This window comes from Haliotis asinina, chromosome 8 (assembly GCF_037392515.1).
Source record: "Haliotis asinina isolate JCU_RB_2024 chromosome 8, JCU_Hal_asi_v2, whole genome shotgun sequence".
NCBI lineage: Eukaryota > Metazoa > Mollusca > Gastropoda > Lepetellida > Haliotidae > Haliotis > Haliotis asinina.
Window position 1 is genome coordinate 17,064,451 of NC_090287.1, and position 72,089 is coordinate 17,136,539.

The 72,089-nt window shown below is 40.2% G+C and overlaps 2 protein-coding genes and 1 pseudogene across 4 annotated transcripts; all 3 read left to right on the forward strand.

Moving 5' to 3' along the window:
- Positions 1-14,773: 14,773 nt before the first annotated feature.
- LOC137294482 (uncharacterized) lies at positions 14,774-15,684 on the forward strand (annotated as a pseudogene).
- A 5,371-nt stretch (positions 15,685-21,055) lies between these two features.
- LOC137294135 (uncharacterized) lies at positions 21,056-23,621 on the forward strand. 3 transcript variants are annotated; one of them, XM_067825113.1, is made up of 3 exons: positions 21,056-21,179; positions 22,249-22,307; positions 22,555-23,621. In XM_067825113.1, the coding sequence occupies exon 3, from the start codon at positions 22,563-22,565 to the stop codon at positions 23,484-23,486; it is 924 nt and encodes a 307-aa protein (XP_067681214.1). In that variant the 5' UTR covers positions 21,056-21,179; positions 22,249-22,307; positions 22,555-22,562; the 3' UTR covers positions 23,487-23,621. The 3 variants fall into 3 exon arrangements, with proteins under 3 accessions (XP_067681214.1, XP_067681213.1, XP_067681215.1); XM_067825112.1 differs by having other exon boundaries at positions 21,084-21,169; XM_067825114.1 differs by having other exon boundaries at positions 21,129-21,179; positions 22,249-22,328.
- Positions 23,622-24,870: 1,249 nt separating this feature from the next.
- On the forward strand, positions 24,871-44,641 carry LOC137293859 (dynein regulatory complex subunit 7-like). Its single transcript, XM_067824633.1, has 17 exons — positions 24,871-25,175; positions 25,672-25,843; positions 26,129-26,254; positions 27,059-27,253; positions 27,644-27,802; positions 28,867-29,085; positions 29,661-29,783; positions 30,062-30,137; positions 30,681-30,809; positions 31,000-31,128; positions 33,274-33,506; positions 40,665-40,880; positions 41,304-41,414; positions 41,741-41,851; positions 42,387-42,581; positions 43,195-43,334; positions 43,479-44,641. Exons 1-17 carry the CDS (start codon positions 24,967-24,969, stop codon positions 43,558-43,560), a joined length of 2,625 nt encoding a protein of 874 aa, XP_067680734.1. The 5' UTR covers positions 24,871-24,966; the 3' UTR covers positions 43,561-44,641.
- The last annotated feature ends 27,448 nt before the right edge of the window (positions 44,642-72,089 follow it).

Below are 72,089 nucleotides of genomic sequence, written 5' to 3' on the forward strand. Positions count from 1 at the left end.
TAAATAATTAAATAAATATCGTCTATATTCTTGTAATATAAATACTTAAAAGTCTACATCTAATACAGATTTAATGCTCTATTAACCTACATAAGATGCCTTGATATCTGGCGTCAGACGTATGAAGTAATGTAACATAATAATCAATACGTATACAATATATTCCACAATCTGCTGATATATTATTATTATAAACATGTTTACCTACGCCAAGAGCATATTTACAGAAATTTGTATGAAATTTGTTAATTTGCCTTCTGTCTTTATAACCCCACATTTCTGCAACATAAACTAAAGTTCAAAGATCGTAAAAGGAATATTAACATTTACGTTGGGCATAAGTGCTTTCAGCTGGTGCTATCCACACAGAAGAATGCTGCTTGTTAAGCTATCCATGACAACAATGTGCCGAATTCTGTCAAGACAACACATTAGATTTCAAATCAAGGTGAAGAAGCGTGCCCTCAATGAAACTCCAAAGCTTGATGCACTAATTAATTTAATCTAAATGATAACAATTATCTGTTTCACTCGTATGAACTTGTAATTCCCACATTGCAGCTGTTTAGAATGTCAATATTTCTTTGTAGCACAATAACAGATCCATCAAATATATATAAATCATCAGCATAAAGCAAAAGTAATTATTCTAAAAATTAAGATCCAGCAAATATTCCTCTGATTTCTGCGCTTTCTAGCATTACTTGTAATTCTGATATAAACAGGGGCCCAAGATAAGACCTTGTCTAACTCCGTTGAGACAGTCAAATTAGTCAGTGATTGAAGAGTGATTTTTTATCCTTCGTCCACATTAAAAATTCGTCCATGGATAGACTCTAAAGCCTGAAGACATGTCCATTCATATTTTTGTACTGATTTCCAAAACCACACAATACTTCGTACAAGGAGACATTTATTACTGGTTCCTGCAAATGTAGCACAAAATACCTGTCTCGGTGATTAATCACGATCCTTAAAACTATCAAGTATGGACTTTCTCGATATTCAAGGAAAATGTTTGAGACAAGAGGAATTTATACCATGTAGATTCTCAAAAGATTTGCTTACATTTTTAGAATCTCAGTTCCGTTCCGTCAATCCACTGGATGTTTCAACATTGCATACCACTATCCCAAATGACAAACATAAGGAAAAACTTCGTTCCTTGATTCGTGGAGCTTTTGTAAACAAGCGCGGTGGATAAAGATATACTTACATGTCTGTCTCCTGAGGTTCAGGACAGATGAATTAGAATTTCTGCTTGGCAAAATCAACACAAGATAATTTATCCAAGAGGTTTTACTTAAGATTCTGCTATATCGTTCAATAACCAATTGCCTTCCACTGTTTTGCACCGTAAGTTGAAACTTAGAGGACCGCCTCAACTGTTTGATGTTTAAATCTATGCCTAAAGATTCCGAGTAACACAATAATCTACACAGAGCTGAATGACAAAAGGGGTGATTTCAACTTCAGCTTCTTTTTCATGTCGAGCAATTGCAATGTTCCAACATCTCCAGTTCTGGTGTTTACATTTCACATCTCTTCACAGGTAGGGAACTTGCTTACAGTCAGAGCGGAGTCTTTTGCGATGGAAACTGTGCGATCTGTCAGAGCCTTTGATAAATAATCGTTTTATTGTGACAAATGATTCCATAAAAAATGTATAAATAATACAAAGTGTTCCAGTGAGGGTTTATCCTCTTTCATCACAAAGCATGTACGAAAAGAACCGTACACATCAATTTCCACGAATTGTTCCAATGTCACAGAAACTTTGCGATACTAAATTCACATAAAAGTCCCTATTCTGACTTCTACCATACGTTCCCAAGTTATTTCAGGCGAACAAATGACTGGACTTAGCATATGTTTATGACGGGTGCCACAGGTGAGCAGGATGCACTCACCTTTTCGCTAACACCTGGTATCAGCACTATTCCATAGTGATTCATGAACACTTACTCTGCCATTGTATCGCATGGTGACAATCACTGGTTCAGACCCAATTTGTTTACAAACAACATCGTGCAACTGTGATGCTTCTGAAACAATTATATGCTCATGATGCTGTCACAACTGTACAATCGACTTTTTGGATGGATATAAATAAAACTGGAGGAACCGATCTCTGTACACTACAACATGGCAGGACACAGTTTCCCAACGGGGATAACATTCTGGGTGTGCGGTCGGACCATATTAGATGTATACAATAACCATCACTTCCCAGTTTTTGTTGATAAAACGGGAGTGAGCGCTTAAGCAACGCCGTAAGAAAATGTTTTCTTCACCTGGCGTTACAAGGTAAAAATATTTTGATGTCTATTTTTCCTGTGCATTGTTTTGCCTTCCTTTCTATGCAAACTGCAGAATAAAATATATATGAGGGATAATAACGAACGTAAAATACACTGGAACTGTCAATATTCATATGCGTTTCATTTTAGTTTGGGTATACATTAAGACGCTTACGGTGAACGTAACTGCTGGCTGAACAATGCTGTGCTCTAGTATAGTAACTGCTGAGTGAACAGTGTTGTAGTGCAGCACTTTCTAACGGAACAGTGTTGTACTGTAGTGTTGTGATGTGTGACGGAATAGTGTTGTACTGTTGTGTAGTGATGTGTGACGGAACTTAGTTGTACTGTAGTGAAATGATGCGTGACTGAACAGGTTTGTACTGTAGCGTAGTGATGTCTGACGGAATATCGTTGTACTGCTAGTGTAGTGATGTCTGACTGAACAGTGTTGTACTGTAGTGTAGTGATGTCTGACTGAACAGTGTAGTACTGTAATGTAGCAACACCAACAGTTCACCTTCGAACGAGACATGTTCAGCTGGTACCCGGTCTTGTCATCAAGGGGCAGTGGGCTACTCTAGTAATTAATGCGTTCGCTCGTCGCGCCGAAAACCCAGGTTCGGGTCCCCACATGAGTTCAATTTGCGCAGCTCATTTGTGATGTTCAAGGTGTGATATCAGTGGAATATTGCTCACTCACTCACTCACTCTCACCAATCAATGCGTGTCTGTATCTGCGCAACATATGTCATATTTGGGATTTCACTTTCTTGGTAAAGTACAAATTCTATTACTTTTTTTCGGTTGAGTCCCATCCGGGATTCGAACCCGCACCCTCAGAGTCAGGCACCTAATCGCCAGCACACAAAGTCAGCCGCCTGGCCCGCTCAGCCACCGCGACTTCCACAAAAATGAAAGTCAGACAACTGGTAGTCTAGACTGCGTACTTTGTGTACCCCTCTGATGAGTGTAAATTGGCACGGCTCCCACCCTCATTTCCTTGACGTTCTGTTGGTCCAAACGCTTAATTGATATAACTATTTACAACAAACAGATTTATATTTGACATTTTTTTGTACCTGAAATAGCAAAATAGATACAACAAAAAACACAAGCATATCAGAATTGTTTGAAACGACCGTAAAATATCTGAACAAGGGCCGCTGTCGAAAGATCAAACTCCTTGGAAACACGGAAGCCGCGTGGGGTGCTGCAAAGAGTACAACCTCTGCACCTTCAACAGGACATCCAATGTCAAAAGAAGTCGGTTGTGATTTGAATATGGCTATATGATAAAGCATGTTCAATAATAACTGGGTATCTAGCAAATATATCAGGGTATCTAGCTATACAACAGGGTATTAACATCTTTATATACACCTCACAAAAAATACGCCCAAAGTACTTTCAGTGTAATATAGGCATCGATATATACATTGTCCATTAACAAAAAAATAAACAAAATTATAAGCGTACAATCCCAAAAGTTTTACTACCCTCGAAACGATGCAGCCGCGATTCAAAACACTGTCAGGGCGGTTAGTCGTGCACTCAAGTATAATGAATACTTTGATTAGCTGGTTCATTTGCCGATACGCTCCGAGCTCTTTGCATGTATGTGTACAGATATGTTGGGTTTTGTAAATACATGCTCATTTGTTTCCAATCAACCAATTCTGAAATGGTGAACTACAGCTTGGCTGGAAACTGTCGTTCGTCCAAGTAAAATGCAGGACTTGAAACAGACAATCTGAGTTTTTCGTCCGAACCAGCCATCCGATAAAAATGGGTGCAGTTTCTTTGCAATAAACCGACATGGTAGCATGTCATGTTTACAAGTATGAAACCTGCCTATCTGTCTAATTACATAAAGTGACAGACGCAGAATTAGAGTGCACGAGCCGTAAATCAGTGTATTTTTTATGGTAAACATGAAGTAAATGAAGTATATTCCCATACACATTTAGGTGTTTATCTTCAAAAAGATTGTTATTGGAAAAAACAAATAGCAAAGGTAGTAAAAGTTGTGAGTCCTATGGTAAACTGTTTACGAAACTTTAAATATAGATTAAGTAGACATACATTAGAATGTATGTATACTTATTATATACTTCCACACTTTGATTATTGGTGCCACATATGGGACAACTGCACGACAGAACAATCTATTATTTTAGAAAATTGACAATTAGACGCTCCAAGAACGATTTGTGGAGCCGTGAGAGGAACTAGTCATGAAAAACTCTACAGTGAAACTAACTTCGTACCATTAGTCAAGAGTAGAGAAATCAAGAAACTTACTTTATGCTACTAAATGAATTATAATCTTACTCCAAACTACTTATCTGATTTAATTCCAGAACATGCTTCAGCTTTAAGTTCTTACAATCTGAGAAATAATGATAGTATTCGCACAATTCGTTGCCACACAGAGTTGTATGCTCGGTCCTTTTTACCAAACACCATACTCCTATGGAACAATTTACCACCTGAAATAATTAACTCAGAATCAGTAAATTCATTCAATAAACGACTACAGACCACAAAAAGACATGTTTTCTTTGACAAAAACTTTGGATCTAGATTTTGTCAAATAATTCATGCTCGTCTCAGATTATGGTGTAGTGACTTGAACGCTCATCGTTTTAATAGACATATTTCAGAAAATCCAAATTGTGCATATGCGTATCCATGGGAAGACTCTCTCCACTACTTCTTTTCTTGCCCTTAGTATGACTTAATAAGATCAGATCAATTTTGTACATTAATGGCTTTGACTTAAATACAGTTCTTCAAGGTAATCGAACTTCAAGCAACAGAATTAATCAACTCATTCTTGACTCTGTTCATACATACATACATGCTGCTTTCAAATAGATTCAAATTTTTCTAGAATACAATTACTATGAATCCTTTTAATGCAACTTGTGTAGACCTATTTTCCCGAATGATCTCATGCCTTTGTGGAAATAACTGTTCTTTTTGCTTTTTTCTGAAATAATTCATTGCCTCTGAACTGTATTAATTTTTTATCGTATTATATTATACCATTAGTTAATGGAGAGGCACTTACAGCCTTTGACTTGTTGTGCCAATCCATGTTCATGTTATTTATATTTTTCATGAATAAAATATGTGTATAGAAAAGTGTATTTTTATTATGTATAGCCTGATAGTTGTTAAGTTCAAATTGCATATGGTCAGTTATTGAAGTTGTGGATTGCATACTGACAGGCTGACAGTCACCTCATATCAATAGAACAGACACTGAGTTTTGTCTGTGACAGAGGCTCATTATTACAATCAACATTTTTTGTTTGTTTATATTGACATGAATTAAAACATATCTTTGTTCACGCTGAACATTTTTAACATTGGGATTAGTATTTCTAACGCTACGATTTCTTGTAAACTTGGTTTGTAAATCTGCCGACCCCCATAGAGCAAAATGTAAAAGAAAACATAACAGAAAGTATTGAACCAGTGTATTTTTATTACTGCAGACCCAAGAAATATCTTTTGTTCTCCAACTTCGACCACAGTGATAGTCCTTGAAAGCATCACTTGCTGTGTTTTCTTGGCTAAATAGCCGAGCGAACCTCATTAGGTGTCTTACCGGGACTTAGACGTTTGCTATTACAGTAAAAACCCTTTGATGTTTGGGGGTTTACGGTGCATGCTGTTTTAAGGGACGAAATAGGTGTAGTCTCTTACATGATTGAAATCAATAAAGTTGATGTGAACTCACTTTGTTTTGACAAACATCGACTGACATTGATGGACACTACCACAATAGTTTGGGTATATAATATGTTAGTCATACTTTCAAATTCATCACTTTTATCATGGCAAACCAGCAGTTTGAATTTCATTCCGACCGAGGTTCCAGATATTCATGTATCGAAGGGTACATGTTCCGAACGAACCGTACGCGAAATGCAGCATCCTGGATGTCCTGGAGATGTATAGAGAAGACCTGCAACTCCACTGTCCATGACATAGTAACCGAGCATCCTGGATGTCCTGGAGATGTGTAGAGAAGACCTGCAACTCCACTGTCTCCACTGTCCATGACATAGTAACCAAGCATTCCAGATGTCCTAGAGATGTATAGAGAAGACCTGCAACTCCACTGTCTCCACTGTCCATGACATAGCAACCAAGCATTCCAGATGTCCTAGAGATGTATAGAGAAGACCTGCAACTCCACTGTCTCCACTGTCGATGACATAGTAGCCAAGCATCCTGGATGTCCTGGACATGTACAGAGAAGACCTGCAACTCCACTGTCTCCACTGTCCATGACATAGTAACCAAGCATTCCAGATGTCCTAGAGATGTATAGAGAAGACCTGCAACTCCACTGTCTCCACTGTCGATAACATAGTAACCAATCATCCTGGATGTCCTGGACATGTATAGAGAAGACCTGCAACTCCACTGTCTCCACTGTCCATGACATAGTAACCAAGCATCCCGGATGTCCTGGACATGTATAGAGAAGACCTGCAACTCCACTGTCTCTACTGTCGATGATATAGTAGCCAAGCATCCTGGATGTCCTGGACATGTATACAGAAGACCTGCAACTCCACTGTCTCTACTGTCGATGATATAGTAGCCAAGCATCTTGGATGTCCTGGACATGTATAGAGAAGACCTGCAACTCCACTGTCTCTACTGTCGATGATATAGTAGCCAAGCATCCTGGATGTCCTGGACATGTATAGAGACGACCTGCAACTCCACTGTCTCCACTGTCGATGATATAGTAGCCAAGCATCTTGGATGTCCTGGACATGTATAGAGAAGACCTGCAACTCCACTGTCTCTACTGTCGATGATATAGTAGCCAAGCATCCTGGATGTCCTGGACATGTATAAAGACGACCTGCAACTCCACTGTCTCTACTGTCGATGATATAGTAGCCAAGCATCTTGGATGTCCTGGACATGTATAGAGAAGACCTGCAACTCCACTGTCTCCACTGTCCATGACATAGTAACCAAGCATCCCGGATGTCCTGGACATGTATAGAGAAGACCTGCAACTCCACTGTCTCCACTGTCGATGATATAGTAGCCAAGCATCCTGGATGTCCTGGACATGTATAGAGAAGACCTGCAACTCCACTGTCCATGACATAGTAACCAAGCATCCCGGATGTCCTGGACATGTATAGAGAAGACCTGCAACTCCACTGTCTCCACTGTCCATGACATAGTAACCAAGCATTCCAGATGTCCTAGAGATGTATAGAGAAGACCTGCAATTCCACTGTCTCTACTGTCGATGATATAGTAGCCAAGCATCCTGGATGTCCTGGACATGTATAAAGACGACCTGCAACTCCACTGTCTCTACTGTCGATGATATAGTAGCCAAGCATCCTGGATGTCCTGGACATGTATAGAGAAGACCTGCAACTCCACTGTCTCTACTGTCGATGATATAGTAGCCAAGCATCTTGGATGTCCTGGACATGTATAGAGAAGACCTGCAACTCCACTGTCTCTACTGTCGATGATATAGTAGCCAAGCATCCTGGATGTCCTGGACATGTATAGAGACGACCTGCAACTCCACTGTCTCCACTGTCGATGATATAGTAGCCAAGCATCTTGGATGTCCTGGGCATGTATAGAGAAGACCTGCAACTCCACTGTCTCTACTGTCGATGATATAGTAGCCAAGCATCCTGGATGTCCTGGACATGTATAGAGACGACCTGCAACTCCACTGTCTCTACTGTCGATGATATAGTAGCCACGCATCTTGGATGTCCTGGACATGTATAGAGAAGACCTGCAACTCCACTGTCTCCACTGTCGATGATATAGTAGCCAAGCATCTTGGATGTCCTGGACATGTATAGAGAAGACCTGCAACTCCACTGTCTCCACTGTCGATGACATAGTAACCAAGCATCCCGGATGTCCTGGACATGTATAGAGAAGACCTGCAACTCCACTGTCTCCACTGTCGATGACATAGTAACCAAGCATCCTGGATGTCCTGGAGAAGTATAGAGAAGACCTGCAACTCCACTGTCTCCACTGTCGATGACATAGTAACCAAGCATCCTGGATGTCCTGGAGAAGTATAGAGAAGGCCTGCAACTCCACTGTCTCCACTGTCGATGATATAGTAGCCAAGCATCCTGGATGTCCTGGACATGTATAGAGAAGACCTGGAACTCCACTGTCTCTACTGTCGATGATATAGTAGCCAAGCATCCTGGATGTCCTGGAGAAGTATAGAGAAGACCTGCAACTCCACTGTCTCTACTGTCGATGATATAGTAGCCAAGCATCCTGGATGTCCTGGAGAAGTATAGAGAAGACCTGCAACTCCACTGTCTCTACTGTCGATGACATAGTAGCCAAGCATCCTGGATGTCCTGGACATGTATAGAGAAGACCTGCAACTCCACTGTCTCCACTGTCGATGACATAGTAGCCAAGCATCCTGGATGTCCTGGAGAAGTATAGAGAAGACCTGCAACTCCACTGTCTCCACTGTCCATGACATAGTAACCAAGCATTCCAGATGTCCTAGAGATGTATAGAGAAGACCTGCAATTCCACTGTCTCTACTGTCGATGATATAGTAGCCAAGCATCCTGGATGTCCTGGACATGTATAGAGAAGACCTGCAACTCCACTGTCTCTACTGTCGATGATATAGTAGCCAAGCATCTTGGATGTCCTGGACATGTATAGAGAAGACCTGCAACTCCACTGTCTCCACTGTCGATGACATAGTAGCCAAGCATCCTGGATGTCCTGGAGAAGTATAGAGAAGACCTGCAACTCCACTGTCTCCACTGTCGATGATATAGTAGCCAAGCATCCTGACATGCATAACAATGAACGTGTCAACAATGATGTAAATATCCGCTATGATAATAACTGTAACATATAACAAGAGAGTAAAACATTTCTTAGTCGGCATATCTAATGTATAGAAAATTAATAAAGTGTGATCCTATATCTCTAGGTGCGAGAAACATTGGAGCGACTGAAAGTGAGGGCCAAGACATCGTTGACACCCAGGTATTATCGAATCGCACCCATTCTTCCAAACGCTCAGGAGGTAACCTCAATTCAGCGAATCACTCTGAGCATATCGATTCGTCCACACACCCGGCGGTTAGGCCTCGCATTGTTTTTGAGTCGTGGGACAACCCTTATGCTTCTGTCATGATGGCGAGGGCAATATCAACTGCATGGTCGCAGATACAGTCATTCCCCCGTTCGTCAAATAGTGGGTTGGATATCAGAGACAGGTTGCACTCATGCTCCCGTATGTCATGATACCCAATACCCATTCAGCAAACCGAACCTATACCGCTCTCACCTGTTTACTAGGATGGCGTCTATGATTGGGCCTCTATTTCCTCTCCACAAAGCGTCTGCATTTTGCAAATGACGGTGAACGAAGCATTTCGTAACCTGAAGCGAGTTCAGTTCGTCGAGATTCTCCTTTCCCTTCCACCAATTTTCATGAGTTCACCAAACTCATGGTTGCACAGTCGGTGGATGAGTGCATTACCACTTTGTGTCCTAAATGCACTAAGTCACCTTTCCTCACTGGGGATCGGAAATAAGCTCACTTGGATACTGCTATGCGCCGTACGCTTCCCTGTATTAACTGCACCCTATCAGCTGTAGATACGTGCACTGGCGCGGCTGTAGTCGAACATGCCAACACAGATGCCCTGGCCTACATCCGTCGGACGATGGGTCTGGTGTTTTGTTTTTGGAACACTTCACCCATTTCTTTGGTCATCTGCTCGTAATCAGATGCAGGGAACCCCTAAGTCATACATCCTGACATGATAGACTTCAGGTGAAAGCGTACCGTCAACAATGGCCATCTGATTATGTTTTAATTGGGCATATTCACAGTGTATCCCTGAAGGTCGACCGCGAAATACAGTTGCAGGGACCTCTTTAAACTCCAGCTAGATGACTCTTTGACAAAAGCTGGGGCCTACTGCCACCAGTTGTGCCGATCTCGGATACGCCTGTAGGTGGGAGATTAAGGGTAATTGCCCCAGTTGGACGATTCTCAACGAACCGTTCGTACTTTCACCATTAAGTCAGTCATCGGATAACCACCCCTAACACTCGTCCCATCACCCCGGACTTACCCTCTGAATCAGTTGACTGTTCTACAAACCACCATAAAGATATTACTTGAGAAGAAGTCTCTGTTATGGATTCTACTCTCTGATATTTCTTGTCCCAAACTCCCAGTATCTGCTGTCACCAACTCGCTGGATGATATCTATAAGTCTGCTCCGAAGCATTTTGAAGAAAGGGGATTACTTAATCAGCCTCGACCTTCCTGGTGCATAGCTCCACGTCCACCCGCATCATTGCAAATACTACTGAAATTTCTACATCCCAGCGGACTTACAAATCGGTTGATAACAAAGCCTATCATGCATTGCCTTCACTTTCGGGGGATCACATTCGAGTCTTACATCGACGATTGTATCCACGCCCAACACTCTCTGGTCATTCTCCTACATCACCATGCTTTGGCAGTTAGGGTGGTTGATAGGTGAAGGAAATCGCAGTTAACACCCACCCAGAGACAAGTTCATCTCGCTGAGGTTGATGTTTGTGCCCCAAGACAAGTGCCTCGAAATACAACGTGGAGTTTCGCAGGCATGGTCTCAGGAGAAAATGCTGCATCAGTGGCAGGCGCTACTAGGCCTTCCCATCAGACAACTCAACAGTGTTAGAAACCATCCCAGTTCAATGGAATCCTAATCTCGAATCTCCTAAAGTAGACATTTCAGTTCTTTCACCTTATCGACTCCCTCAGCAGACTCATTCTAGGAGTCCAGAATGTCATCGTCAACACACTGAAAGGCATCTCAGACGGAGTGGACGTTACGTCCCCAGGTAACCCGAACGATCATTTAACCGATCACCAAACAACAGGTAGACCTGTTCGCGACCAAGGTTCAATCACTAACTTCGAAGTTCGTGTCCCCACTCCGGATGACCCACGTAGGTCTAGACGGAAAGCACGTATTTCCTCCGCGAACCCATCTTGCAAACTCTAATTCAGGAATTGTCGATCACACGTCGCCTCCATTCTATCTCTTTATGATAACGAGTGGAAACACTATTTTTCTGCTTCAGCTCGGCTCATTGCTGAGCACTTATGCTCTATATGGAAACTCAAGTATACTAAATTTTTAGGTCAGCTATGTATCCTGTTGTTATTATCTCGTTTTTGGCTGCCGCTACTGGAGGGAAGGTTTCTACAGTTCTTGAGCTTTAATATCTTTTACGCTCGTACAGACTAATGGATCAGTCTAGGAAGTTCCGGCCGACGGCCTTCGGATCTATCTGTTGTCCTTTGGTATCTCGTACTGCTGCAGGAAAAGGACTGCACATGGTGTTTAAAACCTTCTTCCTAGTAGTATTGCCTATATCTATATCTGAGCTCCATATGCTTGATGTCAAGTTCGAGAGGAAGTATGACAAGGCTTTCCTTGGTCTCCGCTGGGATTTTGTAGTGAAGAATCAGCTGCCAGGGCAACTGGATCGAACTTTCACAATTCTCCCTTTGTTTACCATCCTTAACCATGATGATTCATAACACACACTGCCGTTGGCACTCCGGACCTTTGAGCTGCCTCTCAAGATCGTGGTAGGTGGAAACGCTTATGACAGCAAACTGAAGTGTTGTCGGCCAGTGTTGAATTTAGCAGTACCCTAAGGGAATGAAGCAAAATATTTCATTAAGAACTTCAGTTATCTAGAAATGATAATGTCAACTAACTAGTACTCGTACAGTGATTTATTTTGAAAGCGTTATCAACCAACTGTATCCACGACTATCACCTTGTACAGTGATGATAACTTTACATAGGAGGGTAACGTTTAACTCTCGTATAAACAAAAAACGAATATTCTATATAAAGAATATTGTACACCTTTTGAAAGCTTACTTATCAAATATTTCATATGTTGTCAAGTTTTACCAAGAAACTGAGAAATGAAGGAATATTGTGGCATTGTGCGGGACAAAATCCGCGATGCGCTTTTGAGATCTGAAAAATTTAGAGGGTCATTATTCAAATTGGCTGCCAGTTGTAGTGTATAAAAGATGAAGTGTTTCCGTCATTTACGAACTTGAACTACACTCACAGTGATAAAAATAAAACAGAAAAAAACCCGTGGCAACATTTCTATCAACCAAAGCACGATCGTACCGCTCACTATATCCGGTTTGCATTGTATAAGATCATACGCTGTGATTGTGGATAAGCCAGACACTGAAAAGTTAAACGCTCGAACGCTTGCATTAATCCACCATGCTGTGCGACTGAAGAGATACAAACACCCGAGGCACTGCGAACATCACGCCACAGGTAAATCACGGGTAGATATTTCGCAATCAAATATTGAATTACAAATTCACTTTACACATAATCCACGTAGAAATGTTTATCTAGGATACCATGGTGAATTTCAAACATCACCTCATAGAGATAACAGCTAACCCGCACCTTTCATGTTTAGATTTACTTGAGGCCTATTGGATTTAGTGAGATGTATGTGGTATTTAGTTTGTTTCATTGTAATAAGTCACAATCTAAAGAGTTTTCGTTACTTCTTTGGCTGAATTATCTATGTCAATAACGTCAACAAGACATGGATAGTAAATTACGAGTGGGTAAATTGTGTCGACTCCACTATAGCCAGATACGTAAATCTACGGTTAGTGCAATTTACTTCCTTGAATATCGCTGCTTGAAAAAAACATCTTACTTGAATGGTAACGGAACATCAACAGTCTAATCTGGGTCAATGTGAAAGGGTCCACACGACCGTATAAATTCATCGGCAAAGGAAAAAAATACTCCATTGTTGACGATTGTTGTTTGAATTTCAGAACGTTTCTTACATTTGTTTCAATATATGTAAATAAGCGCACTGTTGCTTGGCTGGAATTCAATGTTTATTTGACCTGTGACCCAACAGCTTTTTTTAGGTGAAGAAAGAAGACGGTAAGGTGAAATACTTGCTAGCTGAATGCCAGGAGGAGGCGTTCTATTGTACAGATCTCCAATGAGGGGATTAAAGACACATATATATGCCGAGTTGGACAGGAACAGTATGCTATACAGTTATACTATATCTTTCCAAAATGTCGTATTAGTGGTAATTTTAACTTTGTTCCTTGTTTTAGAAGCGTTTGAGGAAATAATCGCCAAAACGGTAAAACATGCAGAGCAGAATGCACAATACAAGCGGAAAAGCATGCAGTATCCGTCACTATGAAAAAGGCCAACGATGTGTGTTTAATGTTATCTCTCTATTTTGTTTGCAAAAGAGGAAGTCGTCCTACCATGACTGAGGATGGCAAATCGAAACATCACCATGAACTGCCTTGACACTGGGGTTTCGCACTCTGCAGTTTCCCGACATTTCAACGTTCATCTGTCAGTTTTTCAAATCTTTATTCACAAAATGTATGTAGGCCAGCATTACTTGCTTGCAGCCATATGTGATTGGTGGTACTTTACAGCATGATAGATAAACAGTGCTACATTTCTGATGACAGAAGTGTTGTAGAGGACATCAATATATTAAACATTTAGCAGAGAAGGATATGTATGGAACACATGTATCATGGCCTTTGGAGTCTTTCCTTCTGACCAATTCCATCCAAGATCCCCCGAGAAGTGGCCGTCCAAGAAATACCACCCAAGCGCAGGATACACTACAAACGGGTTGCTCACTTGCGTCATCGTCCTGCCACTAGACATCCCTGTTTCAAGACGAATTTCCGACCAAACAGTCAGGAATCGACAGGTGGCAATTCGACCAACAAGGCCAGTTGTCGCCCCTGTTTTGAGTGACATCAACTGGTGCAGTCGATTCGTTAGTGTCAAAGAGTCTCCAACTGGAACCTTAGAAACTGGAAGCGAGTCTCGTTCACAGATTAATGCCACAACTGGCCATCGCATTGGGGGAAGACTGGGGAAGAATGTTGCAGGACTTATCCAGTCTATGTCGAGACTGCCGTGCACTTTGAATGATATATTTGTTTTGTCATTTGTGTCATCTTATCGAAATGGGAGTAATTTTAGCTAATTAACAGGCTATATTTACTCAATAAGTTTCAGAATTGTCCCTCCTGTGGTCTCGGCGAGAAAACAAAGTTACAGAGACGAAGAATCCGGGTGAGACATATAAAAAGCCATTTCAAATTAGGAAAAATGACGTCAGTTAACAGTGAACTATAAACTTTGTCTGAAATGGCTTCAAATAGCATGACGTGTCAAAAACCATAATTTTTGGAGAGCGGTATGTTTGTTTCTGTTTTTGGATTTTTTTCATGAAAATGGCTTTGAAACTATCAGACATTTCACCAAATGTTGCGATCATCAACAAAACTAATGTGAGTTCTACGCTTTCACTTCAGAGTTTTCAAAATGGTGGACATTCCGTTCTGTTCCGAAGTTCAGTCTTGCTACAAGCTACAGAAGGAACTGGCTCAGGAATTACGTGTTTTTGCCGAAAACCTGAAATCTAAACAGAGAAACGTTGACATAGCAAAACTCACATCCTCAGCTGGGGTACCGTTGGTGGAGGTCTTGCAATCGCCGGCATGGTTATGGCCCCCTTTACTGTTGGGGCCTCATTAGGCCTGACCATTGCTGGAGGTGTGGTCGGAGGAGGGGCTGGCGTGTCAAGTATATTTTCCATGTTTGATGACCGTCACATTACTGATGACGCTGAAAAATACGTATCTCAAAGACTTCGTAATTACGCGAAAAAGTCTAAAGATATTAAATCAAAACTGGAGATGCTAATTGCGACACTGCAAAAACCAGAGTGGGCTGATGTTATTGAAAGGAGCACTGATATCAACAATGACACTAAGGACGATATCATTGAAATTATCAGAAGCGCTGAAAAGATGTCGTTTCCGGTGGGTGTTGTAGGCAGAGGAAGAATTGTTATCCTATCAGCCAAGGACGTGGTTGAATCGGTAATCAAGGCTGTTAAAATTACCAAGACAACTAAAAGGGCTGTTGGTGTGGTCGAGAGAATTGCAGTTCCTGCTGAGGCATCTGTCAGGATTTTCTCAACTGGAAGGTCTGTAGGAACGGCTGCCGATGTTGGCACTGACGTCACTTCCGCCGCTGGAAAGGCTGCTACTGCCGGTAAAGCTGCAAGAGCAGGGGTTAAGGTCGGGGGTCTGGCTCTTCCCTTTGTCGGAGTGGCAGTAGATCTCGGTGCTGTTATTTACTACAGTCATAAATTACGCCAAAACAAACACTCAAAGATTGTAAAGAACATCCTTGAAGTGGCTAAATGTCTGGATACAGAACGAGAATAGAAACAGCCACAATCAAATCCAGATTACCTTAGAAATACATGTATGGTGATATGTAAATCGTGTCAGCAGGCCCGAGTGTTAGTTGCCTCCTACAAGCATGGGTTGCTGAAGACCAATTCTAACCTGGAATACCACAAAAAAAGACTGCGACATCCCTGTACGACACAGTTCGCGTCTATCCTTGTTAGTGTTATTTTTTCTGCTTACTTCTGCTACCGCTCAATCTTGTGGTTTGGACTCAATTCCAATTTTGTCTTGCTAATCGCTATTTGAGCAAATTATTTTCATTAAAGATGTAAAACTTGTTCAGAATCTCATTACATTTGTGTATAATTGTATGATCGTATAGTTCACATTCTTTCTACACATATGCTTATCCTTACACCATTTACTAACTCATCTATAGATATTCAGTATCCCTTAATTCTTTCAGTAATACTCGAATTTCTGTGTGTAGTTGCACTTACCCACGTCATGATCGTTTGTTGAACGGTTGTTGAATTAATTGTTGCTAGCTTGATTATTGTTTATGATGAGCTTCCACCTTTGTGTGACAAATGGTTGATAACTTCAATGTGGTTTTGCCATCCTGGAGAGATTTCTTCATTATAGGATGTTGCACAAAGGATAACAAACTATTAGAATTCTATTTAAATATTTCACATTACATAGTCTACATCACGAAGGAACAGAAATATATGAAATCAGTAAATGAGGATGTTTGCCCTCTGTAAAACTGATAGGTTGTTCTAGAATGTGAGCAGTCAAAGAATTCTGGTTGAATGTGGAATTACACCTGAACTCTGAAAAGCGGACACGTGGGCTATTCTCTTGGGTTTCCCAGCCACATTTAATTTGATTACCCACTTCAGATGATACAATGACAAAAATCTTCAAGCAGATATATTCTACCGAACTGAAAAAATCTCTATCCACAAGAATTAGAAAGGGTTATGCGTTTCAAAAATGGCTTCCATTGTTAAAACTCTGGGAACAATTACATATCCTTTGATTTCATGCCTTTGTTTGTAATCTCCTTTATTTTTCATCGTTTCTGTGTCCATCACTTTAACTTTGTAACATTAATCATATGCTTTCACAAAGATGTGTTATGCAACCTCAGGTTAAGCCTTTTCTTAAGTTCTACTGTGTTTTAATACCTTTTTGTATGAGACTTTTCCCATTGGGTGTCTCTCTATGTCCGAGAATTATTGCTTATACAATACTTATAGTCAATGTAATCCATATTATGTCTCTGAATACAAACACGCAGCTTTGTAACCTGATTGTACTGAAATAAAAATACATCTTTCCCCTAAATGTAACAAGATGTCATTACTTCTTGATTGCCACATACCCCAGAAACGCCCTGCTTAACATGTGATGTGAACCTTTCTACCCAGACACAGTGCTGTGCCGTTGTACTGTATGGTAGAGATTGCTGAATGAACGGTGTTGTACTGGATGGTAGAGATTGCCGAATGAACAGTGTTGTACTGTAGCATAGTTATCTTCGACCGATAGCAAGTCTATCTTCAACCTCTAACGACAATCATCTACTTATATTGAGAAAGATCAACACAAATTCACATGTAAAAGAATAATTATTTAATTTATCAAAGGTGTATCTCATACGACTTATTCTAGATGTGTATATGTATCTGTGTGCCAGGGTATTGACCTAGGAGGCAACTGGGCAATCAACGCTCTCAGTAGTGAGGTTTAACGTGTTTTATGCAGATCACATATTTTATCATTTAATAAAAAAAAAACATACTGAAAACAACTAATTTTCATTCACTTCGTCTCTGTTGTAAGATGTGTTGAGATAGTAAACTTGTCTACTGATCTGTTCAGTATCACGTGATGATATAGAGTCAGACCATGTTAGCGTCGTCAAAACACACAGTGATACTGATCAAACACAGGCAAAGCTTTCGGCTTTGAGTGAGCGGACAAAGCATGATATCTTAAACAGCTAAGTTCACAGCGGCATGTGACTAGTGAGTGACAGGGTATCCATTTAGGATGTCATTCATTGTAGTCCCCGTTTCCATTTTCTCGCATGCTTATGTGTAAATATTTGTGATCCTTCGAAACAAACACCAAACAGTTATGCGTACGGGGCATATTTAACTGGTACCCGAGTCTTGTCTTCAAGGGGCTGTATTCAATATTGCTCTCACTCACTGACTCAATCAATCAACTTTTCAATCAATCAATCAATCAATCAATCAATCAATCAATGCGTGTCTGTGACTGTGCAGTTAGAGTAATCACTATCTGCTAGATCCACACATGAATATGGCTTTCATTTAGATTTCAGAATGAGTTGTCAAATGGGCCCCTGAAGACCTAAAGACGTGCGTATATGACACGTTGACACTGTGTCATCTCTGAGTTTCAATGATTCATTCATAAAACTTTCACCAATAGTTAGCTTTTCAGACCCGACGATGTTTGTAAAGCAATGGTGTTTAACTATGTCCCATCCTTTATTAAAGATGGACGTCGTGGAACTAGCGTTTGAGAAGTGTAATTCCAATAAGCACTAAAGTGCGTTTTGGTAAACGCCAGTTTTAGCAACATTCCAGCAATATCACGGTGGGACATCAGAAATGGGCTTCACGTATTGTGACCATGTGTGGAATCGAACCCATGTCCTCAGCGTGACGAACAAACGCCTTAACCACTTGACTACCCCCAACGACCCAGTATGCACAAGAGCGGTGTGAAGCTATAATATATATATTCCGGGTTTGTTATGAATACAAATCAGTGGCGAATGCAGAATTTTGAGGAAAGGGTCGGTGCACACAATTGCCAAGTCGCAGGTCGTCTGTGTGTGTGTGTGTGTGTGTGTGTGTGTGTGTGTGTGTGTGTGTGTGTAAAACGAGAAGGTAGGGCGTTCACACACTGCGTGACCTTACCAGCCCTAAGCCTATCCTTTGCTGGGTCCGTCAGTGCAACACCTATTAATCCGTTTGATATTTATATGAATATCTGCAAATTAAAATTATATCGTCAGTACAAACACATCATAAATCCGTGTTGGTACCCACCGCCCATTACAGCTTATTTGGCAATTGGATGGTCGGCCTTAAGACGTGAAACGTGGGTGTCCATGATCATTCTGTCAACTGGTTTGACTCCGGGGATTAGATTATGCACCTATAGGTGGCTGACTGCGTCGTAAAACAACAAACTGACATGTATGTTATCTCTGATAAGAATTCCTCGGGTGTATATATTCCTCGTACCATCCACACAATTCTGATCCGGTTGTTAATCACTTCATTCATTTTCTTTACACAGTACCATGGCTCCTAATGACACAAAACCCGACTCAATGTTTTTTGTCCAAGACTGCTGGTACCCACGTGGAGTAGCATGTCTAAAAGAAACTCCGTTTCACATGGAAATCTCATTTTAACCGAGAATTCCTTGACGCCAGTAGTGCTGGGTTATTTCAAAGGGTTAATATAATTCTTACAGCAAACTTTGAAGATTTGCACTTGACTTTCTTTGTGCGTTTAGTATCTTCTGTGCTGTGTGTATCTAAATTAGAAAGAAAAGACAGAGCCAAAGCGACACTCACATATCAAAACTGTTTGAAACGGCCGTAAAATTTGGAAAAAGGGCCGCTGGAGGAAGATCAAACTATTCGCATACACTGGAAACCGTGCTATCATATTGCTCGAGATGCAGCAAAGAACAGTCTCTGCAGCTTCCATAGGATATCTGTCCAATGTCAACAGAAGACTCTTCTGGTGAGCTTAGTACGACAATATAACAGGGTATTTAGCAATGTAACAGGGTCTTCAGCAAAATAACAGGGTATATAGCAATATAACAGTGCGTGTAGCAATATAACAAGGTATATAGCAATGTAACAGGCCTAGGATGTACAGCAATACAATATAATACTTAGTAATATAACAGAACCAGCAGCAATGTAACGGGGTATTTAACAGTACAACAGGGTATCTAGCGATATAGCAGCATAAACAGCAAATATAACAGGATATACAGCAATATAACAAGGTATCTGGCAATGTAACAGGCTATACGTCGCCACATAACTGGGTTATAGCAATGTAATGGGGTATCTAGCAATATAACAGGGTACATGTATATAGTAGCCGGATATACAGCAATATAACCGGGTATCTAGCAACGTAACAGTTTATACATCAATATAACAGGATATCTTCCATATAACTGGGTATACAGCGATATAAGAGCGGTATACACCTTGTCATTGTTGGAATATCAATATATGTGCAACTGCACACAGGTGAATCTCATCTCATTATTACTACAATTCTACCTTAATGGTCGAAACATTCAGTTATCGTTTCTAAAATCAAATTTCGAATTCATCCCTTCACACTTTGTAGAGGATACGTTTTGTGGACGATTATGGTAGCAACGTCGGTCTAGGAAACTCTTCGGGTAGGTGACAATGTTTTGGCAGCTTGAGTCCTTAACGGTTCTATGACTCCAATGCTGACCCACCGCTGAGCATCTGCAACACATGTGGTCTTACTTTGGGCAAGTGACTTTGTTCACAATAGCTTCATCAAGCAGTGAATGGTTACCTGGTTGAATGAGATAGCCAAGCGACAGTAAACTCACTTGCGAGGCAGAGACAGTTTGGGTTGTAGTGTACACTGATCCATTGATTGAGGTAATAATGTTAGCGCTTTGAGAATTCACCTTGTGTGTGAAGGTTAACGGAAGTGTCCAAATTCTATGTATGGCATTTTGTTTATACGTACTCGTTGAATCACGGGCGACAAATGATATGCTGAAACATACTTCGCGGAATCCAAAAAGGAAATAGTCTTCCGCAACCTATGTTTGTCGTGTAATGGGCGACTAACGGGTTCGGGTGGATATGGTGACTTGTTTCATGCATTACATAGCTACTACATAGATGATGATCATAATGTCACTCACTAGAATGTCTGGTCCAGATGCCATTATTCACCGAGTGCGGCATCAAACATACCAAAAGGAATACGAATTTCTCAACATTTTTAAAAAATTTTATGCAGACTTTTACCCGCTACCGCTAAAATATCCGCTACCCTAAAATCTTGGAGTGGAGTCCACTAGTGAAACCTGTCAGTATTCACTTTTTGTTTCCTGGTTCTAAGCAATGCAAATTGATGCTATTTAGTGTTTGTATACAAGCGGTGGCGGTGGGGTAGCCTAGTGGTTAAAGCTCTTGTGCCTCACTGCGAAGACCTGGGTTCGCTTTTCCTGGAATACTACTAAAGCGGCGGAAAACCCAACTCACTCACTCAGTGACTCACACACGCAGGCCATTGTGAACTATGCTAGGCCAGACAATGAAATCCTCAACACTCGAGCATCCGCCTTGCTGTGCGACTGACGTGACACCGGGGAGCCTTCATAGAGAGGGTGTAGATATGGACGGCTTCACACGACGCACAGGAACACAACAGTCACGCCACAGGTGATCACAGGTAGATCTTTTTCAACCGAATGTTGACTTACAAATTCACTTTACACATACCCACGTCGAAATGTCATGTAAAATAGCATGGTGAAATTCACACATCAACTCATAGAGGAAAGTAACCCGTACCTTTCATGTTTACATTTACTTGAGGCCGAATGGACTAGGTGAGATATATCTGATCTTTTTCATTTAGTTGTTTGATAATGTACAAAAGTAATAAGCCACAGTATTAACTGTTCGCGTTCTTTCAAAGTTTGCCTCCGTTTTGTCTGTCGGGTCAGCATGTGTGGGGAACGTATGGGGATGTTTGACGACAACATGTACAGATAGATAAGGGATGTACGGTTCAAGTGCAGTTTACTTCCGCGTGTAGCGCTACGTAAACCCGTGCTGCTCGGTATATAACTTTACAACAACAGACTAATCTGGGTCACGCTGAAAACGTCAGTACGGCCATACACATTCAAGGGCAAAGGAAAGCGCACTTCTCAGTTTATGCTTCATAAGTTTAATTTTCAGTTAAACATTTTGTTCAATTAGCAGCAATTACACTTGGGTAAAACAAAGTATTAACACTGTTGCTTAGTGGGAACTGAAAACTACTTCCACGTGCTTTTTTATAAATAACAATTTTACAACTAATCAATTTGAACGTATTTTTCCAATACATTCCTGGCTTGAATACATCTCTGCCCTAATGTGTTACTGTCTGTGGTTACTGCTACGTGGCTACTAGCGGTTTTTGAGACGAGGATTCCTTAAGATTTTCCATGTTCTAACATCTGAAGAAACAGTTCATTTGTCTTATTTCAATGGAATGATGATAGCTCTTAGGCTAACAACTAGCCTCTGAAAAGAACATAGTTTGCGGAAAACAAATGTTCACAGTAAAGAGAATGCAAAATAATGAAAAGGAGCCCTGAAACTTTCAACCTATGGACATCTAGACTTGCTACTAACATATTCTAGGCTCGCATGATCAATCTTGGATTAATTTATTTCGTTCATGGTCTGTATTGCAGACGAGGTAAGCTTTAACCTATTTAAAAGCTAGTTATCCTCAAATGTTTCAGGATCGTCCCTCTATCGGTTTCGGGGGAAAAGGATAAAGTTAAGGAGACGACGAATCCAGGTGAGGTTTATTACAATCCGGGTGAGTTTTATTACAATCCGGGTGTCCATTTTGTAAAAAGAAGACGTTAATAATTTTGCCTGAATTGGCATACATTTCATGACAGTCGTCTGTCTGAAAACACGTACTTTGTAAAGACAGTCTGTTTATGTTATGACATATTTTTGAATGGAAATAGTTTCAGAAGTATTCGAGAACCCGACGTTTCGATCATCACAACTAAGGCGTGTTCTCTCTTACTTCACAGGTTTCAAAATGGAAGAAGTGGACATTCCGTCTTTCTGTTCCGAAGTTAAGTCTTGCTACAAACTAAAAAAGGAACTGGCTCAGGAATTACGTGACTTTGCCGAAATCCTGAAATCGAAACAAAGAAAAGTTGACATCGCGAAACTCACATCCTCAAATGTGGGTGTCGTTGGTGGAGGTCTTGCAATTGCCGGTCTGGCTCTGGCCCCCGTTACTGCGGGGGTATCATTAGGCCTGACCATAGCTGGGGGCGTGGTCGGAGGAGGTGGTGCCGTGTCAGGTTTGTCGTCCATGATTGTTGAGTATCGCATCACCAAGAAGGCTGAAAAACACTTATCTCAAAGACTTCATGATTACTCGGAAATGTCGGAAGATATTAACTCAAAACTGAATACGCTAATTAAGACGCTGCAAGAACCAGAGAGGATTGTTCTGCAAGGTCAAATTGAAAAAAGTACTTTTATCAACAATGACACAAAGAACGATATCATTGCAATGATCAGAAGCGCTGGGAAAAAATCATTTCCTCTGGGTCTTGCAACCAAAGGAAGAGCAGTTATCCAATCAGTCGACGTCGTGGTTGACTCGGTAATCAAAGCTGTTAAAATTACGAAGGCAACTAAAAGTGCTGTTGATGTGGTTGGAACTATTGCAGCAGGTGCTGAGGTATCTGCCAGGGCTGTCTCTGCTGGACGGGCTGTAGGGACAGCTACGGAAGTTGGCACTGACATCACTTCCGCTGCTGGAAAAGCTGCCACTGCCGGCCAGGCTGCTGCAGCCGGAGTCAAGGTCGGGGGTGTGGTTCTTGCAGCTGCCGGAGTGGCAGTAGATCTTGGTGCTGTAATTTACTACAGTCGCAAAATACACAAAAACGAACCCTCAAAGACTGTAGAGAACATTTTGAAAGTGGCAGATTGTCTGGACACAGAATGATGGCTGAAACAGCCATAATCATCAATCCCGGTTAACTTAACATGCATGCATGAGAAGATTCAACCACATGTATGTACTGCTTATTGATGATGTTGAATAAATCACCTTTGCCTAAATCAAACGAAAAAAAAGAAAGCAAGAAAATTACAGAGATTTTCCCTTTGAAAATCCCTGGGCCCCATCAGCTTAATGGGTTGGATAGTCGGACTCCGTGATTTGGTTAATGACTGGGTTGATAGCTGATCATCGCAACCCGACTGTATGACATGTTGCTTACCTGTTACTGGCGTGTCTTCTGGTTCGAATTTCTGTTATTTACAGGAAGACATCGTGTAGTTGATATATGTCTGAAAGCATAGTTCAGCAAGAAATCAGTCGAATACTTCACAGTATCTACGTAACACATGACACTCAAATAATCTAATAGGATCAGAACAGTATCAGAGAGACAGTGACATTATTACATTACAGATTCAACCAGGAATGACAGTCACATAGATCTATCCCCGTCTGGTGAGAGAGTGGGGTGTGTGTGTGTGTGTGGGGGGGGGGGGGGGGGGGGGGGGGTCTCGAGAAAAGAAATCGTGTGCTCGGAATTTTATGTATTATGAATAAACACATCATGTATTGAGAAATATGTTGCTAATTTACCATTTTAGATGGGGAAATAATGCGACATATACAGACCTTGACAAATGTCGCTCGGTAACAATGTACGAAACTCTTTTTCTCCCATTCATTTAAGCTCCCAGTGGGACCATATGCTTCAGTTTGACATTCACATTTAGAGAAGAAATATAATTAGCGTCAAAATGAGTGAATGAGTTTAGCAATATTCCAGGGATGGGCTTCACACAATGGACTACCCATGTGGACAACTGAGCCCAGATCTTCGGCGTAAGAGTAAACGCTTTAACCACTGGGCTACCCTACCGCCCCGTCTAATGAAGTCAAGATGGTCTATTGCAATCATTTCCCTCGGCACGGGCCATTCACAGAAACCGCGTCTCTGTATGTCAACCAGTAGCTACCATTATAAAAAAAACCCGGCCTTACACACGATTGTTGCTAAAAAGGCTGGACATGGGGGTTACAGATATACACTTCAACTGACGAGGCTGAGAGACGACGTCATAATTTTCTGAGTAAACAAGCGCACATAGAATCCTTCGCCAGGGGAAGTAACTCTATATTTACCGGAAACTTACTTTGGGCGCATTGATATAATAAATGGGAACAGATATATTTCTAATAAGTATTAACTTAAACTATTGTTATTTATGCGATAAATATAGGCCCTACAGTACAATGGCCATCGCAGAATTCTACAAAACGTTTAGAGGCACGATTGGTGGACTATATTGTGCGTTGCTATGGAGCGGACGCTTTTTAAACATGTGTTGTTAGGTCAGCTCCGTGGACGATCACACCGACTCGTTTCTTCATCTTTGGAGAAAGACAAGGGAATCGACTTGTCAAAATGGAGGGTGTTGTCGGTGAGACTGAAGTTTTGATCGAGGATGCAAATAAACTCGAAGTAGACCCGATAAACGAAGAGTCAGGAATAAATGCAGGAGAAAAAGGAGAGGACGAAGAAAAGGCTGAAGACGAGAATGCACTTTCCGAAGATGCTGAAGCACTTGCCGACGAGCTAGCCAAGATTGTTGTACATGCACCCGTCGCTGAACCGTAAGTTATGTTGAAGACTTCATATTCAAGGGAATACGTTAGTGTTTACCATTGTCAGCTACTAAAGTAAGTGCAATTTTCACGTTTCAGCCTGTTCTTAGCTATCGAAAAATTTGTCAACAAAGGAGTATTTTATTGTTATTATTATTCAATCAATTATCGTTTGAAAGCTTGGTGTCCAAAAAACAATGATCCAACAATAGATATTTGGAATTCCAGGGTACACATTCTTGGCCTTGATTGAGTTAATCATCAACTTTTTCTGTTAACAGAGTATGGGTTGTGATTATGTCGTTTTTCTATGTATGTAAGCAGTTTTAGAAGTTGTTATTGTACATGTGTCACGTTATAAGAACTGACACAAACTTGAACAGTATGCACTCTGTTTTTCATATTTACTCTTCCAGAAATTCTAAAAGTATTAAAATGATCAGTAAATTATGTTAATTTTTACACCAAAATGAAGAAAAACATTACCATGCCTTTATATCAACAGTACACCAAGGGAAGTTTTTGACCCAGCAGAATTTCCATCATCATACAAAGACAATCTCCCAAAGGAAAAGCTTGTTCTTCAGTATGCTGACAACTTCCGCCGACAGTACGTCCATCTGTACAGAGATAGGAAACCTCTCTTCCTCAACCCTCTGAATGAGTTCTATATTGATGTACGTTGGTCACACTTATGTTCTGATGTCATGATTTAGCCCAAATCTAAAAAAAACAAATATTATTATCTTTGATTTCATTTCTGTTTAGTTTATATTCCAACTTAAATATTCAGTACTGTTGCAATAAATAGATTGATGCATTGATATATATTGAATATACAAAACACAACTGTTTGTCAGAAAGGATTGCAAATACATGTAACAGTAATAAAAAAATAGGGCTATGTCAAAGTGAAAACAAGACAAACTGTACTTGAGCCTTACTTGTCCTTTTGTTTACAGAAATTAGTCTGCACAACCATTCGGCCAACTCAACTACCCTACAAGGAGCTTTATAACTGGGATGGTGCTGCCGAGTTTGTAGCTGACTACCTCAACTTCCAGACTCTTGATCCACCCTATGAGTTGGTAGGACAGTCTGGGTTTAAATTTGTACCTACTACTTGTAGCACTGGCTGACTGAGTTAAGTTTTACGCCACTCTTAGCAATATTCCAGCAATATCATGGCAGGGGACACCACTAGTGGGTGTCACACATTTTACCCATGTGGGGAATTGAGCCCGAGTCTTCAGCGTGACGATCCGCTGCTTCGGCTTCCCCACCACCCATCACTCAAAGAATGAAAAAATGACATCTCTTGTGAAACTGCTTATCGAGTTCATTTCTGTAAATCGTCAGAACACAACATTATATAGCTTGACACATTGTCATTAAATATCAATTATATTTTCAGATTATTTCTGGGGGTTTTTTTTGTAAAATGTTAAGGTTAGCCAATTTCATTCTTAAGTTTGTTTTAATGAATGTCTTTTCCAGAGCGAGAATGCTGAAAAATTGTAACTGCAATGTTTGATTTGAGGATAATTTGTTGTTAATTTCCCTAATAAAATCTGTTGAAATTATAGGTTTATCTGCCATTTATGTGTGTCATTTGTTTATGCAGAATTTAACTTTCGATTTCCAACATTGGACTTATAAAGTTTGTTTCAAATACGTTTTGAGAAAACATCAACATATGAAATATTCTTACATGGAAATATTTACATCAAAAACTGCAGTTTGTAGTTAAAGAAACAAACAATGTCAAAGAAAGCTGAAGATAATTTGTGAATTTCCCTCCATGTTAACCTGGACTTGTGTTTCTTTTTTATGATTCTTCTTCAAATTGTGATGTGGTTTGGCTGATCATGGATATGTATTACTTGTTATAGCCAAAGACCTTACTTTCCCCATCAACTGTCTTGAAGCGACAGAAGGGCAACTGTTTTGAGTACAGCACCCTACTGTGTTCTCTGCTGATTGCTGCTGGATATGATGCATATGTGGTCAGCGGATATGCCACTCGGGAGACATGCCTGGCAGATGAGTCACGAGAGATATGCCCCATGCTTAAGAAGAAAGAGGAGGTATACACTACATCACATGCCCCATACCTACAATCCCATTAGATTGCATACTAATTTTTCAAATGAGTTAGTCAAGATGCAGTTCCTGATTAAAGGGATTCACTGAGAGCAACATCTTTTTAAATTTTAAATCAAGGAGAAATCATTACAAAAAACATTACCAAAGAAGCTATTCATGAATACTGTATTGCATGCCTCAGCCTGAATAACAACCCTGTTTACAAATGGAGTAGAAATGGCTACCTCTGATGAGTTTACAGATTATATTCATGCATAAATTGCTGACAAGGCCGAAGGTATCCGTGTTCTGTAAACTGGCCTGTCAATAGTTCTGAAGAGATACTCTTATAGTGCTATTCTGAAAGTGTGAAAATGGTCCTGTCACTATAGACAAAAGAAGAAGAAAAGAAGAAAGAAATGAAGAAGTACACTGTGAAGCCACCTCGTGATCTGAGAAGTAAGTTTGAGCTGAAACAGGAGAGGAGAAGACAGGAGGAGCGTAAGGCAGAGGAGGAGAAGAGGAAGAAAGAAGAAGAGGAACGACTAGCGGTAAGACCATAAATTCTTGGTTTAATAATTTTCATGCACCAATCCTTGGTTTTAATCATGTGTCACTCAATAAAGGCAGGAAAACCAATTTGAATTCTTTTCACAGTAAATGAATCTGTTAATACTGATGGCAGTAAGGAAGGACAATTAATGGGAAGAATTTGTTTAAAGTGATTTGACATGATGGCAAGTCTTCGGAATATACATTGTATTAGAATGGATGAATAGGGATTTACCACTTTCAGAAATATCTCAGCACAACACAGTATCATCAACTCATTTTTTGCCCCAAATTGTGTACTTTTGCAGGTAATAACCATGTCCGCCAGCCTCAGATGCTATAAACGCATTTGATACCTGCAGGAATACATTGAACTATTGAGATGCAAACATGAAATGATTCCACACTTGTATTTCCAGCTGAATCAAGTTTAAGGATGCATTTACTGTTATAGCACTTCATAAGAGTTCTCTCCCTTTATTTAGGGAGCTATTTCTCACTTGCTCATGATTTGGGGTAATGTAGGTGTAATGATACTGTAGTGATGTAGGCTCAGCTTATATTTCCATTGTCTTCCATTACGCCAATTGCAAGGTCATATTCACCATTGCAACATTTTACTAATCTTTTTTGAGAAGAAATGCTCTTGTGTTCATTATTGTATGGTGTGTGTGTGGGTGGGGGTGAACGTTGATTTTGTACATGACATTGAGGTTGGGGGTCACTTTCTTTGTATAAAAAAGTCAGGTAAGGGTCACATTGCACGTTTTGCACATGTTTTGCAAACTCTGAAATGTTATGTATGTGTATAGTATGTAATAGTACACTTTGTCATACAGTATGAAGTCCACGAAAACTGAAAAGATTTCATTACTGCAGTTTCACTTGAGTGTCCCAGGGTTCCTTGTTCTGAAACTTTATTAACATACCTGGTTTTTTTGTAAACATGTTTTTACTTGCTAGTCATTAAGGCAGTTTCCTATACTTTGTGGGATGTCTTGGTGTCCCTGTAATATTCTGAAGTACCCCAGGTACTAAGGGTGGTGTGTTCTCCATGTTGTAGGCACTGGAGATGCCCCCAACTGATCCCCTCCATGGACTGAGGATTCACTCCTGGGTACTTATCCTGTCCGGGAAACGTGAAGTCCCTGAGAGCTTCTTCATCGAGCCCTTCACTGGTCTGTCACATGAGGTGGACAGCTCCAACTACCTCGGCATCGAGTCAGTGTGGAACAACGTCAACTACTGGGTCAACATGCAGGACTGTTCCGATGGAGTCAAGGTAGTCTATCATTCTTTGGTGTGGAAAACCTGTCTGGTTTTAACTTTGGATGTATTTCTTGTGTGTATTCAGTGTTTTGATGTTTTGAATCTTGATTTACTACCTCTGAACCCAGTTGCATAGATTGATGCTCATGATCACTGGATTGTCTGGTCCAGACATGGCTATTTCATTTATTTATTGCTGGAATATTGCTGAGTACAGGATAAAACAAACAAACAAACAAATGGTTGTGTAGTGAGTAGAGTGTCTGCCTAATCCCCTGCTCATGTCAAGCCTTGTGTGAACAGATTGTACTTGTTGTTACTTTGCCTTGTACTTAGTATTAAGGTGATAAACAAGGAATGGTCGCCTGGATTTAGTGTATGATGTCAGATAGGGGTATTCAAATTAAACTGGGACATAGTGTTAATGGGCAAACACTATAAACATCCAGAATAGACAAAGCAGGTGCACATGCATATCTGTATGAGTGATTATATAAGTAAAATGTTATTGAGAGTTGAATTGAAGTTAAATTCCATTTCACCTTATTGCCTCACCTGGGTGTAACTGTGACATAACCATTGTTCCAGGGTCTGTCCTATGACCTGGGAGATTGTACGATGTGGGAGTACATGTTTCCTGGTGTGGACAAGCACCTGCTGCAGATCCCGGAGACTGAGGAAGATCTCATGGATGGCCTGGATGACGATGAGGTAGGTTCTTGTTGTTGAAGATTCTTCTGCAAAGTCTCTTTGTACAGTCAAGCTTGTTTATGTTATATATAAGATTGTTTCTACATTGAACTTATGTTGTACATCATAACATTGATGACTTGCCTATGTATTAATAGATGCCTGTTTCAAAAATGATTTGTAAGAAGTCCCCTGAAATCAGTCTGTAATGATATCAAACGTGTGTTGTTCTAAACATTTTGTATTAGAGCAATGTTCAGTATTCACAGACTATCTGATGAAGTTCTGTTGTATTCCAGGAGAGTAAGGATGATGTAGAGAAGCACCTTGACATGCCCCCTTCCTGGGTTGAACCCCTTAGACTCTCCCTCAGAGGTTGGTACCGGAGGAACACATAGAACATGCTTGTACTGTTGATTTATCTTATATTTAATCGAGACTTCGAGTTCTATCAATGGTTTTACATGTCATTGAATAAGTCCAGTGAAATACATGGTAACAAAAGTATTTTGGGGTCTTGGACAAAAGGGACATCACACAGACACATGTTTTTTGTAAGATCATCCCTGGATTGATATCAGTAGTCTGTGATGGTGTTGCTTTCATTTATTTTTGTGGTGTGGCAGTCAGAAACAGCTTTGTAAGCTTTCACTGATCACCAAGAGTTATCTCTACTACACCACTTACGTTGTTGGTCACTGGATTGTCTGGTCGAGACTCCATTATTTATGGACTGCTGCCATGTGGCTGGAATATTGCTGAGTGCGGCGTAAAACTAAACTCACTCACTCCCACTCACTCCCACTCACTCACATGCTAAAGAAGTGTCACTGATAATGACATGACAGAATTTCTGCAAAGGGAATGCATTGTCTGATGCTTGAATCCTTATGCATGCTTTATGTATTTACTTTCCAGATTTTGAAATGCGCTGTCCACAAGGAAAAAAGACGAAGCTATACAAGAGAGCAAAGCTGGAAAAATTTGCCCACTACCTCCTCAATGATGGCCTTGTGTCTCGACTGTCTGTGTATGATGACAAAGAATGTGAGCGTCACATTATCATGTTTGATGATATAAATATTTGAAGAAATAATGAGTGAACCTCAAAGGAAGACTCACCTGATAAGTGCAATCTGATTTGTTTCTAATATTTATGACTAGAGCATCAAGGTATTGCATGAACCCTCTCATCAAAAATGTCTCACTGACTCCCTAACTCATCCCATCCTTGCAGTGACTGACCTTGTGCTTGTCAAGGAGTACTATGCACATCGTAAGGATAAGCTCCACACAAGGGTGCACAACCATCGTACTGGCTGGGTCACAGAGTACTTCAACCCTGGTCGAGTCAAATGTGTTAAAGGTATGGCTTCAGTTGAACAGTCATATTACTTTCTAAATTTTACTATTTGCTGGGGACACATAGGGAGTCAAGCTGCTTGTTACATACTAGATTTGATCACCACATGAATATTGAACAAAAAGTACACAATTCTAAGGTGTCTTAACTCAGATAAGAATGAATCATCCTCTATTCAGCAATGAAATGACTGCGATCATGAATAGTGGCATTCCCTCTTGGACAGATCTTGCACTGCAAGCTTGGATAGTTCTTGCATGAGTGCTTGGTGAGATAGTTCTAGCATTGGTGCTAACTTGACTTTTTGTTACATGAGCAAAGATAGATCATTTGTTTTGGCACTCACAATGGTAGTTCCTACATGGGTACACACTACTGGCAAACAGGGATAAGCTGAGCACAGACCTGACAATCGACCCGTATTAGTATGTATGAGTGCTGCCCACTTTCACTTGCCACTGTGAGCAAAGGGGTCCCAGATTTCCCACAATCAAGTGCAATGGGTAAAACACATGAGAGTCTTATGAGCAAGGCATGTGCAGCTACATGCAGAATCAATTTCATCGTCAAGCATTGCATGTGCACTAACCTATATCTGCTCTCCCTTTCACAAACCAAATGGGTTTTCTCTGCCATGCACTGCCTACATCTTGTAAAGGCATTCTCTGTGCTGGTCTAACTTAACCTTGTTTGCCAGTAGAATAGAGTTTCTATGAGATTTAGGAAGATACCTTCTAACCAGTACTTAACAATATGCTCAGTACCTTTTGACAAACACCCACACAGTCCTTGAGGTAAACTGGCTGTGGTTTGTGAACAGCTGGATAATGGAAGACATAGAAAACACTTTAAAGAGATCTTAGAAACATACATCAAGAGATCATTTAATGAGTACATATCAGTTTCCTCAGAACTTGAGTAAACACAGTATAAATGGAAACATGTTTTTATAAAAGAATATTTTCATGTGGTTAATTCTTTTTTAATCTGCCATATGATGGTTCTTTTTAAATAGGAAGTTGCTTTTTGTGCATTTTTTGCACATTAATCTCTTTTTCATTATCTGCTTTCAACTCAAATTACACTGCATGTTTCATCAGTGCGTTGTTAGCTTATTGTTCTTCAGCTTATTTCAGCGTCCTTCACATCATGTTTGTCCTTGCCTTCTGCTGTTTTTTAACCTATTAGTGATATATTATAAAAAACTGAAACACATTAATGGTGACGTAACAACAACAGACCAACTTCTCTCTTTTAACCCTAAGGCCATAATAAATTCATCAAATTAGTTCCAGCCCAACCTCTCTTGCTACCAAACACCCAATCTACCATCATTATAGAGTCCTGATGTCCCTGAGAAATAAGTTTACCCAAATGGCCTCATGTTGTTTACTTTATTACATATCCAAAATATTTAATCTCGATTTAATGTGAATCACATCCATGGACAGTTGACTGACACTTTGGATGAAAATCTGATAAGCATTAATGTAAATAATGTCAAGTACCGGTATATTGGTTCAGAAATGGGTGAAGGGAAAAAGGCACACCAGTGATTGGCAAACAAGGTGTGGTCGGGTAGGCAACTAGTTGAATGGGTTCACTAGTAAGACTATAAATATAAGTATAATAGAAGGTAAATATTTGATTCCTGGTAAGGGATTTTGTGTGTGTAACCAAAATTCTTGGTGCCACCAATGTTGATGTAGATGGGATATTGCTGAATATTGCACAACTCACTAACACCCTGATGTTGAGAAGACAAATAATGGACACAGGTGCTTTATGAATGTTCATTATAATAATTATTATTATGCATTGATTATGCTGTTTTGGTCAGTTACACACTTAAGATAAAGAATCACTTCCAAGGTGTAGTGGTTAGAGCATCTACCCAAGGAGTGGAAGGTCAGAGGTTCAATCCCCAGCTGTGTCATATCAAAAGACATAAAATATCGTACCTGCTGGTCCCAGCCTGGTGATTGATGAGCCTCACAAGTTGTTCCCGGGTTACTGCCCTGTAACAAGTGTTATGGTCTCTGAACCCACAACATTGGGTGTATTTGTCAATGTGAACACACTCTAGGGGTCAACAGCTCTGTGTTTAGTAAGTAGATATGTAAGTACAGAACTGTTCTGCACCATCAGAGCACCAGTACAAGGCCAGCCAGCCAGGTCCAGAGAATGAGAGGACAATGACCTTCCACAATGATGCCCGAGTTGATGGCCTGGTCAAACGTATTGAGACCCCGACTGAGATGACCGAGCATTTCAAAGACAGAGACGACTTCCTCTTCTACAAACATGTAGTCTTTAACAAGAGACAGAAGAGATTTGGGCCACAGGAGGGATCTTCATCTGCAAACCAGAGACCAATATTGGTAAAACCTTTTCTATGTGTGTGTTTGTTCAGAGCTGCATTGTGACTTATCTTTCATAGTGCAAGTGAGTGAATTACATTTTACACTGCTTTTAGCAATATTCCAGCAATATCACAGCAGCCATAGTGCCCTTGCTTGAGTAACAATATAATACTGAGGATGTTCAGGAAATCAGGGAAATGTATGGCTTAGTAACCTGCTAATGAAATCAGGCATACAAGGCTTGGTGACTTGGCTACTGGTGTGCCATGAGTATGCAGGATTTTGGTCATGCTTTCAGTCACATTTTGGCCTGGCCAGTGTTTAACTTTTTAGCAGCTTGTGATATTATTGGAATACCACTTACTGCTTCATTATACAGCATTGCCAGACATGTGCAACCAATGTTAAAAATTAACTTTAGAAAAAAAATCTTATCTATATATACTCCTGGAAATGAATAAGGGATCACATGAAAGTACCAGTGTTCCTTTATTCTTTTCCAGGTTTCTTCACAAGGTAGGTATTGCACTGTGGGTAAAATTCTGGACTTGAAGGAAGCAACACTTCTGCTTTCATGTGAAGATATGTTGGTAAAAATGTTGGTATTTCTAGATGCTGTTTGTATGAATGTTGTCATCATTTGTTTGAATTTGTGAATATAAATGACAGTCATATTGATAGCAATATTAATGAATCTGCCAAAATCTTCGCAAGAGTTGATTAAAAAATGAAAATGTGTTATGAATTTTATTTCTCGTAGGAAATCAGCCCAAAACTGACAAACAACATATTGTGTTATGTTTTCACAAATTTTGCTCCTTGTATTTTGTCACTTTGACAAATCTTTAAAACACAAAATAATTTGTCACTTTTATGAGCTCTTTAAACGAAATATAATGTGAACAAGCAGGTGACACATATTTCAACACAATTAATGACAGCTTGGCATTTTCTGAGATGAAAAAGCATTAGATCTGATCTGCACAAGATTCCTTAGAAGAGGCCTCGCCCCTCAACAGCCAGGTTCTATGTGTTGAGAGAAGGACACTATGAAGATGCCCCGCACGTCTGATTATCTAACACTGACAAAGCCTCTGTCATGTCCAGCAAGGGCTCACAACTAGTAATCCCCAAATTATCAAGCTACCATTATCTGCCAACACTGTCACTACCAACATCCGAGTGATGGTATTAATTGTCGACTTGATGCCTACCAACAGTAGGAGGCCATTATAGTTTTATTCTACATGGCTTTTCTTTAGCGGCAGCTATTTGACCAAGCTGGAAATAGTTTTAATTTGACATCTCAGTGGCGAGCTTGACATTTCTTTCTTGTCTTGACGTCAGTCTCAGTCCTGCTCACGGCCAGGCTGTATGTTTATAATTTCAAGAAAGGAGTTCATTTTTTTCTATTTTGTGTAATAAGCCTTTGTTGAAGTTCTGTCAAAGTCAGGGCTTTCTCCATCAGTTAAGTTTGAAAATGTTTGTATTTCATCATATCTGAAAATATTTTGGGTTACTTTGTCGTTTGTTGTGATTGAAATTTTTCTTGTTCCAAGAATATGCCCCGAATCCCATCATGAGTTGAAATGGGAAACACTTTTATATGAAATATTTAGAAAAGTTGTGAAATTGAACAATATCCTGTAACCCTCTTTTCATGGATGTAGGATTTTCTTTGTCTGTATTGCTTTGAATCATATTTAGCTTTCGGAGTAATATACTTGTGAGTGTATATATTGTTAATGGCTTTATTGACCTTTAAGAAAATACTGATTTTGGTCATGAGTAATCTTGTGAAGCTGAAATAATATAATTTATTATTTGTTCAACATATTCTTCCTAATTTATATGCTATTTATAATTATGTTAGCAAAGAATTTATATCATTTTTTTACATTATACAAAGTGGATTATCATTTTGAACTAATAATGTCAAATTTGTGATAACCAGGTGGTTTTGTGTTTCCAAGAAACTACTGAATTCAAGCGAAACATGAGAAGTTAAAGAGTTTAAAGGGATTCATAATTTTAAGATTTTCTTTCTCAACCCTCACGTCAGTGTCTTTCAAAGGATTGAGCTAAACAATCTCAGAAATATGATTGCTTTGGGGCAATTTGAATGTCAAGAATAATGCTGAAAATTGCTGTGTGAAAATAACAAGACATGACTCATGCACAATCAATAATAATCAATTCTCAGAGAATTTCTTTGCAATAAAGCACACCATATATCTCACAAATTTCTTGTTTCACAAAAATATGGATTACAAGTTACCTTGAACATGTTCTTTATTTGACATATTCCACTGTTTAAGCAGGGCACTATGGATGTCTTTGGGAGTATGTTCTGATAACTTACTGATAAGGCTAAATAAAAAAGGTGACATGTTTCTCAGGCAATGGCGCTTCACTTTTATTTGTGGACAAAACAATTCTTTAGTACCATTTAAGAAAGATGATTTTGACTTTGATGCGTCCTGATCATCCATTTGTCGTCTAGAAGAATGAATATCTGTAAGAACGAGTGTGACTCGTGCTAAACTTCCCAAGATGTGTTTCTGAGAGACAAAAATAAAAATGTGTTCCTCCATCATCACATTTTTTTCTGTAAAAAAATTAACAAGTCCTATCACCCTCATCACTTTTGAAAAAAATGTGCCCGAGAAACATACAGGTTTTTTTGTACAGCCTACGTCTTCTGATATGTAGGCCTTTTGTAATATGTTACATTTTACATTACAAAATATTAATAAAGTACTAATTGTTGTACTTTTGGGTTGGATCCCATCTGCAATTTGAACCCACACAGTGAGGGTGAGGAACTGTATTGCCAGCACTGGGCCTCTAAGGTTTACTCAAAACAATACAAACCTGGCTGCCTTCATTGTATACTAACCCTTCCAAAATGTGCCAATTTCATAATTCCCATAGCTGAAAGGTATGGCTACACAGATGCTCTTAGTAAGTGGTCAGAGGTGCCAAGTTAAATGATGGACTTAAGATATTGTAAGTGGGAAGTCCCAGGTAAATCCTGCTGTTATTATTTGATCAAACTTAGGTTGTAATATTCTTTACAATATGCCCTGGTGGGAATGCAGGATTAGAACTGGTCCCAAGCAACCATTATGTCTTATGATACAATTTTCTGGTGACGAACTGAGGTTTTACACTGCCATTTCCCAGCAGAATCTCAGCAGGGGATATCCCAAATGGAACATTGTAGCCATGTGAGAATTCCAAACTGGATCTTTGGCATGAAGAATGAACACTTTAACCATCAGGCTACCTGACCATCCCACCATCTTTAGGGGCCATGTGGTTTGGGTTCCTCTGTTCCTTCACTGTACTCAGCCAGTAGGGAATATAATTAAATAAGTTGGAAAGGTGATCAGAATAGATTTCTTATATAAATTTAAAACATCTTTCCCCCTAAGTTCCAAGTATATCTGAAGATTCAGAATTATTTTCAATCATATTGAAGGGTCAAAATGTTTCAATCTAAAATAAAACAAGATGAAAATAGTTCCCTAGGACTGATATAGGAGGTGTCTATTTATTCATACAGATACCCATATAGAATTATATGGAATAGAAATGCAACATTACAACATATCCAAGTATACGTCTGGCTCAAAGAACTAGAACAGGAATTGCAGTTGTTATTAATAATATTTCTGACAATACACCACCCAGTCTGTTAATGACAGTCTTGCACAAGGATGCTAATTGTATGACTGCGTGCAAGACCAACGGCGCGCACAACCAAATGCATGACGCACAAGGGCATATTTAGCCATGGGCTTGACAGGAAACATTGCAATGCAGGGAACTGTATTTAAGCCAGTCATTTTATTTCCATGTTGATTGCACTGACGTACATTATTGTCGTAGGTGGCACGTATTTCCCCTTTCATCATTGCCACAGGTGTTTATGGAATATTTGAGAAAAGAACTTCACCCCTAGACTACATTGAGACTACTTGTTCTGGCGTTCTTCCCTTTGGAAATAGAAGAATTACACGATGAGTGATGGCTTCATAGTTCTGTCTGTTTGGAATGGCCATTCCCTGTGGCATGTGTCATACTCAAATATCGGTTTTCAGTTTGATAAGATCTTGTAATATGCATGAAATGTACAATGCCTATTATCATATCTGTTTCATTCTTAGAGTTGATCATCCTTGTATGGGGTACTGCTGAAAGTAATGACATAGCTGTGCTTCAGGGTTTTTCTCCATGTGTTCTGAACATCAATGAAAGTATAACATCATTTTATAAATGTGACTATCTGACTGTCAACAGCAAATATATTGTTTTGTAAATGGATGGTTAGTAGAGAATATAGAAATTAACTGGCAATCACAGCATCAATTTTCCCTTGATGACAGGATGGTTCTATGCTTTATTATCTCATTGGGGATTGTTTATGTCTTGAAAGTCTTATTTCCACATAACATGTATTGATTTCTTTCATTACCGTATTTACTGTTTTAAACACCCTGTTCCAGGAAGCACATCTTGACTGACTTGTCAGAACATTTGTAAATCATTATTGGCATCCAAACTGACATGACAATACGTATTATTTTAAGGGTATTCAGATAATTGTATGATTAACACAGCAGGGTAGAGGTATGTAACTGCTCAGTATTTTTTTATCAAACATGTTCTCCCTGTTTCCTGTTGTTCAGTACCTGCAACAAGTTTAACTAGTTTGTGGTTTTGATAAGATCCATTAGGTTGGAATCTATGTTGACAACTTCAGCGACTTGTTCAAGACATGAGTAGCAGGTTGGTCAAGGAATATCATGATGGTAGTGTTTTTTGTTTGTTTGTTTATTTTTTAATGCCACTCCACATTGTTCAAGCTGTATGAACAGCTGTCAGTAATTAATTACATCTGGACATCAAACATCAGATCAGAGAGATCAGTTCTATTCCAGTAATAGGGCAGTTTGGGGTAGTCAAGGTCAAGTCAGGTCTTGTCAACAAAATGGCATCTCTGGATTAGTTGTCATTGTAACATCCCTTGCTATGTACAACACACCTGGGCCCACTTGCACAAAACGATCTTAGAGCTACAATTATTGTAAATCCTTAAGATCGCAATCTTAGGCTTGGGCTACAATTGCCGTCCACTTGCACAAAGTGATTGTAGGCTAAGATCATTGTAAGTTACAATCAAAACTTATAATTGGTCGGAACCAATTGTAAGGAGCTAAGATCATTGTAGTCAGTAGCAAAATGGTGTCCAAGTTGGTGTCAATTTCACGCAAATAATTAGCTTTACGTTTGGGAATTGCTTTCATATTGCATAAAACTGTATGATTCGCCTCGACACTTCAGCGACATGGAGAATGCAACATCGATTTAACGTCAGAAATATTGTTATTTGCGGTAGTGAACAAGATCATTATCGTGTCGATATCATAGGGTACAATTCTCACCCGATTCAGTGTTGGAAAAAGTATGAACACCATACCTTTTTGATAAACAAGGAAAGGATAGTAACAAAAGGTGTTTGCATGTGATTAGCAGTGGCCATGACCTTTTCAATAACTCAAGGGCAGCTAATCTTAGTTTTTACGCAAGATGGGAGTGGTTTCCCTTTGCATATTATGCCGTTGCCGTAAAATCTTCCATGCCCAAATACAATGCATGTTCTGTTGTCACAGAACAGATCTCCACATGTTTCTTTTCGGTTAATGATTTTGTCTTAGTTATCATTGAAATAATCTACAGTTGGATACCATGCAAAATTATGTTTTTTCTACTTGTAAAAATTGAATCTGACGAGAGGCAAGAGTTGTAATCTATGCATTTTAAATATAATACAAGTATTCTTCAAATGGGAAAAATACACTTGCTGGGGTATGTGAAATTTGCATAAAACATTTTTTTAACAAAACGAAAAAATAATTAACAACAAAATAGCATAAAGTAATTAATATACTGTGGATGAGCATTCAACAATACATACAACACACAAGAAATAACAACGTTTTCATATTTCCCTGTCATGAATTTTCCACAACACTCCTACGGTCATGTCACACTTTCATATCTTTACAAATCTAATGCTTACGGGATATATTTGGGATTTTACTCCAAATCATACCTACGAGATTGCAAACTATGTTCAACTGACAGCCACTGACAAATCATGGTACATTTAGGTGTTATATCATAAGGATATTTTATTTATGTGCTATCTTTTAATTCCATGATTATTAGATCAATAACTCAAGACGCAATTTGTTAATGTATTTGTTTGTATTTCAATACTTACATAAAACATGATAGGTCTGTGGTTGCAGTATCACATGTTTAGTTCATAAAAAATTAGAATGTAGAAAAATTAGAGAATAACCCCTGAGGTACAAGTGATTATACATGTTACCTTCCACGTTATTGCTTCCTTCTTCAATGTTATCATTTCCTTCAAAGATTTGTGGGTTGGGGTTGTCTGGGTTTTTTTGGTTTGGTTGGGGAATGTCATTTGTATGCAGTAACCAGTTCCACGTTGTATTGCGCTGCATGCTATGCGCACTTGAAGACAACTGTAGACAGGAGTCGAGTTTAAGAAATTTCTACCTCCATCGTTGAAGAGTTCGATCTTAGTTAAGAATGCGATCTTAAACCCATGCTGTCTTAAGATCATCTTTGTGCAAGTGGATAAGGGCAATTGTATGGTGATTGTAAAGTTGATTGTAGGGGCCTAAGATTGATTGTAACTAAGAGTGCTCTGTGCAAGCAGGCCCTGGTGCTTTGAGTAATCACACCAAGTAGCCTCTGGTGGGGAAAGACAGATTTTAGTTAATCTTTGAAGCTTGTGAACTCGCAATTATATCTTTTGTAACATTCATCAATATCTGGGAATCAAGGCTGGAAGTTCAGTTCAACCTTCATTGAGCTCAGTCAGCTTCTAACAAAAACATTCCGTGTGACTATACTGTAGAAGATTCCATGAAAAGTAAAACAAAAACAGTTTGTTTCTTTTTTTTCAGTCATGTTATAGAAACATGAAACACAGCTGAACAAGGTCAGGCAAACATAATTTACTTAACATGCGTCAGATGTAGTTTGATCTAGCACTCAAAGGATTATATCATGCAATGTTTGTTTTATAAACATTGTTTGGATAACGATTAATGAGTCTGTTTTTCTCCCCAGAAAATGACACAGAAATTTCACAGAAACAGATCCAAACCAGCCAACTGTGACATTGCAGAATTGATCTTTGCCATGTCAGAGGACAAGATCTTCCTGACATATCACACAGAGGACAAGAGAATTGCTTCATCCACAGGGGAGTTCAACAAACCTCCTAACTGGGAAGAGAAGGGAGCAGTGTTGGCCTGGACTCCAGAGATGCACCAGACATTCCAGGTAGTCCCAGCAACCCAGTGAACAGTAGTACTGTAGTCTGATAGTCCCAGTTCAGGAAGATGCATCTCCTGTTATCAGTTATCAGTAGTCCTGGACTTACAGTCCAATAATATACATACTTCAAGTGTATCTTGTTGATATCCTATAATCCCAGCCCAGCAATCCTGATGTCCTGTAATCCAAATCCAGATGTCCAGTAGTCTTTGTCTACTAGTCACAGCCCAGCAATCTGGTCCCATATGACCCCATAGCTCTTAAGCACTCAAATTGTCCAAAACAGAACTAGGTGGGCCAGTGAACCAATACAACACTCAGGTGGTCCAAGATAATCATGCGATATTGGTCCAGTATAGCTCTCGGGTGGTCCATAGTCCATTATAGAACTCAAGTTGTTCCATGAAGCCCTGATATCCTTGTTTCCAGGTGGACCCCAATGCTCCCTCCAGCAAGCAGGTGGAGCTCTACCAGACTCTGCTGGAGCTCCTAAAGGCTGAGGAGCTCTGCCGGGAGCGTCTCCGTGAGTCTGAGGAGGAGGTTAGTGCCTGTTTGTTTATGAAGTGTAGTAAGTGCATCAAATAGACACATATTCTATTTTCACATACCCTGAGATAAATATTGTTCCCATTGAGGCTACAAAGATGATTTTTAATATCCTGCAAACTGTGTAGGTATATTTGATAAAGTAAACTTACCTACTGGTAGAATGTATACTTTTGTGTCATAAGAATATATTGTTTTTTTATTTGTTCCTGATATATGAAGTTTTGTCAACAATTTTCTTTGTTACAACACTTCTTCTTATGTTTCTGAATTTAAAATTTACATTTGTTTCGCAATCATTTTCTCTGGTGTATTAACAGGTGAAGGAAATCCTAGATGAGAGAACCAAGGAGGAGAGTGATTCGGAGCTGGAAATATCTGTGTACGACACAGAGAGGAATGAAAAGGCGAAGAAACACAGGAGAGAGATGGTAAGCTTGTGAATATATCAATAACACACTTTACATGAAATCTTCAGTGAGAGACCCTGAACATCCGTTAGGTCATATAGGACACTTTTGTATTGTCTCTAAGATTATCTGGAGAAAAGAGACTATAAGTAAATGGAAATGGTTTTCTAGGAGGTGTTTTGTACATGTTCTTTCTGAAGTCATTGCTCAAATGAGCCTGGGTTAGAATAGGGTCCCCAGAATTCAATTGCCGGTCATTGAAAGCAACTAAAGTGGATTGTGTGGCAGGTTTTCTCCCAAGCTCTTGTGCTCCAGTGTGATGGATCACTGTTTTCAGTCACTGTCTTGCATGGTTCTGACAAGGAACACTTTGGAATATCGTTGGTAGTATGGAAGTAAACACAATTTACTCATTGGTATTTGAACCTAATGACCTGTTGCATGTGAGGGGAATGGTTGTGGTTCTGTAACACTGAGACATGAGCCCCAAACTGCTAATGAATACCGGGGACTCTTCTGGGGTCCATGGGTACAATCAGAGTATTTGTTTTACCAGGAACGTCTCAAGTTGGAGGAGAAGATGAGGAAGCAGGAGATGGAGATTGACTACCTGGCTCCTTTCCTGGCACAAATTGGTGACCCTGATAAGATATCTCGCACCCAGGCCTACAAGCTGAAGGAGGACTGTCTGGCTGACCTCAAGCAGAGGCTCATCGACAAGGCCAACCTAATACAGGCCAGATTTGAGAAGGTAAGGGGAACAGTATGGTGACTGTGTCTTCACAGATACAATGTGCTTGATTTTTTTTTTGAGAACAACATTTGCTGTAGGTGCATGTAATTACTTTTCTAACCCTGTTTCATAAAAACCCAGTATGATCCTTGGAACATGACACTATAGGTCATTGTCTGAGGGGTATCACTCAGAAGAGAGGAACAGTGATTAAAGCATGCGAGATGGCAATTTACAAAAAAATTCAGTCACGATTTCAGTGTATTTATTCACTTATTTCACTTATTTCCTAGGTCATTGCTGAAACTTTATTTTAATTTGTATTTGTAAGAATCGGAAAATGACCAAAATTGATGTGATACCTTGTCATGAAAGACTATTAGCTTATATTCAATAACACCAGGTGGATGTGCATGTCCTTCTTTGAAACAATTTTCTCCACTGTTTTAATTGTTATTCCCACTGGAACCTGCAGACTGAATTTAACAGTAGTATTGATTGTGTATGAATGTTGTGGACACGATAATATTTGTCAGAGTATTAGCTCTGTTACTTTGTGGATGGTCACACTTAGCCCAAGATGTGTTACAAAGAGCTAGCTATGACATTACTGACTTCACCTTCACTGTAGGAGACCCAGGAGCTGCAGAAGAAGCAGGGTTGGTACCAGCAGAACCAAGTGTCCATGCAGAAGGATGACGAGGAGGAGTACCTCAACTACTGCAGCGAGGCCATGTTCCGCATCCACATCCTCGAACTCCGTCTTAACAGGTGAGCAGACTGATTAATCACAGGTTGTCATAAACAAGCAGTAACAGATTCTGGTACCATGGTAACTGTCACCAGTGTGAATATTAACATATGATCATTTTATTCAATGACATCAGATTATATAAGGTTATATTGATATTTCAGACACAAGGAAATGGCTCCACACAAGTATATGGCTCTGGAACAGAAGCTTCGGAGTGACAACCGTCTGTCTGAGTACTTCTAGATGGACATTATACAAACAAGCACATGCCCATCTTTGTTATCTTCCGTCCATGTTTTTAGATTCATTTCTGATACACACCACTCAAAAGATGTTAGGAACTCCCCTATTATTTCCTATCATACAATTTAGTCTGTCATGGTGGGACAGAGTGTTTCCTGTAATGTGAAAGAATATGTTCTTTAACTTGTTTTGAGTGGTATATTTTTGTCATGGCATATTGTTTCATCCAAGTAATATCTGTGATACCTTCATAAACAGTTGGGGAATATTCAGTTGTGGTCATTTACAATTTGGTTTGCAAGGAAACATTTGGTTTCACACAACTGCTTAATATAAATACTGCTTCTTAGATTCTATAATCTTTTGAACATTAGGTCACTTCAGCGTTTTTCTGAAGTAAGCTAATTAAGGCAGATATAATTGTATTATAAGACTTCTGATCAGATGTAATATACCATCCAAACAAAGTAGGGGATATTCCATTTTGAAAGCATACCACTAGCCAATGCCAATGCATATGAGAAAAAGAAATATATATCCATATAGATGTGACATTTCCAAAGGAATGGAATAAATTGTCACATTTTCCCTTAATTTCTCTTCATCATCTATTTCCTCATTGGCTTCATCGCTTGTATTTTATCAATCTTGTTAATCCAATATCCCCTACTTTTTTTTAATGGTATACATCAAATATTTGATGGAGACTTGAGACAAATGAATGGAGCAATGTTTGAACGCCAACGCCCTTATTCTCGAAATGTTCTCTGCTCTAACAATTCTTAATTTTAATCATAGCCAATGTGTTAAGAATGGGTTTAAGAAGTCTGTATGGCTAAGAACGTTTTGAGAATAGCAAGCCTGTTTATTAGCCTTTTCAGAAGTTCTGCAAACTTTGCTAAATGTTAGCATGGACTATACTCCGGAAGGAAATCAGTTTGCTGATGAATTGATGAAATTGCTCAGTGTTTAGCAAATCAGCATTAGGACCTCCCCATGATTGCTTTGTACAGTAACATATAGTTGTATATATGTCACATGGTTGAATGGATTGGTGTGAATAAAATCTGTATTTAGGAAAGTGTCTCAGGACTACTCGTTTATGTTAAGGCAACGGAAGATCTCTCATTGAGTGAGTGAGTTTAGTTTTACGCCGCACTCAGCAATATTCCAGCTATATGGTGGCGGTCTGTAAATAATCGAGTCTGGACCAGACAATCCAGTGATCAACAACATGAGCATCGATCTGCGCAATTGGGAACCGCTGACATGTGTCAACCAAGTCAGCGAGTCTGACCACCCGCTCCCGTTAGTCGCCTCTTACGACAAGCTGAGTCACCTTTTATGGCAAGCATGGGTTGCTGAAGGCCTATTCTACCCTGGGATGATCTCTCATCAAGCCTCAGAAGAGTAGGATAGTTCATATTTGTTTAATGAATGATAATGATGAGAGTGCTGATGAAGGTGCTGGTGATAATGAATGATATGATGATTGATGTATCAGTCAGTTTGTATCAGGTAGCAATGTTGGACAACCAAGATGAATTCCATCCAAATCAGACAAGCTCCGTCCTTCTTTGGACATAATGAGAACATTTGTTTGAGATTACATGATTGAAAGGATCAGGATATTGTTGGTGTGGTTTGTTCTTGTTTGAAAGACGCCATCAACCCACACATGTAATGAGTTTGTACTTAGGTGCGTTGGTGCCTTAGTAGCTGTGTGAGCACTTAGCCTGAACAATGATGTAGATGCCCTGCTACAGATCAGTGCTGATATAACCCAAATCAAACAAAGTCTACGACATCAAGCCAACTTGCATTTGTCCTATCCCCTTCTTGCTGGAGCAAGGAAAGGACACAACAAGTTCCACTGTTTAACGACTTTGGGCATCACATGGTTGATGTTGGGTCCACAGGTCTTTAACCTCCGGGGCAGACGTGTTGTAAACACATATTTATTTGCATTGACTGGGCAAGCTTTTATTAGAAGTTTACCTAAGATAGCTGCACTTGACATATGAATATTGCTATATTTTTTAAATAACATCAATGCTGGAACATAACAAACCACTTGTAAAAGATGAGAACATGTACACCCTTGTTTCTTCTGGATCAATATTACCTTTACCTTTTAAATATATTTATACGTATGTGTGGGAGTATGGCCGTCCTGATATGCCTGATGCACGTATAGAATCAAAGGAAATGTGATTTCATTGTCCATAAATAGAAAATGTTCGCACTGTTTCATGCGGTCTGATTCAGAACAATTGTCACGCATACCTGAATGAGATATAAGACGTCGCCACAGAAGACAAATGTAATCTAAGGGCCTGTAACTGACGATGCGAAAGAATGATACATACTTAGCTTGGAAATAACTAAAGACGTAGTTTCTGTCAAATGCGCACATTTTGATAATCGACTTAATATCGTCATGATTGCAAGATCGGACGTAGTTCATATGAATAAACTCAAGGCCTACATGTAGCACACCTTGGTATAGTGCAAAGCCATCTAGCTATATGCTGGACTACATCGGATGTGTGTGTGTGTGTGTGTGTGTGTGTGTGTGTGTGTGTGTGTGTGTGTGTGTGTGTGTGTGTGTGTGTGTGTGTGTGTGTGTGTGTCATTCCCCTTGACCATTGTAGCGTAAAGACTTTCATAATTCAAAACGGAATCATAGGTTCACATAATAATCTTACATCCGAACCCACTCGGCTTGTTCCGTAACCTAAGCAACACCTCGGGAACTAATGGGGGAAGTGATATTTTAGTACTTTAATTTACTGTCAGTGGCGTCTCGAAATTCCTCTGCATGTACTTGGTCCAAAGTGGTCAACAATTCTAATTATGTTTGTTTTCTGCTCAGAGAAATAAGGCAGAGCATGACCCCGTTACGTCACAGTCACGTTAACTATTGAAACTCTATTCTAGTTCCCCAATGGATCATCCAAATGCTGTCCGAGATTACCTACACTTGATAAGATGAGCCGATAGACAGAACAATGATTGCTAACCTTCAGTTTCAGACATAACAATATCAGATGAGCCATGACACGTATGATACTGGTTCACAAGTCCTCAGTAGTCATAGATCAACTGAAATACGAAGTACCTGGAAAACTCATTTTGTCATCACGCATTACGGGTCCTGTTACTTACAATGTCCATCAATAAGCGTCTTGCTGTCCGACGTCCATCATTAAGTCACTTGACGTCCCGACGTTGTGCAAATGAGACAATCAACGACAAAGGGTGGACACTTAGATGTCAAAATGATGAAGTAAGAAACTGCGCACATATAAGTCTATTTGTTCTTGTTTGTGTTTGTGGATAATCTGAACTTGACACTGAAGTGATCCAAATATTGTGAGCAACTGTTCACGCCCTCATGTTTCTTGACTCGCAAATAAATCAAGAAACCAACGTTAACTCTGAGGACCATCATAGATCGGTGCAGATCCTGCCCGTAATCCCCAGTAGGGATGTCTGCTAATGTGTTCTTTTAGAACCAAGCAATAGCTGCCCTTTAGAGGATGTCACTGACACAGAAATGACGCATGACCTGTGTTTCGCCTGATCTAATGGCAAAAGATTCCGTTTCTGCACACGCCACTAACGAAAATACAGACGCTAAAACATAGCATGTTAATGGCAGTCTGGTTTTGGCATCAACAAGCGCTAGTAATGATCTTACCATGACCACCTCCGAGATGAGTAGGTGAGTTGGTTTATTCACATACCTTTCACCAGTCCTCGTAATCGTTTAAAATTGATTCATGAAAACGCTATAATTTAGTGAGTGAGTATGATTTTACACAGCTTTAGCAATATTCAAACATTATCACGGCGGGGAATGCCGTAAATGATTTTCACGCATTGAACCCATGTGGAGATTCGAACCCTGGTCTTTGGTGTGACCGAGCGAACGCTTTAACCGTAAAGCTAACTCAGTGAACCATAATTACAAGAATGGCGATTTACATTTATTTATTTATTTATTTATTTATTTATTTATTTATTTATTTATTTATTTATTTATTTATTTATTTATTTAATATAGATACTGTTACCCCAAAATCCGCCCAGCACAGGGACATGCAACATTGCGTGTGTGTCCTATCCATCAATAGTTTTCAAAGATTCGCAGCACCGCTATCAATGGAGTCCAAATCATAAATGCTGTGATCAAAGCCAGTATACCCATATCCCAGTAGTGTCTAAGTGGGCGAACTAGAGTCGCCAGTCATCGAAACCTAATCATACAAACAGAAGCACTAACACCATTAACAGACGCGATAATATGCATCTCAATTGTGCAGGGAATAAATCGTATGTCGAAATCGATTGTTTAATTCTCTATGGGTAAACATCAATATGTGCTACGTGCACCACCCCCTGGATGTACTAGGTGACGTGGTAAACGAAGTGCTGTTACTGATGCCGTATCTGATGCCGACTTCAACTGTTCAGATTGTGACAGCAATTTTCACGTCCAAATGCTTTTAGTGAGATGTGTCTGGTTCAAACTAATTGCAACATCAAGCATGTTAGTAATAATCACGTGTCACAACAAAAGAGTTGTCATTTGGAAGTGTCTAGGTCAACATAACTCACACACCGGCGCTAATAACACAGCAGGTACATGTCATCCTTGCAGGTGATTTCAGTTTAGGGTCACAGTCGTGTTTTATTAATTATATTGTGATGCGATACAGTTATGTCGCAAGGCAGCTTTCAGTTTGTAAATTTATTCCTGTTTATCAAGTCAAGGAAATGGTGTAAGGTAATGAGAGTGTCAAGTTCTCAGATCAGGGCCCGCTCTAAATCACACGACTTGTTGTGTGCTGGGCCCACACAGAATCACAGTTGTTGTTGTGTACTGGGCCCGAACTGAAGCACAGGACTTGCTGCTGTTGTGTGCTGGACCCGAAATGAATCACAGGAGTTGGTGTTGTTGCTGTTGTTGAGTGCTGGACCCGCACTGAAACACAGGAGTGGGTGTTGTTGCTGTACTTTGGGCCCGCACTGAATCACAGGAGTTGGTATTGTGTTGTGAGCTTGGTCCACACCAAAACACAAGTGGTGTTGTGAGCTGAGCCGCACTGAAGCAAAAGAGTTGTTGTTGCTGTGTGCCTACACTTGATAACAGGTTGTAAACCACATTGCGTTACTTCATTCAAGTGACGTCTTTTTATTGTTATGGTTAGTCCTAACAACATCTATCAGAATACTAACCCAGTAAGTGTGTGCCATTCTCAGCAAATACTTGTACATTTAATATATAATTATATATTTAAGACAATAACTACGACACTACATTAAACATCTTAAGGTTAAATACATACTGCCTGTGAAGTCTCAGCAACAGAATAAAGTTGAGGTAGATCTAAAACCCCAGCTATCATCAGTGGTTCTAATCTCCAATGAGAAACAAGAACATCTCCAAGAACAGACGATATATGATATATGGTTCCAAAACAAGTGGCAGTTCCAATCACACAAAGTTATATTACAGGGTATAGGCATTTTTAAAAGCTGGCAGATGACAGTAAACACACTGTATGGACAAGACCTTTTTAAAGATACTATTACGGTAGTAAATGTCCTTATGCCGTTGTTAAGCAGGACTCTAGTTACATAGCCGTCCTCTTCACTTACATATTTGTTTGAAGAGGCGGTAAAATGTCACCGCGACCTAATGGTCGGGAACGATACCTGCTTCCGTGAGGCCATATCGATACAGGCAAATAATTGCGCCTGAGAAATATTCAACATCAAAAGATTTTTCTTGATCCCGCAGGCTTTTGAAGCAGTAGAGAGCTTTCATTAAAAACGTCCACTTTAACACTAATATATAACCTTCTTTAAGACTCCTCTGTAGTACTGTGTGGCTATCACCTTGTGATGATTTGAACCTTAAGACAGTAATTTTGCTGGCACGTTTTTGCAACATGCGACCGAAAAACGTTTCGACTCATCTTTCCCAGCGACAAGGCCCCTGTATGTAGAATACTTCGAAAGCATGGCCTCTGGGCTGGAACTTAAACCGCTCCCTCTAATTCTCGACAGCAGGTGTGCTGGAGATTTAACTAACCATTACACTTATATTTATTTAGACATTCGATTCATATTCGTCGCGGTGTTAACATTAACATCAGCATTTTAAATGGCATTTACCAGATATCCATTGGAGAACTTGAGCTACATAAAACTTCTGTTTGCAGAATCGGAACTTCAAAACAATGTTACCACGCATTCGTGCTTATGTGACAAACACCCATTGTCATGTGTTTTTCTGCTGTTTACATCTTAGCGCTGCGCGAAAGGTTGTCACTGACGTCTTCGGTAAACAGTCACGTGACCCCTGTCGCTGACGCTGAAACACCGCGTTCATTAGTGCACGGAATCTTGAAAGAATACCAGCCTTCTAGGCCAAATGGGGCTTGGGAGATTCGGGCTATATGATTAGAAACACAAAACTGATTCTTCATTCATGTTATTTGAGGGGTTTGCGGAAGTATGCACGAATCTGGTATCTGGCTTAGCTCTCGCAAAAACACATGTTAATCTCGCGAGTGTATTACTCGCCACGGGGCCCAGCTCAAGTTCAATGTGATTAGGTCCAGCACTAGTCCCAATACAGGGTGTTGAAGAATTACGCTGCTTCAAAGCTGTTTTACCCCCAAATGAAAACGCTTGTTCAGCAAATGATTGCAAACATTTTTTTCTTTTTTTTTCGTGGGTAAAAGGAAGAGGACATGTTCGAGATTGCCGTTGAAGCTTTTTGCCAGCGGAAGAAAAGGAATGAATTCCATTTTGGTATTAAAACTGTAATAATGATTGTTACGTATGTTGAATGCGACAGCCCAAAAATCATGAAATGATTTTGATTCATAACGACAATGTCACTGCGTGAGTCCCAGTGTCACGTAACAACAATTATTAAATTCTGAATGATTTTGCATGTGTGCTTGACACCCAACGTTTGGAATCAATAACCGAATTGCTTTAACGAAAGAAATTATTGTCAATGTCCAGCAAAAAGCAGCTGTATTACTGCCTTCACGACGCAGTACAAGAGTGAGACTGAGCAATTTCACTGCTCAAGGCAATATTCCAGCAATACATCACTGGAATCACATATCCCATGTGGGGACTCAAACTGCGTCTTCCGCGTAACGAGCGAGTGCTTTGACTTCAAATCCATGAACCACACCCACTGGAGTTTTAACTACAGACATTCCCGTAATGTTCCTCGCTATCTAACACATAAATTTTGATATGAATTTTCTTCTTCCAAAGGGAATCCGAATCCCAGATATTTTCTGGAAGGACGTCTTTGTGAACTAAACTGTGTCATATTCAAATTTTATGGGGATAAACAAAATTACCTGAACTAACGATGCCCAATTGGAAACCCAAAGTCTTATTAACAAACTCCCACCCTCAGCCAATGTTCTTAGCAGAGACGTTCTCTTACCTGAGGAAAAACGGTATTACATAACACTTGGTAGTATCGCTACTGGCTCTCGTAACACAGACCCAGACATATGTTTCTAAAAGTAAAACAGCGTTCCAAGTTAAAGATGCAATGTCTTATAAAATCTTTTGACAATGACCATTGTTGAAAGAACCCACGGGAAACATTAAACTCTGTGCCTAAGCAATAGGTATGATTTTCTACATACACTTCATCACCATTTCGATTCTTAAACTTGCTCCTTAGTATAAAAAAATAATCTCTCATCGATTCACAAATTCATGTCCAACAGACTAGCGCATATCCAATACAACCCATTTCTTATTCGGGTAATGATCATGACTGCTGTAAATAATTATCCGTCATGACAGCTATGTAGAGCTTGTCGGCAGGGTATTAACATATTTATGACATTCCGAGCCATAAGACCCAATGCATATTGTTCTGTCCCTGCTCTGCAGGGTAAGGCGTGTAATTATGACAAACAAGATAAATTGAATAATCGCTAGTAAATCAATTTATCATGCGGGATATTCTTGGAAACGTCCATTCATAGCTTTGTGTGCCATGTATAGTTAATATGAAGGTGAAGCTCTCAATGGATCTTCATTCACATATGGCGTATGCTTATTAACATATATTGATGAATAAATTTCTCCAAATGCGTACAATATGGTAAACCATTGTCAGTATCAGTTGAATATACTTCGAATGTTGGAAGAACTTGGCACGTTATGTTCTTTGTAGACTCCACTGTAGCCTAAAATCTTGAGTAATATGTAAATGAGTTAGCATATTTTTATGACTTTTGTGTATTATTCCAGCAAAATCTGTTGAGGACAACAGAGATGTGTCAGGATCTGCTTATCCAGGCCTGTCGTTACCCATACCTACCGTCACCGAGGAGTGTTGGCATGTGACTATCCAGGCCTGTCGTTACCACGGGTCACGTCACTGAAGAGTGCTGGCATGTGACTATCCAGGCCTACCGTTACCACATCTTACGTCACCGGAGAGTGTTGGCACCTGATGTTGATGTTTGCTGAAGGCACCTAGATGACTACGCCCATGGATATATCACAAAGCACAAAATAAAGATTTTTAAAGAAGCAACTGAACCGTTATGGAACCTCAAACATAATTATTGCTATTTTCCTTTATTATAATTTGAACCATAATTCCAACGTTTTACTAAGCCTTACAAACTGCGTTGGATACTCCATCCAGAACAGTAGTCAAGATAAACTAGATGTTTCTCACTGTTGATAGACAGGGAACGGTAACACTGAACACAACTCCGTAGAGACTAATGCGACAAATACTCCGATACCAACCGAAAAAACTACACGTGCTCTAAGGACAGCGATAGCTAGTTTGGGAGGTTTCGATAATGATACTGAACTGAAGGGTTTCATCGTCTTTGTTATTCTGGCTATATTGAATAGTCCTCCTTTAGCGATAATTTTCAGCTGGTTACCTTTTACCACTTTTTAAATTCCTTATCATTGTCAAATGAAGTTTTCCTCTTTTATACTGTAATTAAACTTCATTGAATTTTACCTTCGGGTGAAAATATCTCCAATATGTCTCATGTTGAATTTTGAGCTCGACTCAACACGTTTATTAGTTGTTCAGTGGACCGAAATCACATCAACGTGGTTTGGGTTTTATGAGAGTCATCTTTCAGTTTCAAAACCGTTGAGAGGATAAGAGATTGATTATAGTTTTAGAACTTGTCCTGCAATATGAGAACACATCAGAGACACCAGAAATGAACTCCACACACTGACCACATTGAGGGAAGAGAATCCGGATCTTTGGGGTGACAGGCAACGCTTTAACCATTAGGCTACCCCACAGATCTAGAGTTGAACAGTGGATACACGGTATCAAGGGAGACAGAATGATTGTGTGTGTGTGTGTGTGTGTGTGTGTGTGTGTGTGTGTGTGTGTGTTTGTGTGTGAGAGAGAGAGAGAGAGAGAGAGAGAGAGAGAGAGAGAATAAAAACTTCGTACATTATACTATCGTGAGGAATAAAACCCGGGGCTTCGGTGTAGGTTTCAAATTTGTAAAAATCATATTCCAACCAGTACCTTATATACAGACGGGTAATATATATATATATTTATTTCGGTAAACAAATAATTGTACAGGTCTATCACTGATTTCTTTCCTTAGTCATAAACACATGTTTACGGATAATGACAATTCACTTTCAATTCACTTTCAGGAACGGTGCCAGTCATTATTAGATCTCATATTAAAATTGTAATCTGAATTACGAAGGAACTTCGAGTGCAACAAAAGATTGCAACAGACGCTTCCAAATACTTAGAAACTGGTTAGTGCCAATCACGGTTGTGCCAGTGCGTGTACTGGCATTGATGCCGTCTGTTTATATACCATCTCATCAGAAGGATAAGGCCTTTTTCCCTTCTACTAACCTAGTCAGGCTTAATGTAGCGTTTAAAGAATTCTTACTGATGACTGATTAAAGAAATCTGTGTCCAGCGAAGTAGAAAACAGGAAGCCGGGGCTTCCTAAGAAGACTGCATGAAGTACAGCCATGTTGCTGAATCCCCTTGCCTGGCTACACAAAGATTGGCCACAGACGTTTGATTAAACACGTCATCGGACCAGGGCGTCAACCTAGGGATGGAACTGTGTATTATCCGTCACAAGTACCGCGTGAATCTGAGAGATGAGAAGAAGGATTATGCGGTAAAAATGTAATATAATTAAAACGTTCACAAAAATTGTATAGTAATCAGGTTCTGGGGTACACATTGCAACCATGCTGGGAATAGAAACCTGTCTTCGACGAGATGAGCAAAGGCTTTATCCAGGAAGCCACCATACCGGACGGCACGGTTCCAGACGCCACCTGGGGCTTCCGAACAAATATAACATATTTTCTATTTGTACTTGTGTAAAAATCGAAAAATGTATTAAAAAGATTCTGTAAACTGTCTGAATTCGTATTTCACACACCAAAATTGCTGATCTGACTTATAATTGCATCGACTTCGACAAATATGTACTTTACTAAGGAAACTCTGCCCTTAAAGTAAACCTAACCGGCATACTTTGATGTACTATTGTCTACAGTGAACTTCAGAATTGGTTTTCTGCACCCCATGCGGGTCGTAAAAGATGATTTAAAGGATCGGGTGGCTGTGTTCGTAGACGTGGCTGATGGCGTGTTTGTACCCCGACAGCCTCAATAGAACCTCAGAATATCCATCCATGATTTTGAAATATATCCCACTGACGCCTTAACAAACAAACAAAGCTGACCGACTTCATATTGATTGGTGATATTGATGACTCACAAGAAAAGAGGCCAAGATTTCCGTTCAAAAGTGAGTTTAGACTACTGGCATCAAAGCACGACGTAATAAGGCAGACTTTACGCCTACAGTTTGTATTTAATTGGAATGTATGAAAACATCCTCTCAACGGGATGAAAACGGGGAACGGCCGCCACCGGCTACTCTTGTTTATCAGATAATATTAAATTATGTTTCTACAGATAACATTTTCTGCAGAAAAATAATATTTTGATCGCTTCTGATGAAGACGAATAAATTCCATTAACTCATTTTAACGTGATAGAACGATGCTACGTTTCATAACAATCTTTGACGTTAAACTAACGTAACGCATAGCCTCAAAAATGATATGGCCACTTAGTGCCAATCAATATGCCTCCCACATTATTGTTTGGATATATACAAATACCACTGTTTTGATGCTACCATATTCATAGATATAGCAGAGCTCTTGCACAGTTCCGCAGTGTTACTAGACAGAGTGGTGGCGCATACTGGAGGGCGAGCTGTGTTGCCGTGTAATCCACATAAATGTCAACGCTGTAAGGAGCTTATCTCATATTGTCTTTCAGACTTTGGTAATTGGACAACAGAGGCTTTCAGTCGGGCCTTAGCAACACGCAGCATACACTCCACGGCATTGTCATCTACCACGGTTGTAAACTTTTGACATCATATACGTCAAAATGATAATAACCAGATTCAAAACATTATAGAATTAACCTTAAGAGCATCCTTTCTATGGACAGTTCATTTACTTGCTTGTTATCATGACAACTCAAGGTTGTTTGGACCGCACTGATTCTTTAATGACTTGATTGATTTAGACAACGACGCGTGATTACGTCTCAAAACATGACACCATTACGGACAGGATTAGCATTAAGGGGAGGGTTATGTCGCGTTTATTTAGTGAAGGACAAACTTCTGAAGTCATATCACGACCAGCTGTAAGGGTCGGAACTTAGACTCTGCTTTAAAGGGGAAGGTGGATGGACACCAATTGTCCGCCATTTTGTATTTCTACCTGCCATGGTAGTGAGTAAGTTTAGTTTTAAGGCGTTCTAGTCCAGAAATATCATGGTGAATGACACCAGAAATATCATGGTGAATGACACCAGAAATATCATGGTGAATGACACCAGAAATATCATGGTGAATGACACCAGAAATGAGCTTCACAAAATGTACCAATGTGGAGAAGCGAATCCGGTTTTGTGCGAATGCTATAACCACCAGGTTACCCCACCGTTTTTAATTGAGGATGTTGTTATCAGATAATAACTCCCAAGAAAGGAAATACACGTATGTCTAGAAGACGGATGATCACCCACATGGTACTTCGTGAAGGGTTTCATTACGGAAATTAAACCCATCGAGTGATTTGATTGGCTAATACGCGAGCTTTGACATTACCGGTACTACTTTCACAACTTATTCCATTCATGATTTTTATTCAGAATTTTTCAAACCTTCTGAGAACCTGTAAAAAGAAACCGCTTCTATGACATTAAATAAAACATATATCTTCACATAATGATATGTGGTTACAGGCATAAGTTTCAATCCTTTAACACCTCATGTTTCTGTTTCTGCAATAGAAAAGAAAATAGAACAAATAAATATGTAAACGTCTGGGAGGTCTATCGTGAGCATCAACAAATACGGCGTCGCCGGTAAAAGTTAATGATTTGGTCAAAATTGAGGGACAACTGGTTGGAAGACTTGCGAACATTATCGGGCCATTGAATACCCTCAGCGTCTGTGTTCCTCTCGTCTCCCTTACATATCATGTTTCTGTCTCTCGCGAAATCAGCTTGATGTATATAATATCCTCTGATTATTCTATTGTGTTGACGTTTTGTATTGAGATGTTTGAAACACTATTCCACACTATATAAGCATGGACGTTCTCTATGTCTCAGCAAGTTTTCTTCATTGGGGAATCAAAACCCGATGAAACCGAATATATCATCCCTTGTCAATAGTCTACCTACCGCCCCCGCAATACCAGTAGCTGTATGCGTGCTATCCTTGATATCCTTGACATCAGCTTATAACAGCGAAATATTAGTCAATGAATTGATTTATAAATACATGCCTATTCTGACAGCTTCTTAACGTTAAGTACAGGGATCTCCAACCATGGATCGCGGCTAAATCTGCAGCTATGACAGCTATAAATGCCTCATCACCGGACATGGCAAAGTGCTGCCCTCTATGATTTGGAAAAGCATGAAAGTGCATACCTACCCAGACACAGGCATTAAGTCATTACAGAATGTGCCGAGGGCCTCTGAGTGATCGGAAATGACGTTCTATTTCGGTCTATAACACAAAGTTGAGACTCGCTGGATGCAGAAAGCAATGACAGGGTTTTCATGTTAACTGGCGTTGGCAATATGTAGCCAATATGCCTGGTTTCACACTATCGGTACACATTGATCCTTCCTCCTTCATAATGATATAGATATTCGAGAACACTGCCGATGATTGATGGTTCAGATAACATGTGTCATCAGACTCGTCCAGATAGTGGAGGTGTTACTATGCGATGATGAGTATAAGCATAAATGATTGATAAAATTCAAGTCATCACTAAAAGAATGAAAGGCCTGATAGTCTGCCTAAAGAGAGTTCATTGGACGGTAAAAATACATAAATGAGTAACTGAAATGTAGCGAAAATACCGGTAAACATGAGCTTTGTTTTGTTATAGTGTTTGACCAAAAATGTGTAAATTATGTGTCACGGAACGACTGTTTTAAATTTTCTGTGAATGATGTTGAAGGCAAAAGGTTTTAGTCAGAGTTTCAAAAAGTAAACAAAATCTTTCAAATTCTATTTTGGAACCAGAACTATTGAATTCTCAGAACATTCCACTTGAATGAACAATTTCTTATGTGTGACAAATGAAGTCCTGTTTCGTTTTTTTCCGTGAAGAGAATATTGTTTTGAAAAGATGCATGTAACACCAGTGCAAGCCAGCACGCACATGTGCACTGCAATGTCTGGATATAAGCAGCTTAGATATCACCTTGTGTTCCTCGATACAGTGCTAGTGTTCGTCTTAATGGTTGTTTCGGCAATTTGTTGTGCAGAGTTGCCTCCCTTTGCTCCAGATCGTCGGTGCGAATCCTGGTTAGGTTTCTGTACTTGTCTGGACAGTTCCAGGAATCGTGGGTTTCACTTCTGTTTAAACCGCTTCAGATATTAATTATTCACCTTACAAGTCGTGATATATCTACAATATCGAACAAAGCGGCGTTAAACATGACTCAGCTGACAGTGAACACAGACACGGAACCAAAGGCATTATTACATACGTAGAACTTATACCTGAATCAGATTAGTAACTGACATATCCCAGCCCCTGACACAGAATTTAAATCACAACACAAATGTCACACGTTAACAGACTCACCGTTTTACGTCATCAGAAACCATATTCCCGACAATGAAAAGCTTACCCGGATTATTATGGTACGGGTTCGCTATAGAACATGGTATTAGGTAGAGTATCATCTTAGAGTATCATCTAGACTTGTCTCTTGAGATACAAGATAATCACCTTCAAGTCTCATTCAGCGTACTTAGTGTTCCCTGAAAGTTCAAGTTCCTTCTTTGTCTAATCCCCCTGTAACCCTGCATTCAAACAACTCACTGTCAAGCCTCAAAGGAACTCAAACATCCTCTTCAAATGCGGATTTTGAAAGAGTTTTGAAGTACCCAAGGTCAGAAGCAGCAGTAGAAGAAAGTAACATGTATAGTCTGGTGATCTTCTTGTGAAGCATGTCAAGGCTTTTGGTGAAAACAAGGCACTCCCCAGTCGTCTGAAACTAATTTTGGAAGTACAGTTATGTCATCATCATCATCATCATCATCATCATCATCATTATCATCATCATCATCATCACTGTAACAGTGTAGCATATATTGTGTGGTCATCGTTTTGTGCGAACATGACAAAACATGGCATTCCACAGTTTTCTGAAACATACTTTGAAAGAGTTTGGAAGTACAGTAATATCATCATCATCATCATCATCATCATCATTATAACAATGTAACTGTTACATATATATGTCTAGTGATTATTATGAGCGAGCATGACTGTCAAAACAAAGCAATTCACAGTGTTCTAAATTTAGCCAAGGATATAGGAGATTATCTCAGTGTCAATGTTGATTTTATTGATGCTTCTGTACTTCTGGACGAAACGGAAATGAGTGTTGACCAAGCAAGTGCCATATCAAACTAGCACAAGCGCAGTTTGTCAAGGAATCACTCTCTAAACGACCACTGCGTTGAGCTAACGTACCCTTTGTTTGGAACCTTTGCAACTCCACACGGTCGTTCGAAATCGCTTGGAGGAAGTCGGCTGGCTGGAAAACAGAAGGCTTCCTGCTGGCGAATCAGGGCGTGTTACTTCCCACGCGAAGCAGCCAAAAAGTAAATTTTGCATGCAGAGGTACAATGTAAATTATACAAAGGATTTAATGAGACTGCCCAACACACATTTTCAGTATGTGCGCACAAGCAAGTATCTTAAGTGACATGCCCGCTAGTGTTGTAAGACCATTGCCGTCTTGCTTGTCCTTTTGGTTCGCAGGTCTTCCCAGGATAATGTACCGTAAATATAAAGACAATGTTATGGAAAATGATAATTGTAAAGTTCATGGAAAAGCGACGATTCAGCAGAAATATGCCAAATATGCAGACCCTTCTTGTGACGGGATGCGATGGATGAGATGACGACGAGCTAAACCAGCAGGACTGCCAGGATAGCCCCCAATTCTACTTCTTGCATTTGTTTATTTGGGTTAAATAATAATAGTTGATGACATTTACATATCATCATCGTCGTCGTCGTCGTCATCGTCATCAATCCCCAGCCGTACCTCTGCAAGCATGTTCAGTTTGTTACATCAAGACAGACATTTGTAGTTATTCATTTTGCTCCTTACTGCCGCACTCATCAAAACCCCAGCTATTCGACAACAGTCCCTAAATATAGGAGTCTGGAACAACAGACACGTTGAAGGACACCATGAACACCGATCCACGCGTTTTGGTCACAATGACATGCTCCAGCTATAGCACCGTGCCTCCTAAACCGATGTGTTCAATCGCCTGCATCATGACAAAGTTGTTGAATGTGAATCAGCAGGACTGCACCACTTTCACCATCACGGAGAATATTTATCCCTGATTAGATGTGGAAAGGGTTTCTGTTTACCCCAAAGGCCTTCATTAAGTTACGGGCCGTACGGACACATCGCGTTTTAACCAGGAGTTAGATTCCAATCTTTGTACTTAGGGATCTGATCCACATCGCAACGCACACCACTGTAACTACCAGGGACGCGCGTGCAGACATCCTCACCTTATGACACGTCAATCATTTCACCACAGTTGTGACTGATCAGGACGGAAGCGGCTGTTGAAGGTCACAGAGTCACATTACCGACTGTAATAAGGCTGGAGAGGACGCCATCTTGGCAATTTGTACTGATACATATAATCTTGATCAACGTTCTTTAAAAATACTTTCTTCTTCACAAACGCCCTTTAAAATAAAATTCCAGGTTTGGTCTGTTGCCAAGTGATAATTACTATGTGTCTTGGAACCAAATTCTTTCAAGAATAAGGCCACTGACGCAGTTCCGCACACACATATTACTTCGGCAAACAATGACGTGGCGTGTACATTTCGAGTTCTGATGTAAGATCTGTTTGTACAATCCGAGGTCGCTTTGGCTTGAAACAAGTAATTCAGTCTGTGTCTGTCATGTATTCCTACACTATTACAGGAAGGTGCAGGTATCCATTATGAAATCTATGCACTACCAGTTCCGGTGCCATTACCCTCTGGTCAGTACTGTTGATATATGTTCCGGCGATGGCGGGGCAGCTCCACTAATTAGTGACTGTTTTCCTCACATGTGAATATCCGTATGTGACAGAATCTAAGGCACTAGTATTTCCTCGTGTGTGAGTTCCCAGCATCATCCATGGACCGCCCATGTGGTCAAGTGAGTAAGACGTCTGCCTGGAAAGGCGTAGGTCGATCCTCTGCCGGGTCATGCTTGAAGAAGATTGTACTTGTTGTTTCCCTGTCTTGGCATTAAGCAGAAACAACACGGTTTGATCTGTCGTACACTGTAAGGTGTTTGGAGTTAGGGCATGCAAACTGAAACTCTTAATGTGTTAAATAAAGAGTTATTATCGCACAGCAACATGCCAGTCACAGCTGGGACGGTGGGGCACGGGTTCGATTTCCCATCTGGTACAAGGTGTGAAACCTGTTTCAAATGTGCCTAAAACGTAACCTACTCACTCGCTAAGTCATAGCGTTTTCATGAATCATTTAGTAAATTATTACGAGAGTGAGAGAGAGAGAACACAGAGAGAGAGAGAGAGAGAGAGAGAGAGACAGACAGACATAACAGACAGACATACATACAGGCAGACGGAGCACAAAACATCAGCAAACGTAAGCGCAAAAAAGTAATGAAATACTGAACATTGACGGGAGGCAGGTCTCTGTATAAACGAGTTCCGGGGTTTCACTATATCAATGCTCAATTGGAGATTATTCTCAGCAAATAGAAACATTCGTTTTCAGCTGCGGAAATGACGTTGTTTTTATGCTATTTTATAATTATACACATATGCTGGTAAGGCACTCGATATCCGATATTTGGCTTACTCAATCATAGATACTGGCAAAGTTAAAGGTTTCATGTGCATAGCATGCATTCCCACACGTACAGCGTCTGTATATAAAATGTCTAATATGGTGCAACACTGAAATAATAACAAACAGCTTTTTGTCTCATGAGTGGTGTTGGCGGGTCGGGACAGAAATATTGTAGAACTTCTGAAGCACCACCATAGAAGCCTAATTTGCTTTAAGCGAATTTCATTAAAACGTTTCTTCTGTAACCGACCAGAGGAATAAATAATGATTAAACGGGCTTAGGATTCCTGCGAGGCAGTGGTGCACACCACCCACTGGAGTATATATAATATGGGCGCTCTATCATCGTTTAGGGAGGGATCCACTAGACCAAATGGATAGCCCTCCCTCAAGGCTGCATTGGTCTGCAACGACGTCTTCATTGGCATGGCTATAAAATAGGAATTATGTGGAACTAACTTTTAAAAGGTTGATTAAATTACGAACATGGTGATGTAAACAGGTGTCGTAAAGGACTTCCCCGTAGGACAATTGGTCTCCTCTCACCCCAAAACTTGCCAACGCCGACTAATGAAATTACCGTTTGACGTCCTCTTCTTTAGCCCACAACACTGACAAGCCAACAGATTGTGCCAGAGACGGAGTGGTACCCTGTACCGAAATGTGTTGATGACCTCTCTAAACCCCAAAAGAGCATTCAATCACTTCCAGATGCTAGCATAATTAACATACAGATGAAACCAGTTCTGATTATGGGTTGATCGTGGACAGTTTAAAGTAGGTTGTGGAGAAAGGTTTCAGAGGGGGGCTGCAGAATGTGACACTTGGGTGTCATCGTAGGTACAGATAAGCGTAAGCGCGACAGATTAATGAATAAGATGTTATCGACATATTATTGCCACATAGGGTACCTGAAAGAGAGGTGATTGTTTGATTAATAATATTGTACACATTGGAAACAGTCGGACCCATGAAAGAGCCGAATTCAATCCAGCTTGTATAATTGATTTTCCCAAAACTACAAACCAAATCTTAATATCACAAACACCATCATCGCATTGTTTAGGCCAATTTTTCTTCATTTTCGTGGGAATTACAAAATGCTGTCAAATGATACATGGCTCCACCTTTCACGTATAATCTAATTCTCACAGAGTTACGAACTCCTCTTCTATTAGAAGTACTACACCCCGGCTTCAAGTCATGTCCCCAAACCCCTACCCCACAGCTTCTGCTCCCTCTCCCATGCTGGTTGATTTGGGCGGCTTTCTCTTCTCGCGATATCGCTTTCTCGTCTCGCGATATCGCTTTCTCGTCTTGTGCTATCGCTTTCTCGTCTCGCGATATCGCTTTCTCGTCCCGCGTTATCGCTTTCTCGTCTCGCGTTATCGCTTTCTCGTCTTGCGTCATCCCTTCTCGTCTTGTGCTATCGCTTTCTCGTCTCGCGATATCGCTTTATCGCCTCCAAAATTTAGGGCGAGAAAGCGATGAGCCCCCTCCTTGTTATTCATGCCACAACCCAATTCGGTGTTAGAATAGCGCTGCAGTGCAAGCGTTCGCTCGTCAACGTTCGCGCGCGCGCACGCACGGACATTCGCACACGGATACACACACACCACACACACACCGATTGCTACAAGCGATGTAACACCATGCTCATCTGCTCTAAGTACATTTGAGATTTAATTTGAGATGATTTTCTAGCTCCTCCTCTTCCATCAGCGAATATGCCTCTTCAAAACATTATGTTGCTCTTGTTCATGTAATTCGCTTTTTTTCCAACACCTTTCCCCTCCCCAAAACACTTCCTCTTCCTTTCAAGCTGAAGTCATTGTCTGAATAAGTGAGTTTAGTTTTCGACGCACCGTGTAGTATTCCAGCCATAAGACGTCGGTCTGTAAATATTCTAGTCTGGACCAGACGATCCCGTTATAAAATCCATGACCATCGTACAAAACTAGGAACCGATGACATGAGTCAGCCTAGACCCTGGCCGTCTTACGACAAGCATGGGTTACTGAAGACCCATTCTAATCAGGACCCTCACGGCTAAGTCATTTTGTGTCGATTATGTTTCCTATACAGTTCGGTCATAGTGGATCTCATTATGTAATGAATATTAGTAACATCATGAGTTGCCCATAAAGGTAAACGCCTACAGATATTTACCGTTAGGTTACTGTTTATTGGCAGGCATATTAAATGCATTCAGTCTGTTGTATGGCCACATAAGCCTATTATTTCGGATTACAAACAATGATGGGCCTTATCCAGATTATGGTAATAAGATTTCTCACCTGCTTACAAGAATTAACGTGCCATTTCAAAGAACCATACTTCCAAAAGCAATGGTTCAACTTCGGATCTCCTGACATCACCGTGTGCAATCTCCAGTGGACAACCATCAAGTCAGATTATATCTGGGATAATTGTTATTTCCCCAAGGGCACGGACTGGTTTCATTCGGTTGATGTCAAATCATGTTAGAATCTCTCTGTTGGCCTGTAGATTGAGCCACTTCTGCATCTGTCTCCATTTGGGGGTCATGGAAACTGAGCTGCTGGGTGTGATGACAGCGGGGTGTTCGGGCCATAGCTGCCAACTGAGCAGTACATCTCAGCTTGAGGTGCAACCAAGCAAGCTATTTGTACTATGATTACAAAGAGAGTCATGTAACGCTCGATCAAAATACGTTAAATTCGATGCTTTAGTACAGTTTTCCTTCGAAAAGTTTTAAAATCCCAGACCTGCTCAACCTCTCCCTCGAACAGTGAATGCAGTCAGGCTTATTGTCAAGGATACACAATGCCTTTCAGAAAGTAAAATATGTAACAGATGGTACATTTTGGACTACACATTGTCAGTAAATTTTGGGGGTTCAGGCCAGTCTGCATCTGGGGCCCAAGCACTACCTACTATACTGTGCTGTGCTACGCTGTGCTGTGCTATTTCGTTTGAAGATTATAAATGCTGATAAATTTTCAGAAATACTTATTTTCATATAGCAATTAAACAATGAACAATTTATTGGACTTATGGTCGTTTCTTTATAATGCATAACCCCTATTATACTCTGCAAAATATGATGTATATTTTACGCACCATATGAATATTCAACAGATTATAACAGGTTGTTCAAACTTGGCTCAAGTCGACGTCACTGACCGAAGTCATGGCACAACTGAAACAATCAAACGCGAAGGTTAATGTCTTATAGATAGATATGTGCTACATGGAGCCACATGGATCTAATGACATTACGGATTGTGGTCTGGGGAATGTTCGTGCACTCTCACTCGCGTGGTTGTGCCAAACGCTTGAAGTTTATGTGAATTTAGTAGACGTGATCCCTGACTTTAAACAAGAGAATCCAATAAAGGTTCGATTGCGTTTACTTTAGGCCTTGGGGGTAATGACAGTATCTGGACGTTGTGGTTCCTGAAAAACGCCAATGTCAGTCTTGCAGTGTCAGGTCGGGCACGGCCATATCAATAAATGACGTTTGCTTCCTGCGTTATAGGAACAGAATGTTATCGCTGTGCAGTTGGATTGCGCTGGACGTTAGTGAATCTGTTCGACCGGTGTGGGAGATGACGGTCCACACCATAACACTGAAACCTGTCTGTATGCAGTTTTGACCATGACGTTTCCCACGACGTCTGTAAACGCGAAGTCTTCCGCCTGAACCGAGATGCAAATAACGTGACTCGTCACCCAACCAAACACGCCTCCGTCGCTGTTATGGCCATACTCTGTCCTGTTGACGTCGTAGCTGACGATGCTGATCAGTCAGAATGACGCTTCGAACTGGTTGGCTCGGGCAAATTCCTGCGGCGCTTTGACGGTACCTCGCTGTCTAGGCTGAAATCATACTCAGTCATGTCATTGATGTAGCTGTAGAGGTGGCCGTGGCGAGTCTATCACGTAAGTGATGAACCCGTAAAAACCTGTTGTACCCTGTAGTTTGGACACGTGGTCGACCGCATTTGAGTAAGTCACGTGTTAAGCTGCGCTTAATAAGGGCTCCGTAGTCTAGCAGTGGTGCTTTGCTATACGTGGAAAAACCTGGCTACAGCTGAAGACTAGTCGAATGTCTGCAGTCGGTCGATGGCGTTGCTGTGTTATGCTGTACTACTGCAATTACAGACAAATGAAGAAGCCATTGGTTTCGTAGTCACATAATGCCGCTGTCCATGAAGAATTCAAAGGTGGTAGTGATACCTTACGGATATCAGCTTTACTTTGTCAAATATTTCCACTTTTGCAGCATTACCTTTTTTTATTTGCATAATAAATAATTATTATTTATTACAAGTATGTCAGTCCGAATTTCTTTTGGGTGAAACTTGGCCAAGCCGTGCAACAGCTATAGGCTGAGTTGTGTTCCTTGCGAATCTCGGATCCTAAGACGGGTTCGAATCCAAGATGTGTCTTTGTGGTTTTTCAGACATCCATTGTTGGGTACGTATTATCCGCTGTTTGTAAGAAAGTATGAACAGGTATGATGTATAAAGTACGCTTAAACACTTTTAAAACTAACCATGCGTTTTGCCCATCCACCATTATCAAGATTTAACTTAACAAGCCTAATATCATCTTGTCCTTGTTTGAAGCTTGTTATGAACATCGACCTCCATTCCATCAGACTCCTCCTCAGGTAATTACAACATTGTCAGGGGATTGTCTGCTCACATCAGTCTTATTACCAACAAAGGACATTCGCGAGACGGTGCATCATAGATGTTCTTGCTGGAGTCTTGGAAGAGGAGGAGTGTTTGCTTCATGATGAGGGGGAGCATTTGACAAAGACGGGGAGGATGGTGTATTTGAGGGCCAAACGAATGTACATGATGTCCGAGGTGCTTCACAAAGCCTTCAAAGAATATCCTTCCAACAATCCGAAATGTTGATCTCATGGAGGATTCAATATTCAGCTTCAGGAGGTACACCTGTAGCTTGTGTAGGTTCATTTTATCCGAAAGAATAGTCTTATCAAACGTGTGTCATCTAACAGGCATATCTGCACACATAAAAACATTTTGGAAGAACATGTTTTTCTCTCTTATACCGGTCTGTACAGTATCTAGGGCTGGAACGGATAACCCGAATATCCGGAACGGGTGGGTAATGAGTTAGACTCGGGTACCAGTCTCAATACTCGGACCCGTTATGATAAAAAGGTTGTATTCTCTTTGAAGATTTAGGCATTATTTACAGTGACCTGCTTTGAATATAATACATGATAAAGATATAGAAATAGCCTCCAAACTGAAGAATATATTGCTTTATCTTATAATTTTGAAAGTTGATGTCAGGAATTAACATGTCGGCTATCCGGATAGGGTAGGGTAATAGGGGTGGGGTAACCAGGTAGAAAATCTGAACCCGCCCAAGAACTAACAGTAACCCTCTATTTCCACATAGACTATTTAATTATTCCTCGCGTTCCGACTGCTACAGTCGTCACATAGCTGTGGGAAACTGTAAGGGACATTCTCGCCATCTCGTGTTCTCATGATGTAGACCTTTGGAACGAGATGAAACATGATTGCGAATATTGTCTTCTTATTGGCAAGACGCAGCACGTAGGATTTGGGAGATTGTGAGATTTTAATTTACCTCACCTGAAACTGCTATATTCACACGACTGCAAAATACACACGATTTGGACTAAATATCGCGTTCCCACCGTCTCCCGTCCTTCCAGTACTAGATTTTGGTATAATTTGAATATTTATAAAAAGACGTGATCACACATAAAAGTATCTGTCTGCACTGTCTCGGACGGAATGAGGACGAGCTGAGCCAAGAAATCTCACTTCACTTGTTTTTTTCTTTCATGGCGTGAACTCTTTGTCTGCATTACAGTATTCAATGAATGAATTTGCACACAGTGAGTTGGCTCCTGTGGCCACCAAAACTACACACGTATGAGTGGAACGATAGTCATGTCCTTGATTAGTCCATGTTTAGTGTGACATCTGTGCAGTGTGTGTGATTGCTTGCGCCAGTCTGGACCTATGCCAATTTTATAGTCCAGCTGAGAGACCATAAAACAGGTCGCCACGGATGCCCTGTTCACACACACTCTTCTGATTCCAAGCCTGGCAGTCGTCACTCTAAGCAACCGTGAAACAGGTGGTCTTGTGAAGACAGCGTTCGCTCGTCACGTTGAGCACCTGGGTTCAGTTTCCCAGGTAGGTAAACTGAAGTGCATTTCTGGTACCCTGATATTGCAGTGTATAACTAAACACACTCACTCTCCCTTGCAGCCCAGTTTTTGACCTCTGATGTTATGACGTGCCCAAAAGGTAAAACCACGTTCGTACTTTTCAATATATTTCCAATCAGCATCAGGTCATATAGAATGTATCTTATGTGACAAACATGTCGGATCCAATATGCTTCGCAGTTTAACACCAGTACATTTGTCAATGAACGTAAAATATGATGTGACATCACATATTTATTCATAAATGCAGACACAACGTTAAACGCCATCGACGTCACCGGCTAGAGAAATATTTGCGGCCGTCAATAACACTAGATTATATTGCAATCATCACCTACATGGGGTCCTTAAATCAACATCATTGGCTAAACACAAATAGAGTAAAAGGAGATCAGAAATGGGAGTAAAAGCGGGACGGCACCAGAGTCAGGATTAACCGGAAACACTTCATGAATAACTGAAGACGTTGTGTTTACAATAGGCGTTGAAGTTTAACCTTGAGTACATCTGTGAATCTGTGAGCTGGATAGAGGAGGCTGGGATTGACTGATGTGTGATGTAATTACATCAGGGTCCCAGACTCCCACGACGGGTTGGTGGCTTCTGGAGACGGAGATCGAGCTGCATGCCTCAATGTGTACAATATGGCGCCGTAAAGGACAATCCTGGGGTCACAGTGGACCACATGAACAGTTATTGCTTTGGACGTCATTGATTGGTTGTAATTTCCGCAAGCGTGATGGTGTAACGACTGTCGGAAATGGGAGGTGTAATTCCGGCTCTTGAAACTGGAAGATCCTGTTTTTGTTGGACTCCTTTGTAGATCCGTTTCAGTGGCAGTCCAAATCGGTGGAATCTGTTGGGGCGGAGGCGGCTATGGTTGGCAGCTAAGCTGCTGCTGGTATGTCAATACTTTACAGTAAATCAAATGTAAACACTGACAGGTAAGATTTGCATACACATGTAGGGGAACTGTGAGGTGGCCATAGTGGTTAGTGCTTCCGCTCACCACGCTGGAGACCTGGGTTCGATTCCCCACGATAACGAATAAATACACACACACACACACACACACACTCTCTCTCTCTCTCTCTCACACACACACACACACACACACACACACACACACACACACACACACACGTCATCAATTTCATATATTGAGGTTCATGGCGCTCATCATTCGGTTGTCTGGTCCAGACTCGAATATCGAAACACCGCCACCATATAATTTAAATATTGCTGAGTGTAGCCTAATGTAGGGAAACTCTATAGCACATTCTTGCCTACTCACGTTCTCATGATCTTGACCTTTCGAACGAGCTAAAACATAATTTTGCGTTCTTATTGGCCTAACCCAACACGTAGGATTTGGGAGATTGTAAGAATTTACCTCATCTGCTATATTCCCGCGTTCTCGAATTTTCACAAGTGTACAAAATACACAAGAATTTTGACTACATCTCGCTCACGATCTCCCTTCATCACACTTTTGGTATAATTTGCAGGCTCTAAATCTCGAATCATTATCACCAAAGTCGTTGTTTAGAGGTCGACGGGTCCCTTAAACACAAATTGGGAAGAACGTTCTTGCATTTGCTTATGCTACGACTAACTGACTGTCCGTCCCCAGAGTGGCCGCACACCTGTAACCAGGATGCGAACCATCTGCGCAAAACATTCCAACAAGTCACGCTGCCAGTCCGAACAGTGTCTGGCGTGGGCCCTCCGCTGCCGATAACCAGACTGCACACAGGATTCCTGTCAGACGACAAATTTTGACAATACGTCACCATTTGCAAAGTCTACGACTGCAGCGGTGGAGACAACATCTGCAAAGGAGAACACGTGAATGGTGATATGTTCTTTTCACTGACGAGTCCAGTGCTGGTCGAATACGAGTTTTTAGGTGACACTTCATATTTTTTATATCATCTTATCTCACACAGGTGTGAATGGACAGCTAGATATTGTTTTATTTCAGATAAAACAGTAATACACATTTAAAGATATCAAAATACCCCACGACATATATTGCTGTGTCTGGAAAAAACATTATTTGTCTTGAAAAATCATGGATTCGCCAAAAATGTGGGAGTCCTGCAATTATAAAATATGATTTGTGTTTTCACATTTAATATCACAAGCAGCATCAACGCTAGAGAAAATCAATGTCGATTATCTGTTGAAGCGTATTTCATTGAGAGCTGAAGCTGGTGGTGAAAATTCTGTAAATGGATAGTTGATAATCAGTGATGACACCATGTGTACCCGCAAAGAGTAAGCATGTCCTTACAGGAACAGACAACCATGAATCATTGATTTATAGATTTTATTTTGTTTAAATGATCATGCTAAGACATTCATGATTTCGCTCAAGCGTTTGAGTCGGACAATTGCCTGACAAACCGCCATACAGATCCTGAACAAACAAAATAATCCATGACGTGACGTCATTATTACGTCAGCGATAGCCCTGATCGCACCAACTGTTATTACAGACCTCGGGGATCGCGAGTCCTTTGCAATCAATCTGTCCCCACATTCCGTAATCTCAAAAACACCGACCACAACAAATATTTGAAGATCTATCTGGTTTGCGCAGCAACCTGCGGCATTTCCGAACAAATTGGTCAATTTCCGTCATATCAGACCATTAGCACTACCCCGAGAGTAGCTCTTGTCAAAGACCGTGCAGGATGAAGTAATATCCCAATGTATAAACTTCCAATGCTCGCCTCTCACGAGTGTGTGTAACTGGAATGTTTTTAAATAACAGATACGCGCCGGTGTTATTTCTGGGACGCTAGGAAAACGGTCTGTCAATCTAATCAATACTGTTAGGTAAACAGTGAAAAATTCTGAAAGAAGAAAATTGAAAGGCCCACACAAGGGACTTTACCATTATACGGCGGAGATTGAATGCTCTTTACAGTGAAAAGGCAACGGAATAAGAAACACGAGTCTTAAATATGTGATTCGCCTCGTATAATATGTACCATCTTTCACTGGTGGAAGAATTTAGAAGTACATTTGAAAACCAATTTAAAACTGGAATCAAATAAAACGTTTACTTCATTCCTGTCCTTATCTGAAATATTAAAGAAACGCGATATAAAATATGCCACAGGAATTGCATGCAGCTTTCAATTAAAATATCGGGTATCTGGAATTTCCGATTTTCCAACATTGAAATTAAATTTGAAAATCGAAAAAATTGTATTTTTATCCCCTGAAATAAAAAATTTCAAAATATAACTAAAATGATGTAGCACATGAACATAATACTTGAGAATGGGTGAGTGAGTGCGTGGGTGGGTGAAAAAGTGAGAGTTTGGGCTGAAATGGGACTAGAGGAAATTAGTGGAGTAGTGAGTGGAATGACTGAGGGGACTAAGTGGCGAGTAAGTTGGAATTATCCCCTTACATAAGTAATCGAATTCGGATATTCCCCCATAATGCCGAGAGCTTCAACAACGCCTATCGTCACGAAATATAATAATTATTGCATACAGGACTGCCTTCGCAATATCTCCCGCTCCTAATCGTTCTGTTCCTTGATATTGTCTTCGACACGTTCAGCTGTGAAGTTTGAACACTCTATATAGGCATTTAATGCCTGACAATATTTGACGGCAGTCTCAATTGCAGGATTATTCCAAAAACGGCACCTTTTGCCAAAGATGTTATGGAGACAATTCAGTCAAAAGGCCTTATATCTGACGCAATAACCACGCGCAACTCCACGCAACGTAATTCTGTAATGCAAACCATGTGCGGAGCGTGACAAAATCAAAGCAGATTTGATCGGGTCTAAGATTCCATTAAAATGCTCAGTTTCTTGAGAGCCAAAGATCTTATCTCTAACACTTTCGTACAGAATCCGGGACTATTTGTCAGGTCGGATGGCGGTGTGACCAGGCGAACAAGAGGTTTGACAAAGATATACTGATTGCCTGTCACTCTTGACCTACACATCAAAGCGCGCAGTGATATCTTGATGATGAGAGTAATGCGGTATTTGACGCACAACAGCGACGAGGAGGCCAAATACAGAACCTACTGAGATGTGATCACGGGGGTACTCTGTTCGACGGCGTAATTCAGAGCTCTTTATTAACCTGTTTCTGTCTCTTAGGAGACAAGACGACTGCGACTCGCCCAGCAGATTTACAATGGGATTGAGGCAAATCCCACAGAAACACTTGCGCTGGTCAGCCGCCATAATACCAGCGACCCTACAGAAATACGACCAGATTGTTCGCTTGGGTCTTAATTGGCGTATTGAGTCCCTGTTGGATTTAAAAGAACAAGTTAAATGTATTTTTGTACGCATGAGGCGATTATGGTCTAAGTGCATTTCGTGCAACTGTTCAAGTAGTGCCTAATTTAGATACCTTGACCTCGATACTAAAATTCGCTGATTTCTTGACGACCTGAGATGTATCAAGTGAAATCAATGTATTAACATAAACTCCAGAAATAGACATACTTATTTTTAACGTGACATTATGCCACTCATGTTTTCAATTCATCGACTCATTTTTTGTGATCGTCAATGACGGTGTCAGTGCAAATTATTGATCGCCTTGCACCCAATATAGAATCGCCGCGTCCTTATGAAGCTTAATTAATATTCACGTGTTCCATAAAATATGACTTTTTTAAATATGTGCATTAATTTAATCACAAATATCCATTAAAGATGTTGATCTAGTTTGAAGGTGATACCCACGAATATGCATGGTTTGGAACTGTCCCAGAGGGAAACT

Bases quoted from the DNA above. Each gene is read 5' to 3' on its own strand.
- LOC137293859 (XM_067824633.1), top strand. From the start codon at position 24,967: ATGGAGGGTGTTGTCGGTGAGACTGAAGTTTTGATCGAGGATGCAAAT. The intron at 25,176-25,671 runs GTAAGTTATGTT...TTATATCAACAG, and splicing joins CATGCACCCGTCGCTGAACC to TACACCAAGGGAAGTTTTTG. The intron at 43,335-43,478 runs GTGAGCAGACTG...TTGATATTTCAG, and splicing joins CTCGAACTCCGTCTTAACAG to ACACAAGGAAATGGCTCCAC.
- LOC137294135 (XM_067825112.1), top strand. From the start codon at position 21,123: ATGGACGGCTTCACACGACGCACAGGAACACAACAGTCACGCCACAG. The intron at 21,170-22,248 runs GTGATCACAGGT...CAAATGTTTCAG, and splicing joins ACACAACAGTCACGCCACAG to GATCGTCCCTCTATCGGTTT. The intron at 22,308-22,554 runs GTGAGGTTTATT...CTTACTTCACAG, and splicing joins TAAGGAGACGACGAATCCAG to GTTTCAAAATGGAAGAAGTG.